The 71,476-nt window shown below is 46.4% G+C and overlaps 1 protein-coding gene across 1 annotated transcript; it reads left to right on the top strand.

The window, feature by feature from the left end:
• On the top strand, positions 29,709–70,836 carry PARP1 (poly(ADP-ribose) polymerase 1). The gene is made up of 23 exons (XM_005690533.3): positions 29,709–30,018; positions 35,408–35,573; positions 42,496–42,620; positions 44,122–44,336; positions 45,725–45,824; positions 47,673–47,789; positions 48,386–48,562; positions 51,044–51,188; positions 52,936–53,076; positions 53,722–53,964; positions 54,227–54,295; positions 54,412–54,544; positions 56,663–56,858; positions 59,845–59,973; positions 62,791–62,874; positions 64,506–64,628; positions 65,160–65,288; positions 66,723–66,821; positions 67,323–67,475; positions 68,385–68,512; positions 69,266–69,327; positions 69,893–70,007; positions 70,286–70,836. Exons 1-23 carry the CDS (start codon positions 29,899–29,901, stop codon positions 70,365–70,367), a joined length of 3,051 nt encoding a protein of 1,016 aa, XP_005690590.2. The 5' UTR covers positions 29,709–29,898; the 3' UTR covers positions 70,368–70,836.

Below are 71,476 nucleotides of genomic sequence, written 5' to 3'. Positions count from 1 at the left end.
ATAGCCCTGACCAGTTCATTCCAAATGTAGGTCTCCACTGGGGCGCTGATGTTTTCAGTAGTAAATTAACACATGGGTCCTAATTTTCATATCACTCTCTCAGTTGGTTTCCAACTGCTTTCTTCTGGGTAAATGAATAACACTGAATTATGAGACTCAGACAGCTGAGGATGAGAGACTAGAACCTGGTGAGCCCGTCAAGACTCGGCCAGCTGGGCCTGTCCTAAATATCAGCGACCTGGCCTTTCTCTGGAACCGCCATCTTGTCACATCTTCAGTCACAATCCTTGAATGTGACTATCAGAGCCTGGGCTCTTCACAGGCTGGTGAGCGCTGGCCAGAGGCCATTCATTCAGTAAATGCTTACTGAGCTCCTTCTATGGGCCAAGCTAGGGGCTTCACATGCATTATCTTATTGAATGTTTACAGCAGCCTCATAGGTCCCACTGGTATTATGTCCCTTTCACAGATGAATAGATGGAAGATTAGAAAGGTTGGGACCTCGTTCAGGGACAAGAGCTAGGGCCAAAATTCAAACCCAGGTCCTCCTGAGACTTCAAAACTTGGGCTATAAACTACTGTGCCCCGTGTGATGGGAAGAGGACACAGACCACCAACAAGGCACCCTGTCAAAAGCTCTCCTCCTCCCTTGTTTTTTGAGAAAACTATATGCTGTACTTGTCAAAGGGCCAGTTCTGTGATCTCCCAGAGGAAAAAAGCTTGCTTCTCACAAGCATGTATGAATGCTGAGTCCCAAAGAGGGTGTCTGCTAATGGACACCCAGTACCTGTTAGGCTCAGACCCTTGGTAAACTGTGATGGGTTGGCAGGAGCCTGTTGATTCATTGTTCCTCCCTCAAGGATGCTGGAAGTGGTCCTTTGGGGAGGCACCCAGTTCCCCCTGGGGCGAGGACAGTTGCCCTTCCCTGTCCTTATCTATTCTACAGACAGATCCCTGCAATCAGAGGAACAGCACTTAGCAGATAGGCACTGAAATGGATGGGGTTCCAAACCCATTACATGTAGAGCCAGACTGTTCGAGGGCCTTGGGCTCCCCAGCAGATTCTTCCCCACCTCTGTGGGCAGAAAAGATGAAAGTACTATGGAGAGCTTCCATAGAGGTTTGTTTGTTGGTGGTGTATTGTTTGAAACTTTTTATTATGAACTATGTGGGACTTTCCAGGTAGTGCAGTGGTAAAGAATCTGCCTGCCAATGCAGGAGACACGAGAGACTTGAGTTTGATCCCTGGGTCAGAAAGATCACCTTTAGTAGGAAATGGCAACGCATTCTAGTGTTCTTTGCCTGGGAAATCCTACGGACAGAGGAGCCTGGCAGGCTAGAGTCCATGAGGTCGCAAAGAGTCAGACACGGCTGCAGCAACTTAGCACTCACACACGCTGAAATGTGGGTTGTTTCCATTTGGAGTTGTTATGAGCATCCTGCTACCAACATTTTTGCAATGATCTATTCTTGATGCTCATGGGCAAGCATCTTTCTAGCAATAGAACTATGGGTCAGAGGGATGAACAAGTTCAACTTTATTAGGCAATGGGTAGTTGTGATTTTATTCTGCACTGGGGTTGGCTCTAAATGGGGAAGTTGCCATTGTTTATTTATTTTGTAAACATTTGATGAGCTCTTTTTGTGCCAGTCACTATGCCCAGTAGAATTTCAAAGATGAACCAGATACTGCCTTTGTCCTGAAGGATTCATAAATTAGATGGGAAAACCAGCTATGTGAGCAGATTATTTTAAAACAGGATTCAGCATATGGTTAAGGAGAATCCATGAGTTTACTCTAGGCTCTGGGAAGCTCTGAAAGAATGCCTCTTTGGTTGTGTCTCCCAGGCATAATCTCTGGGTCTGGAGAGGGGTCCTTGCCCTCCATGTCCTACCTGTGGTACAATCGAGGTGACCGAGCCTGTCTTGGGTTGTCCTGGCCTCCTGAGTCTGCATCATTGCTGGTTTGCTCACTGCCACTTCTATACACCTCTGCCCACACCTTCGTCTCACAATGAGAGAATGCTTCTATCCAGAACTCTAGCCCTCAACGCATATAGATTGATCATATTCCTGTTGGACAGAGTGGAGAAAGCCTGGGCTGGAATGGCTGTGTTCTCTCCCACTCTGCCCTCACTAGCTGAGTGACATTTGGGAAATCACAGTACCTCTGGTCTTGTTACCGAGAGTGTATGGGATCCGGCTGCTCGCCACTCAAAAGCCGATAAACAAGCCAAGTTGATGGAAAGGAAAGCTTGCTTTATTTCAGATGCCAGCAGCTGGGGTTTGGGGGGCAACATGCAGAAACACCACAGTACATTTCTAACAGTCATCTTCAAACTGGTCATCAGTGTTCCGACCAGCATCATCTTGGTTGTTTTAGGTACAGTTAATCTTCAGTTTCAGGGTCCATTTCTTCCCATTTCTTTGCGGCTAATTCTCAGACTTGTGGCAGCTGTTGTCCTGGTCACAGTCTGGTCATCATGCAGTTAACTTTTCACCTGGTGTTTTTGTATATATAAGACAACTCATGGGGTTCATGTTTGGGAATGCATGTAAGAATTAAAGATTTTAAAATTTAAAAAAAAAAAAAAAGACAACTCATGGGATATGCCTCATAATATTATCTATAGCCCTTGTGTGTGTGTGTTAGTTGCTCAGTTCAGTCGCTCAGTCGTGTCCGACTCTTTGCAACCCCATGAATCGCAGCACGCCAGGCCTCCCTGTCCATCCCAACTCCCAGAGTCTACCCAAACCCATGTGCATCAAGTTGGTGATGCCATCCAGCCATCTCATCCTCTGTCGTCCCCTTCTCCTCCTGCCTCCAATCCCCCCCAGCATTAGGGTTTTTCCAGTGAGTCAACTCTTCACATGAGGTGGCCAAAGTATTGGAGTTTCAGTTTCAGCATCAGTCCTTCCAATGAACACCCAGGACTGATCTCCTTTAGGATGGACTGGTTGGATCTCCTTGCAGTCCAAGGGACTCTCAAGAGTCTTCTCCAACATCGTAGTTCAAAAGCATCAGTTCTTCAGCACTCAGCTTTCTTTATAGTCCAACTCTCACATCCATACATGATCATTGTAAAAACTATAGCCTTGACTAGATGTATCTTTGTTGGCAAAGTAATGTCTCTGCTTTTGAATATGCTATCTAGGTTGGTCATAACTTTCCTTCCAAGGAGTAAGCGTCTTTTAATTTCATGGCTCAGTCACGTCCAACTCTTTGCAACCCCACGGACTATAACCCACCAGGCTCCTCTGTCCATGGAATTCTCCAGGTAAGAATAACTAGAGTGGGTTGCCATTCCCTTCTCTAGGGGATTTTCCCAACCCAGGGATGGAACTAGAGTCTCCTGCATTGCAGGCAGAATCTTTACTATCTGAGCCACCAGGGAAGCTCCTGAGAGGGAACTAAAGATCCTTGCCTCTGCTTAATAACTACATTATTATTGCTTAGTCTCCTTTGGCTGTTTCCCTTTGTTTCAGCATTTCTCACTTCTCTGATTAAACTTATTCTTTGATTAATGTTTTCGACAGACAAAAGGCAGGCAGAGGACATGGTGTGGGGGCAAGGACCGTAGGGTCCTGCTCCGTTTCAGTTTGAACTGTAAATCCAGACCAGACACAGCTCCAAGATCCCTCCCTGTTTTCAAAGTCTGGGGATGGGGACTTCTGGCCCAGTGGTTAAGACTCCATGCTTCTGGTGGGAGGTAGGAGGTTCAAGAGGGAGGGGACATACATATAGCTATGGCTGATTCATGTTGATATATGGCAGAAACCAACAGTGTTGTAAAGTAATTATCCTCCAATTAAAAATAACTAAATGTAAATTTCAAAAACTTAAAAAAAAAGAACTCCATGCTTTCACTGCAAGGGACATGGGTATGAGTTGAATCCCTGGCGGAGGAGCTAAGATCCTGCAGCACAGGAAAAAAAAAAAATTTTTTTTTTAAGTCTGGGGGTGGAGAGCGGGGGTAGAGGGTTGCTATTATTGTATTCCAGGGAATTAAATTCAACTCAAGTTATTTCTCAATTAGTCAAATCACAAATCACACTACATAGGGTTCTACTTTCATTCAAACAATCAAACCTTAAAACATTAAATTATGTGTGTATTTAGTTCTAACTAAATTTTCTGCCCTCTGAAATTGTACAGAAAGAAGAATCACTGATTTTGATGCTATTTTTTTAAAAAAGGAATAGTTATTGAACAATAAATCGTAACAGTTGAAAAAATGCCTCTGTGTGAAATGCAGTTAGGAAGTCTGCATTCTGATTAGAATTATGTAATGATTTCCAAGGCAGTTCTGTTTCATAAATACAAAGTTTCCCAACTGTATGGTAATATAACTGTGGCTTGGGGAAGCTATTACCCACTTGAATTAGTGAGCTACCTGTAGCTTTATTTTCTTCTCTTTTCTCCTTTGTATGTTTTTTTTAAAGAACAAAGAAATAAAACAAGATTGTCTCAATCACTAAGAGAACAGGGACAAAGATCTTCAAACTAGAAATATGGGAATGAAAATGTATACTATTCGTGGCTTTGCTCTCTCTCGAGAAATGAGCTTGCTGCCAGCATTTAAGTTCCTGCATCAGCCTCAGACCTACGGATGAGGCTTTGATCTCTCAGCAGTTCTCTCTAGAACATTTCAGTCCATCACAACAAAGCCCCAATTCATGACAGGAAATCAACGTCCAGGACAATTGCACGGGCTTAGCAGGGAACATAATTTTCTGAGGCAATTGTGAGTTTCTTTATGTTAAGTCTCATGTTTCAAAAAAAACTAGGCTTATTTGCTGTGTGAAAAAGGCGCTCAGGAGAAAACTGGCCTCCATGCGCAGAGAGGTGGGGCAGCGCAGCTGGGCTCAGACCAGGCTCAACCTGCCCACTGAACTGAGCCCGCCACTGAGGGGCCCTGCATCTTCACCAGGCCCTGTTGGGTTTGCTCCCACCTTTTTCTCTTTTTTTTAGATTTATTTTATTTGCTGGCTATGGTGGGTCTTCGTTGCTGCACACGGGCTTTCTCTATTTTCGGTGAGCAGGGGCTACTCTCTTGTTGTGGAGTGCAGGCTCTAGGCAAGAGGGCTACAGTCGTTGTGGCTGGAGGGCTTAGTTGCATGTGGTGTCTTCCTGGGATTGAACCTGTGTCCCTTGCATTATAAGGCAGATTCTTAATCACTGGATCACCAGGGAGATCCATACTCCCACTTCTCTCAAGGCAAGTCAAAGAAAAAAAATTTTTACGTATTTATAAATGCCAACAAAGGTCCGTCTAGTCAAAACTATGGTTTTTCCAATAGTCATGTATAGATGTGAGAGTTGGACCATAAAGAAAGCTGAGCACCAAAGAACTGATGCTTTTGAACTGTGGTGTTGGAGAAGATTGTTGAGAGAGTCCCTTGGACTGCAAGGAGATCCAACCAGTCCATCCTAAAGGAGATCAGTCCTGGATGTTCATTGGAAGGAGTGATGCTAAAGCTGAAGCTCCAAAACTTTGGCCACCTGATGCAAAGAACTGACTTATCTGAAAAGTCCCTGATGCTGGGAAGGATTGAAGGTGGGAGAAGGGAATGAGAGGATGAGATGGTTGGATGGCATCACTGACTCAATGGACATAAGTTTGAGTAAGCTCCGAGAGTTGGTGACGGAGATGGAAGCCTGGCGTGCTACAGTCCATGGGGTCGCAGAGTCGAGCACAACTGAGCGACTCAACTGAACTGAACTGAAATGTATTCCCAGGTGGCACTAGTGGTAAAGAATCCACCTCTAGTGTAGGAGACCCAAGAGACACAGGTTCAATCCCTGGGTCGGGACGATCCCCTGAAGGAGGGCATGGCAACCTACTCCAGTATTCTTGCCTGGAGAATCTCATGGACAGAGGAGCCTGGTGGGCTACAATTCATGGAGTCACAAAGAGTTGGACACAACTACGTGACTGAGCACGGATGTATTCAGTCATTCATTCATTCAACAAACGTTTATTAAATTGTTTATCATATGCAGATGCAAGGCTAAGAGTTAAGAATACAAAAGAATTCATTTTATAACTTACCTATATTGCCAAGTAGTAGAGCTGCGTTATTCACTCATTCATTCATCCACAGGGCACTGCAAGTATAATATGGCTAAGGCTCTCAAGGAGCAAGTGCCAGTCCTTAAAGAATTTACAGTTTAGTAGGAAGTGCAATTGGCATGATGAAGGCCATTGTAGGGGCTGCCTTCCACTCATTCATTCATTGATTCATTTCTACAGAAGCTGTTTTTTCTAAATTGCCTGACCCAGGTGTCCCTTTGGAATAATCTATGTTAACTATTGCCAATCACTCGAAAAGTCCAGAGCAATCCCATTACTCCTTTTCGAGATGCGGCCTCCAAGTGTGCCCTGCTCAGGACTCCTTAGCTTGTAGATCGATACTAGGGGGTAGAAGAGAACAAAACTTAAGAGGCCCAAGAAAATTCTTGAGAGAAATGGCAGAACCCAACCTCTCCATCTCTCACTAAAACTCCTCTGTCTGATTGAAATGGTTCCATCTGAGGTCTGCAGCAACAATGTCTATGAGGGCTCCGAAGATACCAGGGCTCAAGACTGATGGGGAAAGGGTACTGGTTACAGCACAATTGTAGCCTGTGTATGGAACTAAACAGTTGACTCTCATGGACATTCCTCATCCCCCACCAAAGGGCTCCATGAAGGCTCTGGTCCTAAGGTGCTCCTTCAGCTCAAATAACACATCTTTCTCATGCACGAGGCTCAGGAGGCAGTCATCAAACTGAGAGGGAGCCCTGAAGTCCTCCATGCCACCATATTTATGCCAGGAACTGCTCCAGGCCCCAGGGACCCAGCAATGAACAAGAACCGGATGCACAGAGAGCCTGCGTGCGGACACCTTCTGGGGCAGCCACCAAAATGTGAGTAGAGCCAGAGTCTCACCGCCTTCCTCACCTGAAAGTAACGTGGCTTTGCTTTGTTTCTAAGGCTGCAAGTTTTACTTTTAAAATCAGGGCAGCAGCAAGGCTGTAATATTGTGGCTTTTTAAAAAGGAAGACAGCAAAGGAGGGTGAGGCCATGCGTGGTAGAGGCGGCCATGGAAACAGGCCTTCTCCGCCTCTCACTCTGCACAGACCCCTGGCTCCAACCGCCCACCACAGTCTCCCAGCGTCATTTCTGTCTTCCCTCATCATGCAAGAGCATTTGTTCTTCTCATCTCACTCTGTTAATAAACCAGGCAACATAACGTAGGGTAGAGAGCATTTGGAAGTAGGAAAAAACAGGGAAATAAACTAAGGCATGTTTATATGTCATTTTAAAAGAACTATGACTCTTAGAGTAAACAATGTGGGAAATATTTTTTTATTGGGCAAAAGGTAGAACAAGAAATTTCTCTCACTCTTTTTTTATTATTATTATTCTTTTGGCCGCATCTCTTGGCACGTGGGAATTTAGTTCCCCAACCAGGGATCAAACCCATACCCCCGGCAGTGAAAGCACACAGTCTTAACCACTGCACCATCAGGGAAGTCCCAGAACAAGAAATTCAAGAAGAAGACATTGAAATAGCCAATGAATATATAAAAAGATATTCAATTTTGTTGAGAGTCAAAAACTATTTAAATAAAAAATATTAAAACCCAACAATACTAAATGTTGGTTAAGATATGTAACTAATGGAACTCGGACACAGTGCTCTCAGGGGTGTAAACTGGGAGGAGCATTTTGGAAAACTGGCAGAATCTAATTAAATGTATGCAAACCCTATGATTTACAATCCCACTCCTAGGTAAAACTAACCTAAATTGGAAAGGAGCTCCAAAAGTTATGCATTGTGTTGACCAAAAAGTTTGTGCGGATTTTTCTGCAAATGTGACAGAAAACCCAGGCAAACTTTTTGACCAACCCAATACATTCTGCTGCTGCTGCTGCTGCTAAGTCGCTTCAGTCGTGTCCGACTCTGTGCGACCCCAGAGACGGCAGCCCACCAGGCTCCCCCGTCCCTGGGATTCTCCAGGCAAGAACACTGGAGAGGGTTGCCATGTCCTTCTCCAATGCATGAAAGTGAAAAGTTAAAGGGAAGTCGCTCAGTCATGTCCGACTCTTCGCGACCCCATGGACTGCAGCCTAACCAGGCCCCTCCATCCATGGGATTTTCCAGGCAAGAGTACTGGAGTGGGGTGCCATCGCCTTCTCCAAATACATTCCAGTGGATAGTAATGAGACCTGGACCAACCAAAACCACGGAAACAGCCTAGATATCCATCAAAAGAAGTACACTGAAGTGTGGTCAGCTGGTGGAATAGCATGCAGCAATCAGTGACCAAAGTGCCACGCAACCCTGGGGTGAATCTCACAGACACAATGGTGAGCAAAAGTTAAGCATTAAAGAGCACAGAGTATAGGAATCCATTTGCATGAAGCTCAAAAGCAAACAAAACTATAGAGACAGAAGCCAAGCAGTGGTTGGTGGGAGGTAATAACAGGGAGCACATGTGGGGGCTGCTTTTGAGGAGCTGGGGATGTTCTGTATCCTGAACTGGGCGGTGGTCATGCAAAGGAATTCCCTCAGTAAAAATCCATCAAGCTGTTTGCTCAAGGCATGTGCACTTTACTGTATGTATGTTATTCTTCAATAACATCATTACAAAGAAAATCAAAAAATCATTACAGGCTCAAAATTCAAGGGACTGCACATTTACCCACACATTCACAACTTCCACCAGATGTTAGTCTCAAACGCTGCTGGAGGGAGTATAAATCAGTATAGCCTCCTTAAGGAGCAATTTGCCAGATTCTCTAAAAGTTTTAAATTCATCATCCCACCTCTAGGACTCTGTCTCAGAAATCAAAGCAGAGGTGTACAAAGACAAATGTGTAAGGGTGGAAATGGCAGCATTTTTTTTTTAAAGAACAACAAAAAAAGTAAGTAACAATCTAGATTTTTATAAAAGCCAAGTAAATTGAGGGGAGAGAGACTGAGCCGATGTCATGTAATATCCAACCCATCCCAAATCCCATGAAGCCAGAGAATAAAAAATATTTTTTAATTTATTTGTGTGTTTATTTATTTGGCCACACTGGGTCTTAGTTGCGGCACTCGGGATCTTCCATCTTCGTCGCAGCATGTGGGGTCTTTCTAGTTGCAGCATGTGGGATCTAGTTCCCTGCTGCTGCTGCTGCTGCTGCTGCTGTCACTTCAGTTGTGTCTGACTCTGTGCGACCCCAGAGATGGAAGCCCACCAGGCTCCCCCGTCCCTGGGATTCTCCAGGCAAGAACACTGGAGTGGGTTGCCATTTCCTTCTCCAATGCATGAAAGTGAAAAGTGAAAGTGAAATCCCTGAGTCGTGCCCGACTCTTAGCGACCCCATGGACTGCAGCCTACCAGGCTCCTCTGTCCATGGGATTTGCCAGGCAAGAGCACTGGAGTGGGGGGCCATTGCCTTCTCCGCTAGTTGCCTGACCAGGGATCAAACCTGGGCTCCCTGCACTAGGAGTGCAGAGTCTTAGCTGCTGGACCACCAGGGAAGTCCCCAGAGAGGAGATATGTTACAGTAATTAACAAGCCCGTACCAGCACAGGAAGACAAGAAAGTGTGCCATCGGTGTGTTCTGATCACCCCCTCCTCACCCCGTTAGTGAGGGAGTGATCCCTGCCCTAAATAGTATGACATGCAGCTGACACTGAGCAGATGAGGGTGACAGCAGCTTCTTAGTCACCTGCATCACAGCGTCGGGGGGAGGGCACACACACCAGGAAGGGCCACACCAGGGCTGCGCTTGGGAGCAGAGTGAAAAAGTGGTGACTGTTGGAGGCAGGCTTTGTAGTGACAAGGAGATAGGCTGACCCTTGGTTTCCATGGTGGGGGGATGTCATTGACTTGTTTGAGCAAATTTTCAGGCTGGCAGGAAGGTAGAACCCCTTTGTTTGAGGCTGTGGACCAAGAATGTCACCTGTCGTTTCAGTGAACAAGGATGCTGTGGCCTTCAAGTCCTCAGCCACTGCAGTCACCACTGATGGTGTGTCCTGAGGGAATTCGGAGTGGAGAAAAACAGGATACCAGCCCTAGATAATTAATGTACATATCAAAGCACAATTCCGTCTTCCTGTACATAGAAAAGCACTATATTCACTAATTTGATATGTCTTTTTCTTTAAATTACCAGTAATCTTTTGATGTCTAACTACCTGTTTTTTGTTTGGTTGATTTTTTTTTTTTTTTTTTTGCAAAATCTCCTGGCTCCTTCCTTGTCTCTTTCAAACAGGCCCTCAGAGTTATATGAGAGGCTGCCTCCTGGGCTTAAGTCCTCAGTAATGCAGCAAATAAAACATAATCCTCAACTTTTCTACTGTGTATTTTTTTCCAATCAATGAGATTCAGGTGGGTAGAATGCTGTAGCCCAGTTGATGGAGGAACTAACACGTGGGGAGCCTTTCCTGATAGGAGAGGGGCACGCTGGTGAGAGCCAGGGAGCTCAGGGTTGGGTCCCGTGAGGCCCAAAGATGGCAAGGCAGGACATGGCATCCCAGGTCTTACAACATACGGTGGACCAAGACCTCAGAAAACCCCAAACGACAGAGAGTAGACAGGGTGGGATGTGTGGGGAAACTCCCAGATAACACCACAGCAGAAGGTGCCGCAGGAGCAAGGCTGGGTGTTGGAGGATGGAGGGAATGAAATTTGCCCACTGAACTGAGAAGGCATCTTGAGACTAAAAAAATGAGGCAGGTCACTCCTTACAGTCAATGGATTGGTTTATTATAGAGTCACTTACTCACACGGTGGGAGCATAATCAGGTTGGTTTGGAAGGATTTGAGCTGCTCTCCACTCCTGGGACAATTTTGTAGTTAATCTAGGAAATGAGGGCAGGGGCTTGGAAACAGCACATGCATTCCTAAGTCAGGACTTACAAATGACTAACTAGTCTCATGGGCACCAGGAATATATCAGCAAAGGTTTTCATCATTGTCTGGGGAATAACGGAGCATAGAGGCTACATGGTCCTAATAATTATTAAACAGTATCTACTAATTACAATGCCCTTGACAACTGAGAAATGATTTGCTGCACAGTACAGTCCTGGGTAAGGTCAACAGAAGGATAGGAGAAACTGTAAGTGCCCAAGATGGAGTCAGTTATGCTAATAGCTATACAGTGGGTAAGGAAAGCAGTACACACAACAGCTAAAAGGGGAAGAGGAATTTAGGGGCATTAGTCAAGGCTATGAGGGCGCATCCAGGTTAGGTGTGGGAACTGAAGAGCCTCTTGTGGCTCTAGGCTTCTGCTATCTCCAGGAGGGCTGGGAACTCCTACAGGCAGAATAACCTACCAGCACCCCCATTGCAGGAGCACACACCCACTCTCACCTCCCCACCCTGCTCCCCACAGACTAAATCACCATGGGCCATGACAAGAAAACCAGAGATGAACATATATATAATCTCTAATACACACATCAGCAGATGACCAAGCACCACTAAAGGTTTGAAGACTGCCAACACTACTAAAGCCACACACAGTAAACCCCAGAGGCAGCTCTGGTTCAAAGTTCAGGTGATTGGTTACAGTGTGCTTCCTCCCCATGCTTGTCCTCGAATAGGGGCAGGATAAATTTTATCTTTGGAGGAGATGGAGGGCAGGGCATATATAAAACTCTTTGGAGAAAACATACAGGAAAGCTTCATGATGCTGGATTTTAACAGTGATTTTGTTTTTCTTTTTGGATTTGACCCAAAGCATGGGCAACAAAAGTAAAAACAGATAAGTTAGACTACAAAATTAATTAAACACTAATCAAAATTAAAAACTTCTGTGGATTAGAAGACGTATACAACAGAGTGGGAAATCTATAGAATGGAAGAAAATATTTGCAAATCATATATTTGATAAGGGGGATAATGTTAAATATATATATAGAAGTTCTACAACTCAAGAGTAAGAAAACAAACAACTCTACTACAAAATGGGCAAAAGACCTGAATAGTACTTCTCCAGATATACGAACACTGACAAGCATGTTAAAAGATGCTCAACCTTACTAACCATTTAGACAAATGCAAATCTAAACCATAGTGAGATACCATCTCACACCCATTAGAATGGCTACTATAAAAAGAAAAGAGCACAGAAAATTACAAATATTGGGGAGGATGTGGAAAAATTGAAATCTTCAAGCAGTGTAGATGAGCATGTAAATTGGTACAGCTGCTGTGAAAAGCAGTATGGTGGTTTCTCAAAAATTTTCAAACAGAATTACCATATAATCCAGTAATTCCACTTCTGGTTATATATTCAACATAATTGAACATAGGACCTCAAGTAGAGCTGCATTATTTGCAATAGCCAAAAGAAGGAAGCAACCCAAGTGTTCATGGACGGGTGAGTGGATAAAATGTGGTATACACATACAATGGAATGGAATATTATTCAGTATTAAAAACAAAGGCAATCCTGATACATACTACATTATAACATGGTTGAAACTTGAGGACATTATGCTGAGTGAAATAAGCCAGATGCAAAAGAACAAATACTATATGATTCCACCCTTATTTGAATACCTAGAACAAACCTCCAATTCATAGAGACAGAAAGCAGCAGGGTAGGTGCCAGGAGTTAGAGGAAGAAAGAAATGGGGAGTTGTTTCGTAAGTATACACTTTGAGTTTTACTGAAAAGAGTTCTGGAGAGCAGTTTGCACAACAACATGAACGTATTTAACACTACTGTTGAATACATTCTCTTAGAAATGTATTCAACACACTTGAAAATGCTTAAGATTATAAATATTATGTGTATTTTATCATAATTAAATAAAATTTAAAAAACTTTTGATTAGTTGATATTTTCTATTTTACCTTCATTCTTATTTCACTAATCACTGATTTCTGCTCTTATTTATTTTAATCTGTCTTTATACTTAGAGTTTGTTGTTTCTGTCACTTCTCCTTTTTTACCTATTTTTTTTAAGTTGGAGTATAGCTGATTTATAATATTGCGTTAGTTTTAGCTGTATGGCAAAGTGATTCATGCATATATATATTTTTTTTTTCAATTAATTTCCATTACAGATTATTAAAGCTATTGAACCTAGTACCCTGTGCTATACAGTAAACCTTTGTTGCTTATTATCACTTCTTGTTTTATTTTTTTTTTTTACTTTATTTTACTTTACAATACTGTATTGATTTTGCCATACATTGACATGACTCCACCACGGGTGTACATGCGTTCCCAAACATGAACCTCCCTCCCACCTCCCTCCTCCCATATACTTTATTTTATTTTTTATTTTTTATTATTTTTTATTTTTTTATTTTTTAAATTTTAAAATCTTTAATTCTTACATGCGTTCCCAAACATGAACCCCCCTCCCACCTCCCTCCCCATAACATCTCTCTGGGTCATCCCCATGCACCAGCCCCAAGCATGCTGTATCCTGCGTCAGACATAGACTGGCAATTCGATTCTTACATGATAGTATACATGTTACAATGCCATTCTCCCAAATCATCCCACCCTCTCCCTCTCCCTCTGAGTCCAAAAGTCCGTTATACACATCTGTGTCTTTTTTCCTGTCTTGCATACAGGGTCGTCACTGCCATCTTTCTAAATTCCGTATATATGTGTTAGTATACTGTATTGGTGTTTTTCTTTCTGGCTTACTTCACTCTGTATAATCGGCTCTAGTTTCATCCATCTCATCAGAACTGATTCAAATGAATTCTTTTTAACGGCTGAGTAATACTCCATTGTGTATATGTACCACAGCTTTCTTATCCATTCATCTGCTGATGGACATCTAGGCTGTTTCCATGTCCTGGCTATTATAAACAGTGCTGTGATGAACATTGGGGTACATGTGTCTCTTTCAATTCTGGTTTCCTCGGTGTGTATGCCCAGCAGTGGGATTGCTGGGTCATAAGGTAGTTCTATTTGCAATTTTTTAAGGAATCTCCACACTGTTCTCCATAGTGGCTGTACTAGTTTGCATTCCCACCAACAGTGTAGGAGGGTTCCCTTTTCTCCACACCCTCTCCAGCATTTATTGCTTGCAGATTTTTGGATCGCAGCCATTCTGACTGGTGTATCACTTCTTGTTTTAAAAAAATTTTATTGGAGTATAGTTGATTTGCAATCTGTGTTAGTATCTGCTGTACAGCAAAGTGAATGAATTATATGTTTACAAAATAATATATCCACTTCTTTTTAGATTCTTTTCACATATGGATCATTACAGAGTATTGACTAGAGTTCCCTGTGCTATATAGTAGGTCCTTATTAGTTATCTGTTTTATGTATCAGTTCAGTTCAGTTCAGTCGCTCAGTCATGTCCGACTCTGCAACCCCATGAACTGCAGCACGCCAGGCCTCCCTGTCCATCACCATCTCCTGGAGTTCACTCAAACTCACGTCCATCAAGTCCGTGATGCCATCCAGCCATCTCATCCTCTGCCGTCCCCTTCTCCTCCTGCCCCCAATCCCTCCCAGCATCAGAGTCTTTTCCAATGAGTCAGCTCTTCACATGAGGTGGCCAAAGTACTGGAGTTTCAGCTTTAACATCATTCCTTCCAAAGAAATCCCAGGGCTGATCTCCTTTAGGATGGACTGGTTGGATCTCCTTGCAGTCCAAGGGACCCTCAAGAGTCTTCTCCAACACCACAGTTCAAAAGCATCAATTCTTCGGCACTCAGCTTTCTTCACAGTCCAACTCTCACATCCATACATGACCACTGGAAAAACCATAGCCTTGACTATGTCTCTGCTTTTGAATATGCTATCTAGGTTGATCATAACTTTCCTTCCAAGGAGTAAGCGTCTTTTAATTTCATGGCTGCAGTCACCATCTGCAGTGATTTTGGAGCCTCCAAAATAAAGTCTAACACTGTTTCCACTCTTTCCCCATCTATTTCCCATGAAGTGATGGGACCAGATGCCATGATCTTAGTTTCCTGAATGTTGAGCTTTAAGCCAACTTTTTCAGTCTCCTCTTTCATTTTCATCATGAGGCTTTTTAGTTCCTCTTCACTTTCTGCCATAAGGGTGGTGTCATCTGCATATCTGAGGTGATTGATATTTCTCCCAGCAATCTTGATTCCAGCTTGTGCTTCTTCCAGTCCAGCATTTCTCATGATGTACTCTGCATATAAGTTAAATAAGCAGGGTGACAATATACAGCCTTGACATACTCCTTTTCCTATTTGGAACCAGTCTGTTGTTCCATGCCCAGTTCTAACTGTTGCTTCCTGACCTGCATATAGGTTTGTCAAGAGGCAAGTCAGGGGGTCTGGTATTCCCATCTCTTTCAGAATTTTCCACAGTTTCTTGTGATCCACACAGTCAAAGTCTTTGGCATAGTCAATAAAGCAAAAAAAAAAGATGTTTTTCTGGAACTCTCTTGCTTTTTCCATGATCCAGCGGATGTTGGCCATTTGGTCTCTGGTTCCTCTGCCTTTTCTAAGACCAGCTTGAACATCTGGAAGTTCACAGTTCTGGGCATATGTCAATCCTAGGGTCCCAGTTTATCACTCCACCACCCACTTTCCCCACTGGTAACCATAAATTTATTTTCTACATCCATGACTCTCTTTCTGTTTTATAAATATGTTCATTTGCATCATTTTTTATTTTCACATATTAGTGATATCATATGATATTTGTCTCTGTCTTGCTTGTTTCACTTAGTATGGTAATCTCTAGGTCCATCCATGTGCTGCAAATGGCATTATTTCATTCATCTTTTATGGTTAAGTAATATTCCATTGTGTATGTATATACCACACCTTCTTTATCCATTCACTTGAACATTTATTACCACTTCTTAAATACAGACATTAACTCATTTTGAAAAATGGGCTTTCTCCTTTTTTAAAAATAAATAGTTAAGTCTATAAATTGCCCTTAGAGGGCCAATCTTGCTGGATTCCACAACTTTGAAGCAAAATGTTTCCATTATCTTTTAGTTCTGGGCATTTTAATTTTTTTATTTTGTCTTTTTTTTTTAATAAAGAATTACTTTAAAAAAAAAACAAGGTATAATTTACACGCAATAAAATGCACAGGTCTTAAGTATTCAGTTTGGTGAGTTTCAGCAATTGTAAACCCCTACATTATTAAAACACAAAATAACATACAAAACGTTTCTATTACCCCATACCTCTTCCAGTCCATAGTCATCCACCCATACCTGCTGCAATTACCGTTCTGATTTCCATCACCAGAATCATACAGCATTAATATTCTGTAGTTGGCTTCTTTTGCTCAATATGATGTTTTAATATTTATCTTTGTTATCAGTAGTTTATTCCTTTTTATTGCTGAGGCATAGTTCTTTGAAAGAATGTAATATAATTGGTTATCTATTATCCTATTGATGAGTGTTTGGATTGTTTCTAGTGCTTGGCTATGTAAATAAAGTTGCTATGATTCTTTTCTTTTTACAGAATGTGTTTTCATTATTCTTGAGTATCTAGGAATGAAATTCTTGGATCGTGGCATAGACATATACATAATTTTATGAGAAAGTGTCAAAGAATTCTCCATAGTAGTTGTTCCATTTACAACCCCACCAGCAATGTGAAGGAACTCCACTTCTGCCACATTTTCACCAACGCTTGGAATTGTCAGCCTTTTCAATTGTAGCTGTTCCATTGGGTATGAACTAGTACCTCATTATGGTTTTAATTTGTACTCCTGCTGACTCATGCTCTTGAGTTCCTCGTTTTCTTCCCTGAGATGTCTATTCTTTTACATGTTTTTATTAGGTTGCTTGTTTGCTTAATATTAACATATATTGATTTCAAACTCTTTTTCAGGCATACTTGTGCAAACGTAGTCTCAAATTCTATAGCTTGCCTATTTAGCATCTTCATAGTATCACTTGAGAAGCTCAAGTTTTTCATTTTGATGAAGTACAATTTATCATGTTTTCTTTCACAGAAGCTGTCTTTATCGTAGAGACTTATACTCAGCTTTTTGAAAGATAATGCACGTTCTTTCTCTGCATGCTTATGGCTTTGTGTTCAGACCATACATAAACACTACCTCAGATGTTTCTCCAAGTTGAAGCGCTCTAAATTATGGGTGACTCCTTCAAATTGGTGTTTGCTTTACTAGCATGTGGGGTTTTTAATTATAATAGTATTAGCGCAAGAGGAGTTCCTTTGCCAGGCCCATCAAGATGTGCAGTTTTCACTTCCACTGATACCTCAACCTTCTCCCACTCTGTTCTTGCCTCCTTTACTGTGTGATCAAACTGTGGAAGGCATTCTGAGATCTTGCCTGTTTTCTCCCTTAAGGTCTATTTTGTGTCTTTCTCCCTTAAGACCTAGGGGGCTTCCTGGCAGCTCAGTTGGTAAAGAATCTGCCTGCAATGCAGGACACTGTCTGCAATGCAGGAAACCCAGGTTAGATCCTTGGATTGGGAAGATCCCCAGAGAAAGAAATGGCAACCCACTCCAGTATTCTTTGTGTTAATTTTCTAGCTAACCTTGATGTCTTTAGCTTTTCCCATAAAAGATCTATTTCCCTCTGGAATCTCTCTGATCAATATTACATGGTTTTGCTGTTGGAAAATCTGGTGGCAAATTGATTCTTATTCTTTTGCGTGTTCTGCTCTTTATATAGGTTTTGCCATTTTCTCTTTATTTTTGGTATCCTTACACTTCTGTATGAGTCTATAGGTGGGTTTTTCCTTTTCCGTCTGAAATTCTATGGATCTTGCAACCGAAGGTTTTTCATGTTTGTTTTTAATTTGGGGGAAATACCATCAGTATTTCTTGAAATAATTCCTTCTCTCCATTTCTATTCTTCTCTTTCTGGGAAAAAAGAGAAGAATAGGGATTTCTATTATTCAGATATTAGGATTTCTATTTCTTGTCTTCAGTTTGGTAAGTGGCAATGCCAGTATTCAAAACAATGCATCTTGGAGAAGGATCAGGGTTGTGGAGAAACCGGAAGAGTTTACTGTCTTTATTTGCAATGAAGGTATTTACATATTTATTTTAAATATTTATTTGGCTGCATCAGCTTTTAGTTGCGGCACTTGGGATCTTTAGTTGCAACATGTGAACTCTCAGTTGTGGCATGTGGGATCTAGTTCCCTGACCAGGGATCGAACCAGGGCCCCCTGCACCGGGAGCGTGGAGTCTTTGCCACCAGTTAGTCAGGGAAGTTCCCTTAAGGCATTTATTTTATTTTATTCTATTTTATTTTCTTGGCCACATGTGTGGCATGTGGTATCTTAGTTCCCCAATAAGGAACTGAAACCCTGCCCCCTGCATTGGAGACACAGAATCGTAACCACTGGATCACTGGGGAAGTCTCTGCAATTAAAATCTTTATGAAAAGTAATAGCATAAACTTTTTCAAAGACAAACAAACAAAAGCATGACATACATACAAAATCTGAAGAATATGGAAAAAACATAATTCAGGATAAAGTACATAGTCTTAAAGTACATGTTGGAAAGCAATAAAAATCAGTAGCAACTTAGGGAGGCAAGAGGTTAGATTATGAAATCGAACTTTCATCTTTTGCTCTGTACACATTTATTTTCTCTAAATCAGCTCTGCCCAAAAGAAATATAATGCAAAACCCTTATGTAATTTCAAATTTTAGCCATTTTAAAAAAAAGAAGCATAAAATTAATTTAACAATATATTTTATTTAATCCAATATTCCAAAACACTATCATTTCAACATATAATCAATATAAACAAATTACCAGGGAGATATTTTACTTTAGTTTTTTCATACTAAGTCTCCAAAATCCAATGTGCATTTACACGTACGGCACATCTGAATTCAAACTCACCACATTTCAGGTGCTCTGTGGTCACACATGGCAAGCAGCTGCTGTGTTGATCACAGCCCTGGCAGCTCAGTTGGTAAAGAATCTGCCTGCAGAGCAGGAGGTCTGGGTTTGATCCCTGGGTCGGGATGATCCCCTGGAAAAGGAAATGGCAACCCACTCCGGTATTCTTGCCTAAAGAATTCCATGGACAGAGGAGCCTGGCAGGCTACAGTCCATATCTCAAGAGTCAGATATGACTTAGCAACTAAACCACTAAACCTAAATATTTTACAAAATGGATGTGTTTGTGTGTCTTGTGTGAAATATGAAAACTCAGTACAGATAAACATAAATAACATTATCATCCCTCCAAACAAACCAACAAACCAACAAAAGTATGGTTCATCTATTTTATAAATTTGCAAGCAGCTGTTGAAAGGAATGGGATCTCTGGGATACAAAAAATGTAGGGTACAGTATGTATTCAACTCATACTGTGTGTGTAAAGCATCTTGCAGGTTATAGGCTGAACCATAAACAATGATGAATGATGACCTCTGAGCTGTGGGAACAGGTATAGGGAGATATTGGGAACAGGTATAGAAAGGCTTTCATTCTTTATTCTATTTATACCTGTGTTGTTTAATTTATTGTTTGTTTTTGTTGTTTAGTTTTATCAAAGAAAAACCAAAATATGTCCCTTAAATTCAGTCTCTCTCACACACATACACCTCTCCCTAAAACAATAACATCTGGGCTCTGGGGCTCCTCAGGCATCTCTGGAGGTCCTGAGAGACGGTGAGCACATGGGGATGCATTTCCTTGCCCCTGCTTGGTTGCCCATCCCCACATACAACAGGAATTGAGGTTCCTGTGGAGCTAGCTATACAATAAAAAGAAAATTGAGGGTACTTCAAAAATATGGATTTGATTAAATAAACACTTTCTGAGGGCCAGCTAAATGCCAGGCATCAAGCTGTCATACAGAAAAAATGTTGAGCAAAAGAGAGTTTCTGCCAAGGAAGAGCTGAAACCTAGTGAGGGGCCAGGTCTGGCCACAGCCGGCTGCAGTACAAGGAAGGGTCTAGAAGACACCAGAGCTTTCATCAGAGAGAGAAGGATGGAGGAGATAGCGGTGTAAACTGTAAACTGAGAGGGAAAGGCAGAGGCTCAGTTCTCTTCCTGGCTTTAATACCAGGTGACATTGAGCTGTCCATTCTTCTCTGCTTATCTCCATTTTCTTATCTGAAATGAAAACAGCTCCTGGAAGGACTGTAACTTAAAAAGTGAACACACAGCATAGAGACAGAGTCTTCCCTGAGAAGAGAGGGTAGCTGCCATGCTATGAGGGAGCCTAAATTGCAGCGAGGCCATGTAGAGGGGCCAAGAGCCAGCTGCAGCCACCAAAGGAAGCCTTCCAGCTGACTTCAGCCTCATCCCCCTCTGACTGCAACCACCTGAGACCCTGGGTGAGACCCATCTGGTTGAAACCAGCAAACCCCCAGGAACATGGTTGGTAATGACCATTTGAAAAGACCCTGATGCTGGGAAAGATTGAAGGCAGGAGCAGAAGGGGACAACAGAGGATGAGATGGTTGGATGGCATCACTGACTCAATGGACATGCATTTGAGTAAGCGCCAGGAGTTGGTGATGGACAGGGAGGCCTGGTGTGCTGCAGTCCATGGTGTCACAAAGAGTCGGACATGACTGAGCTACTGAACTGAATGACCATAAGTGACTTTATTGTTTTTCACCTCATAGTTTTGAGTGGTTGATTATGCAGCAATGGATAACAGGGAAGTAGCAAGAGGTGGGAGAAGAAAATGGCAGCCCACTCCAGTGTTCTTGCCTGGAGAATCCCAGGGACAGAGGAGCCTAGTGGGCTGCCGTCTATGGGGTCACACAGAGTCGGACATGACTAAAGCGACTTAGCAGCAGCAGCAGCAAGAGGTGAGAGGACAACAATGATTGAGTACCCCATTTTAAATGAGCAACAGCCATTCAGCTCCAGCCAATTTTTGCCACATGAGAATTCGAGGTCCAGGGTTCCCACATTTCAAGTTAAAACAGAAATCCAGGCTTTTATGAGAAACATTCAGGTTTTGAACTGTTTGTTAACACCATCTTAAGCCTATTTAAGACAATGCTGTGGGCCAAATGTGGCCTTCAGGCCACCAGCTGCCTGGGTCTGGTTGGACAAAGTGGAGTAACTATTGTCTGCCTAGCCCTTTCTTTCTCTGGGGACTCCCCACCCCACCCCATCTACGTAGCTGCTATAGAGAAGCTCCATGTTCTTACGTGACCAGACCTTTGAGTCTCTGTTGGATTGGTTCAGGGATAGGCATCTGATCCACACTGGTTTCATCAGAATTTTCACCTGAAATGTCTTATGCAAAACAGAGGGGGAAAGACCCTCCCCCTAATGATACAAGCCATTAAAAAAAAGAGAGGTCAAGAGACATCAGGGGCCTTAATCTCTGCTGTACATAGCAGAAGCCAGCCTTCTATGAGAAACATGTTCTGGAGAAGTGGCAACAAGAAGCGGAGATAGTCCCAGAGGCATCTCAGTCCCTGGATCCCACCGTCTCTACTGCCATCCACATTCAGTCCTTCCCAGGTTTGGTTGATTCTTCCTTCTCTTCTTGGGGCTTCCCTGGTGGCTCAGATGGTAATCTGCCTGCAAGGCAGGAAACCCAGGTTCGATCCCTGGGTCAGGAAGATCCCTTGTAGGAGGAAATGACAACACATTCCAGTATTCTTGCCTAGAGAATTCCATGGACAGAGGAGCCTAGCAGACTACAGTCCATGTGGTCACAAGAGTCGGACACGACTGAGCTACTAGCTTTGACTTTCCTTCAATTATACGGCTACTTCAGTATTCTCTCCCCAAATTGCCCTTCTGATCAATCTTCTTTCTAGCCAGATTTCTGTCATGTATAATCAAAAAGTATTTGTTTTTAATTTCACTATTTATTTTTGGCTGTGAAAGTGCTGCGCTCAATATGCCAGCAAGTTTGGAAAACTCAGCAGTGGCCACAGGACTGGAAAAGGTCAGTTTTCATTCCAATTCCAAAGAAAGGCAATGCCAAAGAATGCTCAAACTACCACACAATTGCACTCATCTCACATGCTAGTAAAGTAATGCTCAAAATTCTCCAAGCCAGGCTTCAGCAATACGTGAACTGTGAACTCCCTGATGTTCAAGCTGGTTTTAGAAAAGACAGAGGAACCAGAGATCAAATTGCCAACATCCGCTGGATCATGGAAAAAGCAAGAGAGTTCCAGAAAAACATCTATTTCTGCTTTATTGACTATACCAAAGCCTTTGACTATGTGGATCACAATAAACTGTGGAAAATTCTGAAAGAGATGGCAATACCAAACCACCTAACCTGCCTCTTGAGAAATCTGTATGCAGGTCAGGAAGCAACAGTTAGAACTGGACATGGAACAACAGATTGGTTCCAAATAGGAAAAGGAGTATGTCAAGGCTGTATATTGTCACCCTGCTTATTTAACTCAGATGCAGAGTACATCATGAGAAATGCTGGGTTGGAAGAAACACAAGCTGGAATCAAGATTGCTGGGAGAAATATCAATCACCTCAGATATGCAGATGACACCACCCATATGGCAGAAAGTGAAGAGGAACTAAAAAGCCTCTTGATGAAAGTGAAAGAGGAGAGTGAAAACGTTGGCTTAAAGCTCAACATTCAGAAAATGAAGATCATGGCATCTGGTCCCATCACTTCCATGGGAAATAGATGGGGAAACAGTAGAAACAGTGTCAGACTTTATTTTTCTGGGCTCCAAAATCACTGCAGATGGTGACTGCAGCCATGAAATTAAAAGACGCTTACTCCTTGGAAGAAAAGTTATGATCAATCTAGATAGTATATTCAAGAGCAGAGACATTACTTTGCCGACTAAGGTCTGTCTAGTCAAGGCTATGGTTTTTCCAGTGGTCATGTATGGATGTGAGAGTTGGACTATGAAGAAGGCTGAGTGCCGAAGAATTGATGCTTTTGAACTGTGGTGTTGGAGAAGACTCTTGAGAGTCCCTTGGACTGCAAGGAGATCAACCCTGGGATTTCTTTGGAAGGAATGATGCTAAAGCTGAAGCTCCAGTACTTTGGCCACCTCATGCGAAGAGTTGACTCATTGGAAAAGACTCTGATGCTGGCAGGGATTGGGGGCAGGAGGAGAAGGGGACGACCGAGGATGAGATGGCTGGATGGCATCATGGACTCGATGGACGTGAGGAGACGGTGATGGACAGGAAGGCCTAGCGTGCTGCGAATCATGGGGTCGCAAAGAGTCGGACATGACTGAGCGACTGAACTGAACTGAACTGAACTGTGCTGGGCCTTCACTGCTGCACGCAGGCTTTCTTCAGTTGCAGTGCACCAGCTTCTTATTGCAGTGGCTTCTCTTGTCGTGGATCACAGGCTTATCTCCCCTGAGGTCTGTGGGATCTTCCAGGACCAGGGATCGAAACCATGTGCCCCTCTTTGGCAGGCAGATTATTAACCACTGGACCACCAGGGAAGTCCTAGAGTCGAAAAAAAGTTTTTTTCCTTTTTTTAAAAATGTATTTTTAATTGGAAGGTAATTGCTTTACAATATTGCGTTGGTTGTCAACGTTTTGATACAGAAATTCAAGAGAGGGTTTTGAGCAGAGTAGACATCATGATCAACTTTATTTTTTTTAAAAAGTTAACTTTGGAGGTTTGACAGAAAACAGCAAAATTCTGTAAAGCAATTATCCTTCAATAAAAAAATAAATTAAAAAAAGAATCCAAAAAAAGAGGTGGGGGAGATATGTTATAGCTATGGCTGATTCATGTTGACATTTGGCAGAAACCAACACAATTCTGTAAAGCCATTATTCTTCAATTAAGAATAAATCAATTAAAAAAATAAAAACGACAAATTTGGCAATGGATGTATTGGAAGGGTGGGAAGAATAACACTGAGGGGCAAGGTGGTAAAGATGATGGCAGAGGGAGGGAGAGGAAGGGCCATGGAGGCAGCAGACAAGGCTTAAATGAGCAAGGAATGAGCTGTCACTAGGCCTTTCAGGTTCATGCTCTTATGTGAAAACGGATTCAGAAACTCCTGGAGACACTGCTGAGGCAAGTGAGAGCGAGGGGCGCTGAGCAACTCTGCCTCCCTGAGGAAAGGTTACTAAACATCTGCAGGGCAGAGGAGGCCCTGAGAAGCCAGACGTCAAATGTCGTTATAGGCTCTTTGCATAAACTTACCAGAAGGAGCCCAGGAAAATTCATCCAGATGCTTCAATCATTCTCAAGTTATTCTTTACATGCTCAGAAAGGGGACTTCCCTGGTAGTCAAGTGGTTAAGACTTTACCTTCCAAGGCAGGGGGTACAGGTTTGATCCCTGGTTGGGGAGCTAAGATCCCACATGGCTCATTGCCCAAGAAACCAAAACATAAAACAGAAGCAATATTGTAACAAATTCAATACAGACTTTAAAAATGGTCCCCACCAAGGAACAAAATCTTAAAATGCTCAGAAAGGTGAAAAGCCTTGTCTGATGAAGAGAAAGGAAAATGTCAAGAGTGGACAAGGCCCCTTATCGAACTGAAATGATAACTTTTATTCCTCCCAGGCGATGGCACCCCACTCCTACTCTTGCCTGAAAAACCCCACGGACAGAGGAGCCTGGTGGGCTTCAGCCCATGGGGTCACGAAGAGTCGGACATGACTGAGTGACTTCCCTTTCACTTTTCACTTTCATGCATTGGAGAAGGAAATGGCAACCCACTCCAGTGTTCTTGCCTGGAGAATCCCAGGGACAGGGGAGCCTGGTGGGCTGCCATCTATGGGGTCACACAGAGTCGGACATGACTGAAGTGACTTAGCAGCAGCAGCAGCAGCAGCATTCCTCCCAAAATGGACCAAAAAAAAAAAAAGTTCAGGGTTTCCAACCACCCAAAAAGCCTCCTTTGGCTGGGTTCTTGTGTTTGGTGTACCACCCCAAAACCAAGGAGGATCCTGGTCTGTCTATTGGCAACGATGCAAAGAAACTGGGAAAGATGTGAATGACAGCATTGCAGATGGCAGGCAGCCTGAAAAGAAGGCTGTACTGTGGAAGGAAAAGTACCAAAAGGATCTTGCTGCATCCTGAGCCAAAGGAAGGCTGATATGGAAAAAAAAAAAAAAAAAAGATGTCAAGGCTGATCCAAACACGAAAAAAAAAAGAGGAGAAAGACAAAGAAGGAGAGATAAATGAAGAGGAGGAAGATAAAGACAACAAAGTTGAAGATGATTAGTGATGAATGAAGCAGTTCTAGGGCAGCATTTTTTTTTTCCTTTCTTTCTTATCTGTCAAGCATTTAACCTCCCTGGACACAATTCATTCCTTTTAAATTTAAAAAAAACAATTGAAATGTAAAACTGTGTAAGATTTTCTTTTCAACTGCCCCTTTGGGGGATGGGGGATTATTGTTAACAAGAATTCCCAAATAATATTTTAGACAGCTCTGTACTGGTGCTATTTTTCACGGCCACCAACCTCACCTGGTATTGGTTTTGGTTGTAAATCAGCATGGGAATTCAAAGCAGCTTCATGTTGGCGCCCAGGACAAATTAATTATATAGGTGCATGGTTGTTTTCTCAGTTGTCTCTCATGCAGCTTATAGGAAATAATTGTTCTGTTACTGAATTGTCCCTTGTAATTGGAGGTAGGAGGAGTTATAACAGTTTCATGACAGTCTAAATGCTTCTAAGTAAATAGAATAGTGTATTAGTTAGAAAAAAAAAAGCTTTTATGGCATTCTCAGTTCAGTCCAGTTGCTCAGTTGTGTCCGACTCTTTGCGACCCCATAGACTGCAGCACACCAGGCCTCCCTGTCCCTCACCAATTCCTGGAGTTTACTCAAACTCATGTCATTAAACTCATTGAACAGGTGGGCTGTGCAGAGGAAGTACCAAATGTGGATTCATTCATTCACTCAACCAATACTTTGCCTGTTGTAACAAACAGGCAAAACCGCTGCCCTAGTGGAGCTTGCTGATGCTGCTAAGTCGCTTCAGTCATGTCCAGCTCTGTGCAACCCCATAGACGGCAGCCCACCAGGCTCCCCCGTCCCTGGGATTCTCCAGGCAAGAATACTGGAGTGGGTTGCCATTTCCTTCTCTAATGCATGAAAGTGGACAGTGAAAAGTGAAAGGGAAGTCACTCAGTCGTGTCCGACTCTTAGCGACCCCATGGACTGCAGCCCACCAGGCTCCTCTGTCCATGGGATTTTCCAGGCAAGAGTACTGGAGTGGGGTGCCATTGCCTTCTCCGCTAGTGGAGCTTACATTTTGGCAAAGGAGACAGACAATAAACATACATGTATATGAAATATGCTTGGAAATAATAAGTGCAAAGAAGAACATAAGCAGGGCAAAAGGATGAAGATAGCGTACAGATGAAGAATCTTAGCTGGGGTGGTCACAGAGACATGTGAGCAGAGGCTGAATGAAGAGAGGGAGTGAGGCTTCTGCTCACTGGTAAAGACTATTGGGTGGGTGGGGGTATAAATGCAAATCTCCAGGGTGGGAGTGGGCTTGAGGAACATGCAGGAAGCCCAAGTGGCTGGGACAGTGGGAGCCCTCAGGAGATGATGGCAAAAGCAGCCAGAGCTCAGATGCAGCCATAGGAAGAACTCCGGATTTTATTCCAAGTGTGAGGAAAAGCCTTTAGGTTTTGGACGTGGAAAAAACACAGGTTGAGACCTAAAGTGACCTCACATGCTTTCATGGGGAGAAAAAGAATGTAAAAAGGCCAGCAGGGAAAGAGACTCTCCCGGAACCGCCAAATATGCAGGCGGTCCCAAAACCAGTGCTATGTTGATGGGAAGATACTGAGCGACTGTGGAGGTCAGGAAGTCAACATTCAGCGATGGATCGGATATGGAATAGAAAAAGAATCAAGTCGGACTACAAAGCATTTAGCCTAAGCAATGCAGAGAACCATGGAACATTTGCTGAGGTAGAAAGCACTGGGGGAGGTTTTGGACATTACTGGATGTCCATGTAAGATATCCAGACAGAAATATCAAGTAGAGGGGTAGAATATACCTGACTTTCCTTAGTGTTCTTGGGCAGGAATTCCTCTCACCTTTTTAAAAATTGAACTATAGTTGATTTACAAGGTTGTGCTCATTTCTGCTGTACAGCAAAGTGATTCAGTTATAGAAATTTTTTCATATTCTTTACCATTAGGGTTTTTTACAGGGTATTGAATATTGTTCCCTGAGCTATCCAATAAAATCTTGCTATTTATTCAATCTATGTATAACAGTTTGCATTTGCAAACTTTCAATCCAACCTCCCACTTGGGAAGCATAATCCTTTCTCTATGTCTGTGAGACTGTTTCATAGATAAGTTCATTTGTGTCTTATGTTAAGATTCTTATGATATCACATGTAAGTGATATCATGTGGTATTTGTCTCTCACTTCACTTAGTATAATAATCTCGTCAGTATTCTTGCCTGGAGAATCCCATGGACAGAGGAGCCTGGCAGGCTACAGTCCATGGGGTCCCCAAGAGTCGGACACGACTTAGCGACTAAACTACTAATCTACGAGTAGGCCCATTCACGAAGCTGCAAATGGCATTATTTCATCCTTTTTTATGGCTTATACTCCATTCCATTCATCTGTCAATGGATATTTGGGTTGTTTCGACATCTTGACTATCGTATAGAGTTCTGCTATGAACATAGGAGCGTGTGTATCTTTTCAAAGTATAGTTTCGTTCAGATATATGTAAGGCAGGGATTCTTAGCCTTTGTGTGTGCACCCAGGGCCCATTTGTCAATCCATTGAAGTCTATGAACCTCTAATGCAATAGTAGCTTCCAGATACACTATCCGGCAAGTTATCTGAGAAGTCACAGAACAGAAAGCTCCACAGACTAAGATGCTTGAATTGCAGGGCTTCTTAAATCAATTTGAAACACCTAATTGACATCTTCTGCAGCAAGGAGGACAACATGGGGTGGATAACATACCCAGGACAGGCTGGAGGAGAAATGGAGCACCCCATCTAAACCTGGGGTCCTGCCATGTTCGTTTGTTCTGTCTCTCTCTGAGACTGACAGTGGGGTTATGAAGACTGGAACTGAGGATGTTCAGAGTTATTCGACAGAGAGTGAGTACCCGGAGCCAACCCACAGTCACCTATCGGAAAGACACAGGGGCAAGCACACCTGGCCGCAGCTGTAGCTCGCCAATAACCTGCTGAACAGATGTGGGTTTTATCTGCAGTTCTTGAGCAGAGCACATGGAAGCCAGAATGGGATCACAACATTATCACCAGTGAGTGGCTATTAGGGATGACACAGTTGTCAACCCAGAGGTCAAATGATGATGCCTGTTGATTTGGTTATCTTCCAAGTAAAATTCTTTTATTTGTTGCATCGTATATTCCACTTACCCTATTCATATGCAACATATCAAACAGGTCACTACTTAAGCTTCTTGCCTAGGTCTGTCTCACAACCTACTAGCCTACTCAACATCTGCATCTCAAAAACTTCTGGCTTTTTCCTACTGTATGTTTAACAAGTTTTGTTTCATTCATTCTGTTTATTTTTATTTTCCTCTACAGAATGGAATATTCTCAAACAGAGCATATTCCATTATAATCATGTTTTAGATGAATAAAACAAAATGCATAGAATTGAAAAAGAAACCAGGTATATACAGTTCTACATTAAATAACGAGACCCAAGGCGATGGCACCCCACTCCAGTACTCTTGCCTGGAGAATCCCAGGGACGGGGGAGCCTGGTGGGCTGCTGTCTGTGGGGTCGCACAGAGTCGGACACAACTGAAGTGACTTAGTAGGGTGGCAGGTCTTTCAGTGACTGAAATTTAAGTAGTAATGAGCTTAATACTGAGTTCTCCCTGTTGACTAAAAAAAGATGTACAACTTGAGAGTTGTGAGTTAAGTTTTATTTGGGGAAAAATGAGGACTGCAGCCTGGGAGGCAGGATCTCGGATATCTCTGAGAGACTGCTCCAAAGCAGCAGTGGGGGGAAAAAGTCAACATATAAGATTTTGGTGAAGGGGGAGTTCACTGCCATGAAACACTCATTTTACAAAAGGTTTTTGTTAGTCATGAGGATCTGATGTCACCATAAAGGGATTTAGTGCTTCTCTAGATAATGAGGAGACGCAAGGACTGAGATCATAAAATCTGTTCCTAAACACATCCAACTATCTAAAGACCTGTCCCATCAGATTCCCTGGAGCACAGAGTGCCTCACTCCACCCTGAACTCCCTCAGGGTTGTTGAAGGTCAACAGCTTTAGCAGCATGGGGTTCAATCTCTGTAGAGGCAGACGGCAAATGCCTTTGTTGTCATTGGCAATGCTCTTGGTAAGTGCCAATTTGTACCCAGCAACTGTAAAGTGACATGAAAGTGCTGTGATAACGATTGATGAGACTCCCGAAATTTGTATCCATGCATTAAAATTCATATGAAGGCGATGCTAGACTTCAGTTAGTATTCGGTCCCAGTGGTCCGCGGACTGTAGTCAAGCCCAGGCGAGGGCCTGCCCAGGTCCTTCGGCTGCCAAAGGACTTTCCCCAGCCAGTCCAGATCTGGCCGCCCTCAGGGGAAGAGGGGACACATGCATTAGGAAGCGACAAGGGTGGAATCAGCTGTGAGGACACTTAAGCCTTCCCAGGGACAAACAGTTAAAGGAGACACATGGTGAAAGGACTGGCACCCCGTCCTTCCCAGAGCTGCAGGCGAGGGGTCTGCCCCGCCTCTTGCCTCCAGCATCCCGGAGGATGGTCGCGCAGCCGCGGGCGCCGGGGAACTACCGCCCCCACCGGCGGCCGGTAGGGGGCGAGCGCGCGCCGGCGGCCCCGCCCCTGCGCACGGGCGCCGGGGCGTGCCAGCCGCCAGGCATCAGCAATCTATCCGGAGCGGCGGGTGGCCTGCGCGGCGTGTTCGGAGGCGGTGGCGGCGGTTCAAGGCGCCTTGCCGCCTGCGGGTAGCGGATCGGTGGGTGAGGTGGCAGTAGCAGCAGCGGGTCTCCAGATCGCGGCGTCGGGCTCCCGGAGCTGTAAGCGGCAGGAGAATGGCGGAGTCTTCAGACAAGCTCTATCGGGTCGAGTACGCCAAGAGCGGGCGCGCGTCTTGCAAGAAATGCAAAGAGAGCATCCCCAAGGACTCGATCCGGATGGCCTTCATGGTGCAGGTGCGGGCGGAGGGGGCGCTTTGTGCGCGGCCGGGCCTTCGCGCGTCCGAGGAGGGTGGGGGGAGGGCCGGCCCGGAGCCGTGGGCCTGGCCGACCGCTCCCAGCCAGCGCGGGGCCTGCGGGCACAGCTGCTATCGCGGGACAAGCCCGCCGGGTGGACCCTTCTTCCGTCAGGTTTTGCTGATCTTGCAGGAAAAGCCCGGGAAATACGGTCTGGAGCCGGTGGGGCCTTTTACTTTGTGAAAATAGGGAGCCGCTTCTAGCCTTAGTTCTGGGTTTATTTTATTACCATACGCTTCGGGAAGGAAACTGACTCGTGGTTTTTCGAAGCTAGTCTGGTTTTGACCTACCTTGTTTTTTGAAGCTAGTCTGGTTTTGACCTACCTTGTCCTGCATTGACGGTGGCGACTGGCAAGTGACGATTTGGATTTTTTTAAATCGGTTTTTGGCTATCATTTCAACACCCGCTCACTCTTTTTTTTAAATTAATTATGCAAAACTATGTAAGTCGATGTCATTTCAGTACAGTGCGTTCACTTTTGTCTTACGTTATGGTTTAACATTTTCCCCCAAACTTTCCCAGTTCAGTCGTCTTTGTAGCTATCCGGTTTGAGTAAGAGTGGTTCCTAGTGATTCTCATCTGGGCTTGTTAATAGATTCAAGATTCCCTCCAGTGGTCCCTGAGGCTTCCGAGCAGGCCAGGAGGGGTGTTGGAGTGAGGTGGTGTGTCTGAAGACCCCTCCCAGGCAGAGAGATTCCTGCCACTTTCAGCTTCCAAAAGCTCCTGTCTGTTTGTGTAATTCTAGTTCCCACCCTTCCTGTCCTCCCCACCCTAAGGTAAAGCTGTCGTCCAAGCTTAGTGCTCATGGTCAAGATAGCTTGATTTTCCCTCCACCGGTGAGGCAGTAGGTATTTTAGGAATGACTAGGTGGTATTGCTGCATTCGCAGTAGTTAGGTGGTGTAGGGGAATGGGTACCAGTGTGTACTTAGGCTATCTCATTTCATAATATTGTTACCAAATCCCAGCTCAAATCTGCTTACTGCCCGATAGGCTAATTGAAGCAAGGAATACTCACTTTATTATTTGGAAAGTCAACTGACTGAGGAAATGGCAGACTGTTGTCTTAAAATCAGCTGTCTTGTTGGGGTCTGGATGCCAGCTTCTTTTATAGGACACAAAGGGGAAGGAGGTGAGAAAGGAAAGATCATGTTCTTGCAAATCTCTCCTGAAATGGCCAACCATAGGGAGGGGAAAGAAAGAAACTGAAGTTGCTTGGTCGTGTCCAACTCTGCAACCCCACAGACTGTAGCCTGCTGGGCTCCTCCATCCATGGGATTTTCCAGGGGTTGCCATTTCCTTCTCCAGGGGGTCTTCCCGACCCAGGGATCAAACCCAGATCCCCGGCACTGCAGGCAGATTCTTTACCATCTGAGCCACCAGGAAAGCCCTTAGAGAGGGGATGTATGTGTTAATCACTTTAGGCAGAGGGGCAGGGTGCCCGGAGGCAGGTTATTATATATGATTATAATAACGAGCGATGAAAAATAAAGGTTAAAGTCCAATAAACAGATCTTGATCCATCTGGGAGTTAGAATTACCGACAGTATGTCACTTCTCAGGTGGCACTAGTGGTAAAGAACCTGTCTGCCAATGCAGGAGACCTGAGAGATGCAGGTTTGATCCCTGGGTCAGGAAGATCCCCTGAAGAAGGAAACGGGAACCCACTCCAGTATTCTTGCCTGGGAAATTACATGGACAGAGGAACCTGACAGGCTCCAACAATATGACAGGGGTTGGCATCGTCATCTTAGTATTATTCTCAGGGCCACCTAGCTCACTACCCAACACTTACCGCTTAGTAAACACTCACTGAATACCAGTTAGGTTCTAGGCGTTAAGTACCAGGGGCACAAGGACAGACTCCATTTCTGGGAGCTCCCAATTTGGTTAAAGGGGTGATGACTGGTAAACACTGCTGTGCTGGGGTGGGTGCCACCTGATGGAGCTGTGCCCATGGCATGGTGGGTGCCAAATTGGAGCTCACCACAGAAGTGGCAGAAAGTTGAGGATGGAGGAGTAGACGAGGCCTCCTGTTTGAGGAGCCTTATTTCCCCCAGAGCGTCTTTTCATTTCATCCTGACGTTTGGGTGGCTGGCTGATCTGGTGAACTACTCCCCATTAATACAGGGGCTCTTAACCTGGGGTCTGTGGGATGGTACAGAGAACTCAAGAGGTCCATGAGTTTCAATGAGAAGAGAGTCCTGTCTTCCCTGGACTTCGGTTACAGTTCATTACTTTCTACAGTTATGAATGGAAGCCCCAAAGCAAAGGCACATTAACAGTAACTGCAGTTTTTGTCATCAGTAATAGTTATTTTCATATCATTTACAGTTGTTGGGGATTTTTTAAAATAATCATTTATACTCATCTCAACAAGATCGTGGGCTTCCCTGGTGGCTCAGACGGTAAAGAATCCACCTGCAGGGCAGGAAACCTGGGTTCGATCCCTGGGTTGGGAAGATCCCCTGGAGGAGGGCATGGCAACCTATTCCAGTATTCTTGCCTGGAGAATCCTCATAGACAGAGGAGCCTGGCAGCCTACAGTCTGTTGGTCAGAGTCGGACATGACTGAACAACTAAGCGTGGTATAACATGGCAACAAGATTACAGTCGTTGTTAGCAATAAGATTACAGTAGTTATTAAAGCAGTACTGTATCTTGTTATTTAATGCTTTAAAGTTTGTGGTGAAGGACAGGGAAGCCTGGCATGCTGCAGTCCATGGGGTCGCAAAGAGTTGGACTGAGCGACTTGTAGATTACTGTATCCCAGTAAACTTTTTAAATGTTTTCATAATTATTTTAATACCATTGACTTCCTTTGTGAACTTACACATTTTATTGTGCATTTTAAAATGTTAGTCTGAGAAAGGGACATCCATAGGCTTCACTGGACAGTCAGAGAGGACCCTGTTCTATTGGGACGTGGGTGAGGAGTAAAGAGGCTGGTTGGCTCTAGTCCAGGCAGTTCCACTGAGTGAGTAATCACTTTCTAAACTAAACAAAGTGTAACATTCTGGGCTCTCCTGCTTACTTGTTAGTGAAGGAAATTTTGTTATTAAAATTAAGTATGATTTTTCTCTAATGGTAATTGAGGGTGGAGTTTACACAAATGTTTCGTAGGTCCTTTAGGCTGAGCTGGTGAAGGCCAGAAAAAAGAAGCCTTTCTTCCCCCACCCCCCTTTGGATTTAAATACCTTCTTTTACATTTGTGTGGGAGGATTGTTCTTGGAGTATCAAATACCTGATACTTTAGCTGGCAGGCCCTGGGGCAGCTTGGAGGGGAATGCACCGGACCTTGGTGTTCTTGGGAGGGCCTGCAGGAAACGCCTGCTGCCTTTCTTCCTTTCTTCGTGGTAACAGTTGTTTTGCACTCTGGGGTAGGCTGGCCTTGGTGTGGCCTCTTTTTTATAGCCCATTTCTCAGGAAGCAGCCTGAGAGTGGCTCGGTAAGGACCCTGGTGCGTGGTGGGCACTTATGTTTGCTGAGTCTACAGCCGAGAATTCTGCTCCTTACTGGAGCCCCGCGACTGCCTGGTGAGGCAATAGTCTTGTGACCTTAGTCTGGTTACTTTCTTGCCATCTCATCCTCAGTCCTGAGTTCTTAAGTATAAAGCTTTGCATAGATCAAGGGTTCTTTCCTCTGGAGGGAGACCAGTGGCCTCAGCAGTCCTGGAGTTTGTGCCATGAGTACACCCTGGTGGAGGCTTTTCATGTTTGGCACTGTGCCGGTGGCTGGGGACACAGCACTCAGGCCAGAGTTAAAGGAGCACGTATGGGGGCCTCAAAGAGCCAGGAAGAAATCGTGGCCATAGGTTCCAGTGAGGGGCGGGCAGAGCCATGAGTCAGGGGCCCCCTCTCTGCACTTAGAGGAGGCTTAAAGAGGGGCTCCAGGGCAGGCAGAGCCAGGTCAAGGCCATTGCAGATGCTCTAACTAGACGCCCAGGCGTTTAAGGATATGTTGGCTGCCTTGGTGAACGTTTGAGAGCCAGGACACAAGTCTGTTCTCTGAAATGACATTTGTTGACTGGTTGTGGATGGGGAGGGCTGTCTCGGAGTAAGCATCTTTCCCACAGCAGGAGCTCCTCCATCCTTCCTTTCTTCCTCTTCCCTCCAGACCTGGGGCACCCCACAAATGTTCTGAGTGCCTGCCGTGACTGTGCTGGCAAGACAGGCATTGCATGGCGCCTCTCTGGCAGCTCCTGACCCGACGCAGGGCACAGGCCTTGATCAAATAATAACCCAAATGAATCTTAACTCTGGGGAGCTATGGGAAGGGGCATCTGTCATGGGACATGAGGAAGTGCTGTTGGCTCTGTTAGAGCTGGGGAGCCCAGGGGACAGCCATTGCCACTGTAAACCCACGCTGTGCAACCCTGCGTCCTTGTGCCCCAGCCGTTAACCTTGTATTGTATTCAATGCTGTCTATAAAACCCAGAGAGAGGCTGCTCACCTAGTAGGAGAGGGCCAGTTGGGAGAGCTTGTCCCTGCTTTTCCTGAGCACTTTCTGTGTCCGCATGACTCCATCCTAAACGTTCTGCTGGGTGTTTATTTTTAACGCTGTTTTATGCCATCTGCTTGACATTTAGATTTCTGTCCTATCAAAGCAGATGTTTGGCGCCTGCAGTCAGAAGAACCGTTTGTGTATTTTTAAGTACCTCTTCCTGCCGAGCGACGTAGAGCAGCGTAGTGGAAAGAACCGGGGCTGAATCACCTGCTGCGTGTCTGACCGCACCCCCATGAGACTGTGAAATGAGGGTGCTGGTTCCTCAGAGACAGCTGTGGGGTGTCCCATGGTGGGTGGTGGGCAGCAGGGTCCCTCCAGCCCCTGGGGGTGGGGTGCCCCCCTGCCGGTCCCTTTCAGTCTGCCTCATGGAAATCCTTCATTCTGTGCACATCTGCCTGGCTGCTGCTGGCAGGCCACTTCTCTTGACACATCTGGTCAGCCCGGCGCTCATTGGGGACTCATTCCCCGCTGTCCTAGGTGCACAGAGCCCTGGGGGCCACGCGGGCCCTGGTGCTGGTCCACTGGGGGCCCGGGAAGCAGGACTGGCATTTCCTATGCCCTCGCCGAGCTCTGAGCTGAGTTTGTGACTGAAACCCAGTGGCAAGTTTGGTAACCGCGCTCAGGGCTGAACGCTAAGCTGAAGTGCCAGTCAGCCCCACGGGATGGCCTGGTGCCTGTTCCAGGGCAGGCAAGGCAGCTTCCTCAGCTGAGGGGTGGGTGCCGTACTCTGTTGACAGATAAGCAAGGGGGTTTGGGATGTCTGGTGCCGAGGCCTGCGCCTGAGGCTCACAGCTCTTTTTCCACCTCTGATTCCGCCCTTCTAGTCACCCATGTTCGATGGGAAAATCCCACACTGGCACCACCTCTCCTGCTTCTGGAAGGTCGGCCACTCCATCTGGCACCCTGATGTTGAGGTGGAGGGGTTCTCCGAGCTCCGCTGGGATGACCAGCAGAAGATCAAGAAGATGGCCGAGACTGGAGGAGCGACAGGTGTGTGCCCAGCGGGGAGGTGCGGGGGTCGCCCCAACCCTGGAGCTTCCTGGGCAGGGGCCTGCTCTGTGAGAGCAAAGAGTAGGTCCTTCAGCTCACTCTCCCGTTAACTCCAGCAGCATCACAATGACCCAGAGTTGTCCTGTTGGTACAGGATATGTTACTTCTAGATGCTTGAAATGTAGCCTTTAAATTTGCTGTGGTGGTTATCTTACTAGACCCTCTTCTAGAGCAGTTTCAGGTTCACAGCACAATTAAGCAAAAAGTATGGAAAGTGGAGAGTCTCCACAGAGGCGTGACCTCTTCCACCTTCAGCTTTTCCCAGCAGCTGAAGTTACGTTGACACATCAGTTCACCCAAAGTCCAGAGTTTATGTTAGCCACCAGTCGTGGTGGTGTACATCTTTCCTGTAAGGGTTTGGGCAAATGTATAATGACATATCCATCATTATAACGTCATTCAGAGTATTTCCATTGCTCTATAAAATTCCTCTGCATTCTACCTGTTCATCCCTCCGTCTCCCAACCCCTGGCAACCACTGATGTTTTTCCTATCTCCATAGTTTCATCTTTTCTAGAATATTGTGTCGTTAGAATCACACAGTATGTAACCTTTTCAAATTGGTTTATCTCACTCAGTAATATACATTTAAGTTTCCTGCATATCTTGTCACAGGTTGGTAACATTTCTTTGGGGCACTAAATATTCTACTGTCTGGAAGCACCACAGTTTATCCCTTCACCTACTAAAGGACACCTCAGGTGCTTCCAGTTCTGGGAAGTATGAATAAAACTACCATAAATGTCCCCACGCAGGGTTTTGTGTGGATATAAGTTTTTTAATCGTTTGGATAAATACTAAATACCAAGGCACATGGTTGCTGAATTGTATGGTTAAGAGTATCTTTAGACAGCAAGCTTCTTCCAAAGTGGCCAGACCATTACATTCCTACCAGCAATGAACGAGAGTTCCTGTTACTCCATGTCCTTACCAACCATGTTTGTTACCAGTGTTTTGGATTTTGGCAAACTAATAGGTTTATAGTGGTATCTTGTTTTAATTTGCAATTCCTTAGTACCATATGGGCAAAGCTAACACAATTCTGCTAAGAGAATACACTGGTCATAGCAGACACCCTTTTTCAACAACATAAGAGACACTTTACACATGGATAACACCAAATGGTCAATACTGAAATCAGATTGATTACATTCTTTGTGGCCAAAGATGGAGAAGCTGTGTACATCAGCAAAAACAAGACCTGGCGCTGACTGGCTCAGATCATCAGCTCCTTACAAAGGAGCTGAATTTTAGGCAAAATTCAGGCTTAAATTAAAGCGAGAAAAACCACTAGGCCAGTAGGATCTAAATCAAATCACCTATGATTATATAGTGGAGGTGATGAATAGATTCAAGGGATTAGATCTAGTAAACAGAGTGCTTGAAGAACTGTGGAGAGAGGTTTGTACTATTGTACAGGAGGCAGCGAACAAAACCATCCCAAAGAAAAAGAAACGCAAGAAGGCACAGTGGTTGTCTGAGGAGGCTTTACAAATAGCTGAGGCAGGAAGAGAAGCAAAAAAGCAAGGGAGAAGGGGAAAGGTTACCCAGCTGAATGTAGAGTTCAGGGGAATAGCAGGGAGAGATAAGAATGCTTTCTTCAGTGAACAATGCAAAGAAATAGAAGAGAGCCACCAGAAGGGGAGAGACTAGAGAGCCCCTCAAGAAAATTGGAAATAGCAGTGGAACATTCCATCCAAAGATGGACACAATAAGGGACAGAAACATTAAGACCTGATAGAAGCACAAAAGATCAAGAAGAGATGGCAAGAATACACAGAAGAACTGGACAAAAAAGATCTTAATGACCTGGATAGCCACAGTGGTGTGGTCACTCACCCAGAGCCGGACATTCTGGAGTGTAAAGTCAAGTGGGCCTTAGGAAGCACTGCTGCCAGTAAAGCCAGTGGAGGTGAGGGAATTCCAGCAGAGTTATTTAAAATCCTAAACGATGATGCTATTAAAGTGCTGGACACAATACGTCAGCAAATTTGGAAAACCCAGCAGTGACCGCAGAACTGAAAGAGGTCAGGCTTCACCCCAGTTCCCAAGAAGGGCAGTACTATAGAGTACTCGTCTCCTGTGCTAGTAAGGTTGTGCTCAAAATCCTTTAACCTTCCACAGGACGTGAACTGAGAACTTCGAGATGTTCAAGTTGGGTTTAGAAAAGGCGGAGGAACCAGAGATTAAATTGCCAACACTCATGGATCATAGAGAAAGCAAGGGAATTCCAGAAAAACATCCACCTCTGTTTCACTGGCTATGCTAAAGCCTTTGACTTTGTGGTTCATAACTGTGGAAAACTCTTAAAGAGATAGAAATACCAGACCATCTTAATCTGTCTCCTGAGAAACCTCTATGCAGCTCAAGAAGCAACAGTTAGAACCTTATATGGAACAACTGACTGGTTCAAAATTGAGAAAGCAATATGATAAGGCTGGTTATTGTCACCTTGTTTGTTTAACTTATATGCAGAGCACATCATGCAAAATGCCAGGGTTTATGAGTTACAAGCTGGAATCAAGATTGCTGGGAGAAATATCAACAAACTCAGATATGTAAATGATACCACTTTAATGGCAGAAAGCGAAGAGAAACTTAGCCTTTTGAGGGTGAAAGAGCAGAGTGAAAAAGCTGGCTTAAAACTCAACATTCAAAAAACTAAGATCATGGCATCCAGTCCCACAACTTCATGGCAAATAGAAGGGGACAAGGTGGAAGCAGTGACAGATTTCCTCTTCTTGGGCTCCAAAATCACCGTGGACGGTGACTACAGCCGCGAAATTAGAAGACAGTTGCTTCCTGAAGACAGGAAAGTTACAGCAAACCTAGACAGTGTATTAAAAAGCAAAGACATCACTTTGCCAACAGAAGTTTGTATAATCAAGGCTGTAGTCTTTTTCTAGTAGCCACATATGGATGTGAAAGTTGGGCCATAAAGAAAGCAGTGCTGAAGAGTTGATGCTTTCAAGCTGGTGCTAGAGAATACTCTTGAGAGCCCCCTGGACAACAGGAAGATCATTCAGTCCTAAAGGAAATCAACTGAATACTCATTGGAAGGACTGATGCTGAAGCTGAAGCTCCATTACTTTGGCTTCCTGATGCGAAGAGTAGACTCATTGGAAAAATCCCTGATGCTGGGAAAAATTGAAGGCAGCAGGAGACGAGGGCAACAGCAGATAAGATGGTTGGATGGCATCACCGATTCAATGGACATGAACTTGGGAAAACTCCGGGAGATGGTGAGGGACAGGGAGGCCTGGCATGCTGCAGCCCATGGGGTCACAGAGAATCAGAAACAACTTGGCGATTGAATAGCAAGAAGTACCATATGATTTTGAGCGTCTTTTCACTTCGTTTTATTGAGTTCATCGTATAGTTTGGACAGCAGTCCTCTATCAGATATGTCTTTCACAAGTATTTTCTCTCAGTCTGTGGCTTATATCTTTTATTCTCTTGGTGCTATCTTTCGCAGAGTAGACATTTTTTATTTTAATAAAATCTGACTTATCAAGTATTTCTTTTATGTACTGGGTCTGGTACCATCTCTAAAAAGTTATCACCAGGGGCTTCCCTGGCAGTACAGTGGTTGAGACTCTGTGTCTCCAATGCAGGGGGCACAGGTTCAGTCCCTGTTTGAGGAACTAAGATCCCACATGCTGTAAGGCACAGCCAAAAAATTTTAAGAAGAAGAATAATTGATAAGTAAATAAAAAGTTACCACCATACCCAGATGGTGCTAGTGGTAAAGAACTCACCTGCCAGTGCAGGAGACTTAAGAAACACAGGTTCAATCCCTGGGTTGGGAAGATCCCCTGGAGGAGGAAATGGCAACCCATTCCGTATTGCCTGGAGAATCCCATGGACAGAGGAGTCGGCAGGCTCCTGGCAGTCCATAAGGTCACACAGAGTCAGCCACGACTGAAGAAACTTAGCACCATACCCAAGGTCATCTAGATTTTCTCCCATGTTATTTTCTAGAAGTTTTATAGTTTTGTGTTTAATCAATACATTTAAGTCTGGTCCATTTTGAGTTAATATTTGCCACAGGTGTAATCTGTCTAGATTAAATTGTTTTGCACATATATGTCTTACTGTCCCAGCACCACTTGTTGAAAAAGCTGTTCTCCACTGTGTTGACTTTGCTCCTTTATCAAACATCAGGTGACTGTATCTGTGTGGGTATACTTCTGGACTGTGTTCTGGCTTATTTATCAATTTCGCCAGTATCACACTGATGTGATTATATAGCTTTACAGTGAGTCTTGTCAGGCAGTGTCAGTTCCCTGACTTTGTTCCTCTTCAGTATTCTGTTGGCTAGTCTGCGTCTCCTGCCTCTCCATATAAGCTGCAGTCATTTGGTCAGTATCCACAAACTTAACTTGCTGAGATGCCTTTAAATTTTAAATGGTCGTTTGTTTTTTTTAAATCATCCTTTGAAGGCTATCTCCCGAGACTCTATTCTCATTTCTCTGCCTTCCTGTGAACTGACCCAGTTTAACCTATGGTTGTGACTTCAGGCTGTTGTTGAGAATGAGAAGTTTTAAATTGTCCCAGATCCTGTAATTTGGAAAGAACTATCATTAGTATTGCAGGGTGTCTTATTAGAAAATGTTTTTCTATTCAAATATTGATGTTTGTGTGTTTTTACTCCTGCAGAAAAAGGATTCTACCTTAAGTATAATACTTTTTTTTTAATGTTCGGTCACCTTTTCTTTGTGATAAAATATACGTAACACAGTGCTTACCACTTTAAGTGTACATTTCAATGGTGTTAAGTGCAATTCACAATGCTATGCAGCCATCACCATCATCCTGCTTCAAAACTTTTTCATCTTCCTAAACTATTGCTTCATACCCATCACACATTGACTCCTCTTTTCTCTTCCCCTTACTCTCTGACAACCACTGTTTCTGTCTCTGTGAGTTTGATTACTTCTAAGTACCTCATACTAGTGGAATCACACAGTACTTATCCTTTTGTGTTTGGCCTATACTGTATTTGTCCATCTGTGTCTGACTTGTTTTACTCCACATAATGTCTCCAGGGTTCATTCATGTGGCGTCTGTCAGAATTTCCTTCCTTTTAAAGGCCGGATAAGAATTCTGTGATATGGCTGTTCCACATTTCATTTCTCTGTTCATTCATTGTTGGCATTTGGTTGTTTCTGCCTTTCGGTAATCGGTGAATATTGGTATGCATTTATCTGATGCTGACCTCGTTTTCTGTTCTCTTATGTATATACTCATAAGTGGAGTTATGAGTGGAATTATCATAAGTGGGATTATCATATCAATACTCTACGTTCAGGTTTTGTGTAAACTGCAGTACTGTTTCCCACAGCGGCTGTGGGCTTACACATCCCCAGCAAAAATAAACCGGTTTCTGATTTCTCCACATCCTTATCAACACTTCTGTTTTCCGGAAGTTTTTGCTTTTTCAGGATTTTTAAAAATATCCTTAATGTTTTGAAGTGATATCTCATAATCTTGATTTGTATTTCCCTGTGGTCTACACATTGCATTTTACAGTTTAATATTTACTCTTCTCATGTTAAAAGTTACAGATTTCCATCATTATTGTTTAAGATAACATTGTATTCATTTATCCAGATCTTGCTAAATTTTGTGCGTCATTTGAGTATTTGGCATCTATTACAGTAATTTGATTGAATCCTTGCCACATTGCTTTATCAGTTTTTCCAGTTGAGCTGAGACACCTGGAGGTTAGTTGAGTGCCCCAAGGTTAGCATGGTGGTGAACTCCCGTGGCAAGATTCAAGTCCAGACTCTCTGCTTTTGAAACTAGGCTGTAAACCATTTAGCTCTGTTACAAACAGAACAAATTTCTCATGTATCCTGGGCATCTATCCAGTTATTTCTTTAATTCTAAGAGGAGGAAATACTGCTAAAAGAGATGAACTGTTTCAAGGTGTGTGTGCCAGCCTGCCTTTTAGAAAGCTTGTATCAGTTCTGCCTGTACCAGCAATGTGTGATGTACTCATTTCTCCACTTCCACGCCATCCATCCCTAAGTACTTTCATTACTTTTCATTCTGCTGGACATGTGTTTCATCATCATGAAGCTTCATCTTTGAGTCAGTGTTCTTGTTGTAATATCTCTTTTCTCACAGAAACTATTTTTAGTATTTTGAAATTTTTCATCCAGAATTTTTAAAATAATACACAGTTATATGCACAGACTTGACGTGTACAGTTCAGTGAATTTTGGCAAGTGCACGCACACGTCTAACATTCACCCATCAACAAGAAGCCCCAGAAGGGTCGCTTGGGTCCTTTCCGAGTCATCCTTCCTCTCAGCATGTAACCACTGTTCTGATTTCTGTCCCTTTGGGTTAATTTTGTGTGATTTAGCATTTGGGAGAAAAAGCAATAGTCTCTTTTTCTCTTGTAAACTGCTTTTGCTCAGCATGTCTGTGAGACTCATCCAGGTTGTCTTACGTGTCATCAATTCTTTTTTAATTACTAAAGAACAGGCTTTTGACTATAACTCAGTTTGTTAGTTCATTCTCCTGTTGATCTACTATCATACATCGTAGTAAGCACTTACTAAGTTCTTTCAAAGTGAGGAAGGGGGTACAGAGGAGGGGCTGGGGGTGGGAGTGTTAAAGACCACCACCAGCTAACATTATGCTGTGTCCAGGAGCCTGAGAAAATTTTTAATTTCATTGCAGGAGAAGAAACTTAACCAACCACAGTAGTTAGAAACAAACGTAGATGAGATGGACCAACTGTGGTTGCCCAAAACACAAGGTGTCCTGGTAGAGGTATCCCAAGAGGTAGAGGAGGACAGGGCTCTTTGGAACTACGCTAAGGCTGTTGAAACGAGCATGGCTGTGTTAGATGTTTCAGGCAAAGGCCAGGATGGAGTTGGCAGCAAGACGGAGAAGACGCTGATTGACTTTGGGGCAGGGTACGCCAAGTCCAACAGGAGCACGTGCAAGAGCTGCATGGAGAAAATAGAAAAGGTGAGAGCCTGGGGCTTGGTCTGTCTGACTTTCTGGGTTTCTTGCACTGGATGTCATTGGATAGCTCAAAAGAAAAAAGAAAATAGGGCTTTAGGTGCTGGGTAAAAATAAAGTGAATCATCTTAGTAGCGACAGGAGATAACTGACTTTTCTTGTGGCAGATCTAGCCCTGATCATTCACAGTGCCGTCCTTGCGTGTCACTGAACCTGCTCTTAGGAAACCTGGGAGAGTTTGGAAAACATGTACACAGTGGGTCTCTTCTGGACCCCCGAAGGGCTGCAGGAAGCTGTTGGTTGTGTTTTATGGTAGACTCAGTTTAAGGAGTGCGTTTGTTCCCTAGTGTCGGCCTCCAGGCTTTCTTCCGCTTAGCCAGGCGCTTCTTCCATCCTCCTTCCTTTCCAGCTCTCACCCCTGAAGGATGATAGCTGGTCGGGTGGAGTGACGGCTGAGTAGCTCAGACGCAGATTGAGGGGTTGGCCTGTGCCCTTTAGCCTCGTTACCAGAGATCCTCTCGTCTTAGGCAGACATTCTGGTTAATTAATTCAAGGCACTGATGAGAAGTTTCCACCTCCTCAGTATTGTCCAGGAAATTGAGGCAAGTCAGTGAGCATTCAGAAAGGAAAACCATGAAACTGCTAGATCTTCTCCAGCTGCCTTCTACCACAAGAATTTGAGGCAGAAGTTGAGTTTCAAAGGGAGCGCCCAAGGCTGTGTGTCGTGGAGTGTGGCCAGGCCTCAGGTGGAATTGTGTCAGTGCCGCTTGGTCCGCGTTTCCCCACCTGGGGCTCACGGGCCTGAAACCCATCGGGATGTCAGACCTGGGCAGGATGGCAGGACTGGATGCTAGCTTACAGGTTTGCTACTGCATTTTAGGGAGCCTTCAGCTGCGTAAAGAGACTGAGGGGCTGGGTAGGAGGTTGCAGAAGATCCCTGCTAGGATTGAGGCCTGCTCTGTGTCCCTCAGGGGCTTCCCTAGTGGCTCAGATGATAAAGAATCTGCCTGAAATACAGGAGACCCAAGTTCAATCCCTGGGTCGGGAAGATCCCCTGGAGGAGGAAATAGACAACCTGCTCCAGTATTCTTGCCTGGAGAATTCCTTGGACAGAGGATCTTGATGGGCTACAGTCAGTGGGATTCAGAGTCAAGTAGGACTGAGCGACTAATACTTTCACTTCTGGCTCTCTTGAGCCTGGAGTATAGCATCCCAGGCGTTGTTCTTACCTCTGAACCGGGGTCTGCAGAGTGTCCTCAGGGTGATGTTACCACTTTATCACTTGCCCAGGCAGCTGGGTGGGTAGGTAGCTAGTTGGACTTAACCTTATTTAAAAATAGGGAGCAGAGGCTTCAGGGTAACACAATCCTTAATGGCATAAAAGAACCAAAACCTTCCAGCAGCCCTCTTATCACCTTCATTGTGGACCTGGTCGCCCCCAGGCCGCCCCGATGTTTGACCACCCTTCCTTGTCTCTCTTTGGTAACACGTGTGGATTCTCCTACAGGGCCAGGTGCGCCTGTCCAAGAAGGTGGTATACCCTGATAAGCCCCAGCTGGGCATGGTTGACTGCTGGTACCACCCAAACTGCTTTATTCAGAAACGGGAGGAGCTGGGCTTCCGTCCTGAGTTCAGCGCAAGCCAGCTCATGGGCTTCAGCCTCCTCACCGCAGAGGACCAAGAAACCCTCAAGAAGCAGCTGCCGGCCATCAAGGGTGAAAGGTGGGTAGAGGGCTGGGGATGGAGGGTGTCCATGGGGCTTCAGGGAAGGGTTTCCCGCAGGCCCAGAGCATGTATCAGACTGCTGCACCCTCCTGACTGCCCTGTCTGGGCGTCCCCCTGACTGGAGTCCGCCGCCTTTCCTCTCACCGCTCCATGACCCGCTCTCACGTCCCCGTAGCATCCTCAAGTGCAGAGGCGGCCTTCAAGCACTATCTCAGTTCTAAATGCATACGTTTAGGACTTCCCTGGTGGTCCTGTGGTTGAGAGTCTGCCTTGCAGTGCTGGGGACACAGGTTCAACCCCTGGTCTGGGAAGATCTGACATGCCTCAGGGCAGCTAAGCCTGTGTGCCATGACTACGGAAGCCCATGTGCCTTAGCCCATGCTCTGCAACAAGAGAATCCACCGCAATAAAGACGTCCTCGCACCACAACTAGAGAAGGCCCACACTCAGCCACAAAGACCCAGAGCAGCCATAAGCAAATAGTAAATTTTAAAAATGAAATAAGTGCACAAGTTGATTGTACAGCACATGTGGCTCTGGAATGTCAAAGAAAACTAGAAAGTCAGAGGCATGGATTTTAAAGTCCTCAGGGCGCTTTGACACTCAGTATAGGTATAAGAGGAATGTATAAGCTTCCATTTATGCCGTAACCACCAGAATGGGTTGAGCACTTCTGGTGCGCTGGGCATTGTGCTAAGCCTTTTACAGGATAATTCATTTAACCATCACCATGATCCTACAAGGTAGAGGGTATTCTTTTCCCCACTTTAATGAATGCGGGAAAATCCAGGGGTTCGATCTCAGGCCAGCGTGACAGCTGAAAGCATTAACCACCATGGCTGGCCTGCCCTGTTTCTGGGGGCTACTGATGACCCTCGGTGCCCTCTCTCAAGTCAGGGGCGTTGCTCCTTGGTCAGCAGTGTTTGCTGACCTGGCTGAGGCAGACCCGCTGGCAGCGCCTAGACTTGAAATGATAGCCTCCCACGTCTGAGAACAGCCTCTTGGCCTCAGGAGCAGCCCCATGTCTTAGCTTGAAAGACTCAGTGCCTGACATTGGTGCTTTGACTTCTGCGGTCCCTGCCAGAACCTTCCAGGCCATCTGGTCTATGCCAGGAGATGGGTGGCACTTTGATGTCAGATGGGGCCTAAGCCCTGGGTGCTGCGCTGCGTTGTTCCAAGGCTCTGGAGCGACCGCTGGCCTGTCCTCGCAGCTGAGTGTGTCGTGAAGTGGCAGTTGCAGACCCGAGCAGACGGCGAGCTCCTGAGTGGGCAGCGCCTGGCCAGGCCGCGTTAGAGTGCCAGGAGGATGCTGTGTCACCCGAGGCCTTGGCTTTCAGGGTCTCAGTGGTTCTGGTTCTTTCTCTCACATCCTTTGTCTCTTTCAGAAAGAGAAAAGGCGATGAGGTGGATGGAATAGATGAAGTGGCCAAGAAGAAATCTAAAAAAGAAAAAGAAAAGGAGATTAAACTTGAAAAGGCCCTCAAGGTGAGTCCGGAGCTGCGTGTCTCCTCTCCCCAGTCAGTCTAATTCTCTTCCTCATTCTGGGGAGAAAGTTAAAGGAGGTGTGGGTGTCCTGCTTTATAAGAGCTTTTAAAATTCCCAAATCGATAGCTGCTGTTCAGTAGCCTGGCTTTCCCCCAGGCTTTCTTCCCTCCTCCCAAAGCAACGTGAAAGCATCCACAATGGGCTCTCAGCGTCAGACCAGTGGCCAGGCTGGTGGGAGCCGAGCTGTCGCTTCCCACTCAGCAGCCTCGTGCTGGGATGGGCGTGTCTTGCCTCAGCCACACAGTGCATCACCGCATCCCAGACCTAGAGCACGTTGGAAACTGGGTATTGAATTCAAGGATGCTGAATGTTCTTGGCACAGAGAATGGCTAAAGAGATAAAATTCAAAAATTTTTTTTTTTTTTTTAATGAAAATCTCTTCTTGGGGGGATAGAAGGCGTATAGTAAAAGGAGAAAACTGCCCATGAGATCAGTGGTCATTGGCCAGAGACATTCATCACCATGTTGGTAAATGTGTGTCAAAGTAAAGTAAGAATTATTAACCAGAAAATGGCGAGTGTTTGTTTGGGAAACTAGGAGGGGGCCGTCAGTCTCTTCTTGGGGGTGTGATTTCCATGCTTAATATGAATCACAGACTCAGTGTGGGTAGTCCTTCAGTTTAAAACATGTCTGTTTTGTGCTAGCCCTGGCTGCAGGGCTGCTACAGTGGGTTTGGTATTATTCCTTCCGTGCTCCACACGCTCCCCAACCCGGCACATCCGTTTGTGCTGGCTTCCCATCCTTCCCACGTAGGTGACATCTTTCTGCTGCTTCCATCTCACCTTGCGCCCTTAGACTTCCTTGTCCTCCCTTGTTCCTTATGCTCTCTCGTTCCAAGGCTCACCGTGTGGTCCTGCAGGGGTGGATTTTTTTAATTGTATATTTTATTTAAAAAAAAATTATGCATACTTTTATTTATTTTCACTTTTTTTTTGGACCACACCATGCAGCATGTGGAATCTTAGCTTCCCAACCAGGCATTGAACCCGTGCCCCTTGCAGTGGAGGCACGGATTCTTAGCCACTGTACCACCAGGGAAGTTCCAGGGGTCCCTATCACTGAGGCCCTTACTGAGGTGGGGCCGGGGAAGCAGTGTGTGTGATGCATCTCTGTCTTGTTAAAGCCCTTCTCACCCGGTGCTGAGAGGGCTGGCATTTCCATCTGTCTTGCAGACGTGGGGTCTCAGGCCTAACTGGGCATGACCCGCCCAGTCCCCTAAAGCGGGAGGAAGCACTCCCCTGCCCTGGCTGTGCTGTGGGGAGGCCCCTGCCTTCCTAAGCAAAGCACATGTGAGAATAAGTGCAGTGATGAGAAGAGTGCCCACAGAGAGTAAGCACTGCATAAATATTACCACAGAGACTTACAGTTCTGTTTGCAGAAGACCTGAAGTCTGTTCACGGTAGTGAGCATAATGCACGATTGAGGCGGTCGGGGTGTTTGGGGCTTGTCCCTGCTCGCTCGCGGGTAGTTGGGGAGCCGTCCCTCCTCCCTTCGGTGCTGGGTGTTGGGACAGATAAACCCGGTGCCTTCCTGCTTGTGTGTCCTGGGATTTGTCTCTGAGGGGCTGGTTCCGGGGACTCCAGTGCCCAAGTGCCCAAACCCCAGGCCGACTCGGACACGGTGCCCCGTGCTGGGAGCAGAGTCCGGGGGATGCGGCAGCTCCGCTCAGTGCAGGGCTGTGAAGCAGGGCTATGATGGGAGCCGAAGGGTCCAGGGTGGACCCTTCCTCTGGTTGGGCTTCTTTCTCTGAAAAGAGCCAATCTGTCAGCTGCTGGCTGTCGTACGCAGGCCCAGAACGACCTGATCTGGAACGTCAAGGACGAACTAAAGAAAGCGTGCTCGACGAACGACCTGAAAGAGCTGCTCATCTTCAACAAGCAGGAAGTGCCCTCCGGGGAGTCGGCGGTGAGCTGCCCTTGTGTTACGGGAGCCGCGAGCCAGGCGGCCAGGCCGTGTGCGGTGACTGTCCCGGTGCAGTGTGGGAGGCCCTCCGGTTGAACACCTGCCGGTATTAATCGGGAGCGGCGTTCCACAGTCGTGTTGCATGGTCATCGCCATCGAGGTCGCCATTTGCAGGGCAGGAGGGGGCAGGCGCTCAAGCGCTGAGGTGGGCCGCACGTCTGCCTCGTGTGTTCATGCCACACACTTAGGCCCAAAGAGCTCTCTCTGCTGCCTTCCTCCCAGGCTCCCCGGGGGCCACGAGGGCTGTTTCCCCAGCAGGCCCTGCCATCACTCCGGTGCACTCAGAAGCAGTGGGTTCTCTGGGCTCTCCCTCTGTTTCTAAGTCACCGAGGGAAGGGAGAGCTGCAGGAACACTTCACGCGTGGACATAAGATCCAAGCTCCAACCATGATCCGCCTCCCCTGGGGAATGTTAGGGAGCCTCAGGGCACTCCTTTTTTAGCAAGTGAAGTCTGTGCAGATTCTTCATCCCACATTGGCAAATGTCCTCTCACGGCCCCCCGCCTTCCTCCCTTACGTGTTTTTCTTCACTGGCTTCAGATCTTGGACCGCGTGGCCGACGGTATGGTGTTCGGCGCCCTCCTTCCCTGCGAGGAATGCTCGGGCCAGCTGGTCTTCAAGGGCGACGCCTATTACTGTACCGGGGACGTGACTGCCTGGACCAAGTGTATGGTCAAGACACAGACGCCCAACCGGAAGGAGTGGGTGACCCCAAAGGTAAGTCAGGTGGGAGATAGGAGCAATCCTGGGATCTATTAACAGAAAAACCTGGTCCCCCCTCCCATGCTTGTCCATACTCGAGGCCACCACGACTGCAGAGTAGAGTGTCTCAGACCTCTTTACATTGGGGCCTTCCTCATAATCAGAATATAGTTATGTCACTGGTTCTGTACATTTGCAAACTACACAGATGGAGAATCAGTGCACTTCCAGCTGGAGCACAGGTTTGTCCAGCTGGTGTGAAATGCGAAGACTGTGAGTCACTTTTCATTTCTGTTTCTCTCTGCCAGGCACTGTCCTAGGCACAAGGGACACAGTGGTGAACCAGTGGCGATTCCTGCCTTTATAACAGGAGGGTGCTTCTCAAGGACATTTCCTTGCCTAGGTGCTGGAGGAGGAGGAGGACCCAGGGTTCACGTGTCCCCCGTCACCTTCTCTCTGCTGAGCTCTTAGAATGCAGAAAGCCTCAGTTGGGCCACCTTGTTAGGAGCCGTGCTGCTGGGGAGCATGCAGTGTCAGGGGGCGGGCTGCTGGAGGGACCCAGCACCACCAGGGACGGTCGTGACCCTGCCGCTCACTGGGCTTCGGGGTTGGTGTCTGTCAGGTTCCCTCACTGCCTGTGTCTTCTCCTGGGGGTGGAGCATTTGGACCAGCAGCGTATGTAGCTGTCACCTGCATCGGGGCTGATCGCCGCTTTCCCACGTTTTCCCCTTTTGTACTCATTCTTTTCCTGCCTTCTCTGTCCCCTACCGTAATTACTGAATACCTCCAGTGCAGCTGCTTTGAAACAAATCTGACTCTGTCTGCCCCACCCTTAAAACCTCACAGTGATTCCCCATTTCTTCTAGAAATATTTTCCCAGTTCTTCTGAGAATGCCAGTATTCCAAGCCCATGTGCGGTATTTGTATCCCTTTCAGTATCTTAGGTTGGGGAAAACATAAGATTGTTACATGAACTATTTTGTGTTGATATGTCAGTTGCGCTGCATCTGTGCGTAGATTTCTAAGGGTTGTTATAAAAGGATACCTGGATATGCAAGATATTTTGTCAGGTCAACAGAGCTTGCTGCCCAGGCGAACCCATGGACTTGCAGGCCCTGCATAGGGCCTGTGCAGCCGCCGGGGCATCTCCTTGGCTTGAACCCCCTTTCCCAAAGCCCCCCCGTGGTCTGACTCCAGCTGCCTTCTGCAGCCCCTCTTTGGCTGTTTTATTCCTCTTCACAGACTGCTCTTACCACGCGACGCACGTTCTCTCTGTCTCACCCCTTCCCTAGTCCATCCTCATCTGTGTCTCTTTCATTACACACTCCGCAGTGGGGAACCAACTACAGTTGTGTGTTCCCAGAACATCACAATACCGTCCGATACTTTTACGTAACTGCCTGCTTTGCAGCTTCCAGCCAGCGGAGCAGGTCACTGCCTCTGAGGAGCCCTCCCAGCATTCCCAGTGTTGCATCACTTTTAGCACGCCTCTGGTTTAGAAGCCAGCTCCTATACGGAAGTTGCCTTCTTACATCTGACTCTCAGTCAAGGCTGAGTTTGTTTCTCAAAGGCCAAAACTCTTTTAAACCCACTGAGATGTGTGGCACATGTTAGATGCCCAGCATATGTTTTATCTGCTGGATGGTCATTGACCATGGATCTAGCAGGGAAGGACTGTTTGTTTTTTTAACTTTTTATCTTGTATTGACGTATAGCCAGTTAACAGTGTTATAAACAGTGAAGGGATTCAGACATACATATGTACATATCCATTCTACCCCAAACTCCCCTCCCATCCAGGCTGCCACATAACATTGAGCAGAGGTCCGTGTGCTCTGGTGAGGAAGGACTCTGTTGGTGGGATGAAGACTTAGGAGAGTAGGGATCTGGTACCCCTGAGTCTCGTGCATGTGATGTTTACCGCGTGACCACTTAGAGCAGAGCCCATGGTGACACCTGGGGTGCAGCTGGACACTGACCACTGTCGGGCCACCTGCATCCATGGTCGCTTCTTCTAGGAAGGGAAGAGAATTGCCTTGATTTCCTTCTAGGTAATAACCTGTCTCCCGGGATGTGGAGAGTCTGGGGGGCTTTTGGTCATGGAAAGGACATATGACCCCAGGACAACGCCTCTTGACCCTTAGGACTGCAACTCAAGAGTGAGGCCCAAGGGTTGTAATCAGGTTCCATCAGGGGTCCCTTGACCAGATAATCAACAGATTTTTTTCTTTTTTCTTTTTAAAGAAAATATTTTTCTTCTTAAAGCGTCGCAGTACCAGCTCTATTATAAATGTAGAAGCAGTAGTAATAGGTACTATATCAACAGTGTTTCAACTGTTATTGAAATACTATATCAACTGTATTTCATACCAAAAGCCTCCAGTCTTCCTATTTTGTCATTCTTCATTGTAAGAAGAAAAAGATTCTCAAATTCTTTGCTCTGTCAGTTGGTTATTTTGTGGGAGAACTGGTTTAACTATAACTTACGTTTTTTAGGAATTCCGAGAAATCTCTTATCTCAAGAAACTGAAGATCAAAAAGCAGGACCGTATATTCCCCCCAGAGAGCAGCGCCCCGGTGGGGGCAGCACCCCCACCCTCCGCAGCTTCAGCACCTGCCACTGTGCCCTCTGGCCCCCCAGGTACAGCTCTGGGTCCAGCCTGGGTGGGGAGGGCTGGGGCCCTGAGCTTAGCAGGAAGAGGGGATCCGGCTGGGTTCTTCTCCTGTTGGCTGATCCCATGGGGAAACTCTGCCCTTGTTCTCCCCTCCCCACCACCAGCAGGAGGAGGAAGGCTGGGGAGGGGCTTCTGAGAAGGATCAGGGCTACGGTTGCCTGTGGGGATGCTGTCCTGCCTGCCTGAGTCTGCATTGCTGAGCAGAGTCAGTCCAGGCCTCCCCTTTCCGCCTCTGGGCAGGGCCCCCACCTCCACCCCCACCATTCATCCCCAGCCAAATGTAACATTGGGGCTCTGTCCGCTCTGTGATCGACATGAAAGGTATTCCACACCAGCAAAGACAGGGAGATCAGTCTGTGTTTTCCTGACAGAAAGGGGCCACTGTCTTTGTTTACTGAGGGATATGTGGCATAGTTGTGGCCACCGTGTGGCAGGTGGAGGGAGAGGATTCATCTGTGAATGTCAGCCCACCAGTGCCCTCCCTCCATCCCCCGGGGAGAGGTCGTGTGGTCATCCCGAGTCACCCTGCCGTTTGCAGGTGGGCTGGTGGGGTCGGCATCCGGGCCCTGCGCTGAGGGTCCCCTCTGCTTTACCCTCACTTGCAGTTCACAGCTCAGTGGTTCTGTTCGCTTTGGAGACTTCGGCCAGCTTTCAGTTAAACCCTGTGGGTGTCCCTGGTTGTTCCCCCCTCACAGTTCAGTTTAGTCGCTCAGTCATGTCTGACTCTTTGCGACCCCATGGACTGCAGCACGCCAGGTTTCCCTGTCCTTCACCAACGGCCGGAGCTTGCTTAAACTCACGTGCATCGAGTTGTTGATGCCATCCAACCATCTAATCCTCTGTTGTCCCCTTCTGTTCCTGCCTTCAGTCTTTCCCAGCATCAGGGTCTTTTCCAGTGAGTCAGTTCTTCACATCCAGTGGCCAAAGATGATTAGAGCTTCAGCTTCCAGTGAATATTCAGGACTGATTTCTTTTAGGATTGACTCTTTCGATCTTGTGATCCAAGGGACTCTCACAGGGATGGCTTAAAGGATTCCACAGCATCACTTATGGAAATGTGTCACTAGCTCTATGCATTTCCATTTGCAACAAATAGAAGGCACACTCCTGATCCAGGTCTTCCTGGCCTGGGGTTAGTGCTGAACACCTGAAATGCCAGGGTTCTTGGTGCCTGAATCCATCTCAGCTCAGTGTGGTCCTGCTACCAGGGCTTCCAGTGGTGGATGAGACTGATTTTTCAAATAGGGTTGATTAATAAATATCCTATGAAGATTATAGTTTGTTTCTAGTTGTGGAATGGGGGGAAAAAATAACAGAAGGAATTGCGAGTTAATATGATGACTCCGGCTGCCCACCACTGCCCAGACCCCTGGTCCGTCCTTGTCTGTAGTGCAGACCCAGACGCCCCCAGACATCCCTGCTCATGGCCTAATTGTAGAACGGTATCAGTGCATGGCTCATCCCCAGCTGGACCTTGCTGTGCCAAGGACTGGGTGTGGTTTGCTGTCCTCTGCTTTCCTGGTACTCTAGCTCTTTGCTGTTTACATGGCCTTTTCCCTAAGGAGACCCATTTTTCCCTGATCAGAGAGGGTGCTGAGGCCGTTCGGGGGCCTTGCAGCCTGTCTGACTTTTCCCTGGGAGCTGCTGCCTGGTTTTCTGCTCTTCCCTACCACAGGCAGCAGCCTTGTCTCATGATCCTGTTTTCCATTCCAGACAAGCCATTATCCAACATGAAGATCCTGACTCTTGGGAAACTCTCCCAGAACAAGGATGAAGTGAAGGCCACGATCGAGAAACTCGGGGGGAAATTGACAGGGACGGCCAACAAGGCCTCCCTGTGTATCAGCACCAAAAGTAAGTCTCACTGGCCTGAGAACCAGGGGGGCCCTGTCTGTCTCTCGTGATTGTGTTGAGCCCAGTGGCCAACACACACAGGGACCCTAGAAGTATGTCTCTTACTGTGGGCACGGTTCAGGTTCTCTGTGAAGGGGCGTGGGCTCTCATAACTTGGCCTTGTTCCGTGTTGTGGTCTGTGCTCACTTTTCTGAAGACCAGCCCACTCTTCTTGTCGCTTAGCACTGTTTACAAGATGTTGGTAGATTTTCCACTAGAACAAAAGTTCACAGCTTAAGCAGGCTTGAAATGCAGAGTTCAGAGGGTCCACAGATTTCTTGGCAGGCTTATTATACTGATGACCATCTTAAGTCTCCAAGAGCAGAAAGCACTACACCACTTTTCCCATACAAACCTGACTTGCCTTCTCTGTGAAATCCTTGTTGACATCTGGTTCTGTAGAAGGGTTTGGAGAAAGCAGCTCTCATTCATCACACCTTAGAAAAGGAGGGTTGTTGCTAGTGGCAGACAATTGTCAAAGCGAGCAAAGTTCCTGACTGCTAGATTTTGAAGGAAAGCAAAACTGAGTGGGGAGGAAAGTACCAAGCGAGTAACGACACTGGAGTAATCCGAGATTTCGCTTTTTGTTCCTTCCAATTTGAACAGAGGAGGTGGACAAGATGAATAAAAAGATGGAGGAAGTAAAAGAAGCCAACGTCCGCGTCGTGTCTGAGGACTTCCTCCAGGACATCTCTGCCTCCACCAAGAGCCTCCAGGAGTTGCTCTCCACCCACCTCTTGTCCCCCTGGGGAGCCGAGGTGAAGGTGGAGCCTGTTGAAGCAGTGGCCCCAAGGGGGAAGTCGGGGACCGCGCCCTCCAAGAAAAGCAAGGGACCCATCAAGGAGGAAGGTGAGGCCCTGAGCGGCCCCATCAGGTCCACCCATGCAGAGCTTCTCCCTTTGTGCCCCAGTGGTCTGATGAGTGCTGCCCCTACCAGCTTTCTCAGTTCATCTTCCCTTGACACAGAATGGCAGCAGCTTCAGGTGGTGAAAGGCAACACACACATCCCGTGTTGACTCTGACACAGGCAAAGATGACTCACTTGCACTACCTGCCACCTTCCCCTTTCTGGTTTATTTTTAATGTTTGCATTTCTCTGTTTCCTTCTAAGGTACCAACAAATCTGAAAAGAGGATGAAATTAACTCTTAAAGGAGGAGCAGCCGTCGACCCTGATTCAGGTGAGGAAATGGGAGTATCAGAGCGGGCTGCCAGGTTCCCTGGTCCTGGGGAACCAGCTGGATCCCGTCCCTCCCCCCACCATGGGGGCAGACTCTCAGGAGCTCTGTCCTGACAGGTCTGGAACACAACGCGCACGTCCTCGAGAAAGGTGGGAAGGTCTTCAGCGCCACCCTCGGGCTCGTGGACATCGTCAAAGGGACCAACTCCTATTACAAGCTGCAGCTCCTGGAGGATGACAAAGAGAGCAGGTGCACCAGGGGGCGGGGAAGTGTCCAGAGGAGCGCGCTCCTGAGAGTAAGGCCCCTCGGAGCTGGGCTGTCTGCGCACCTGGGGACCAGCCACCTCTCGACGATCGTAGGTGTGCGGTGATGTCTTCAGTGAAGGAGGGAAGAGGCCGTGGCCCCTGGACAGCCTTGCTGTCCTTGGTCGTCCATGTCACCTCAGGCTCTTGGGTTACCAGAGGCGTTTGGGTTTGCTTCTTTATTTATTTTTTATTTTCAGTGTAATGAAGCCAGGTAAGAGCCGGTCCTAGCATGCTGAGAGACTGGGCTGGCTTGACTGCCCGTACTTACCTAGTCGAAGTGGTCCTCCGACATGCGGATGGGCCCTTGTTACAGCCGCTGTGGAATGGGAGCTACGTGTAAGCGGGAGAAGTGTGTGAAAGGAACTCTTGCTAAACCCAAATAGCGGCAGAAGAGCACTTTGTATTTTGAACTTGACCTTTTCTTTTTAGCAAATGGAAACAGTTTACCCGTTGAAGTCCAAGAGATTCAAAAGAGCTTTACTAGTTGAAAGGCAGACCCCTGAGAGAATGTCAGCAACTGGCAGATCTCGGCAGCTGCAAGTCGTAAGCACTGGCAGGCTCAGGCTCCTCCCATTTCTTCAGCTTCTCACAAACCTGCCATTTAAAATGTGAACCTCGGGGGCTTCCCTGGTGGTCCAGTCATTAAGACTCCATGCTTCCAATGCAGGGGGTGTAGGTTCAGTCCCTGGTCGAAGAACTAAGATCGCACAGGCCACACAGCACAACCAAAACTCAAAAGACTGCCAAGTCTATCCATATGAATGAAAGAAGGTTTTAAAATGTGAACCTCAAAGGGCACATAACATCCGTGTGGCTATTCAAAGTTTGTAAATAAAATCCTACATCATTTAGTTTACTGCTGACTCTTGTTGGAGATTTGAAGATAGGGTTTCTTGCTTGTAAAACATAACTTCCAAAAGCTAGCTGTGTATTGGAGTGCAGGAGGAGGAATGGGGTTTTTGTAAAAACACAGAGTGCTATAGTTCGTAAACCGCAGGCAATGAGAACAGAACTGTCTACTACCAACACACAAGTTATACTGGTGATTTCAAATGGGTGGCTTATCCTGGTGGCCTTGATTTATTGGTTTTTATAGGGAATTGGCATTTGGGGCTGTTAGAAGATGACAAGTTAGGTCCATGTGGTATCTTCCAAACATTTCTAGAGGGGGGAAAAAACCAACAGAGAATGAACTTATATGCCTCTGGGCAGTAGCCCAGAAAACCAGCAGGAAGCACCAGCTTTTCTTTGAAATCTCTGATTTTACTGCTATATCTGTACTTACTATGGTGTGAGATTTAACTTCTGCATGATTTTCTCTAAGAAAAATGCACTCCCCCAAAGCTAGGCAGCCCTGCCCCTAGAGTACCTGGGACTTAGCTCTAGCTTGAGATGAAAACTGAGGATATTAGCCTAGGTCTGTAGGTGGCTGACCCTGTGGACCACTCCCCTGCCTCCTCCCATTTCATTGTATCTCAGCCTCTGATCTGAGTCAGAGGTTCTTCATTCTTTTTAGTACCTATCATTAATGAATGCATAACTTCCAGGTAATACTTGCTGTGTTTATTTGGGAAAAGGAATGGGATGTTTTTATGTAAAGGCCTCTGGAGAAGGAAATGGCAACTCACTCCAGTATTCTTGCCTGGAGAATCCCATGGGCAGAGGAGCCTGGCTAGCTACGGTCCATGGGGTCGCAAGAGTCGGACATGACTTAGTGACTAAACCACCGCCACCACCATGTAAAGGCCTCGATTTACTCCTCAAGTTCAGCTGCCAGATCCAAGGTTAAACTGTTCTTTGGTACTTTTTATAGCTCACTTGCCAGTATGATATGGAAGGGCATTTTAAAATTACTTTAAACTTAACAACTCTCAGTTTAATAGAAATTAAAATAAAAGTTGTCTAATACTGGTTCCTTTTGTTCCTCTTTGTCAGTTACCATCGTTTTGGGTTGTTTACAACTCTTTGCTCCCTCAAGGGGAATAGCAGGGAGAGGAAGCTCATCCTGAAATATGACCGGACGACCTGCAAAATTATATCTGATGCTCTTCTCTTCCCACAGGTACTGGATATTCAGGTCCTGGGGCCGTGTGGGCACGGTGATTGGTAGTAACAAACTGGAGCAGATGCCATCCAAGGAGGATGCCATTGAGCATTTTATGAAATTATATGAAGAGAAAACCGGAAATGCCTGGCACTCTAAGAACTTTACGAAGCATCCCAAGAAGTTCTACCCTCTGGAGATTGACTATGGCCAGGTAATCCTGCTCTGACACTTGCTAGTGCTAGGAAAAGGTTTTCTTTTAAAAACCTGCCATGAATCAGATGACATCATTGATGAATTCCACCAAGTATTTAAAGAATTAATACTGGTCCTTCGTAAACTCTTCCAAAAAACAGAAGAGGAAGGAACACTTTTCAACTCGTTATACAAGGCCAGTATTATCCTGATAACCAAAGACAGATAAAGACATCACAGGAAAACTACAGACCAATATAGTTATGGATACAAATGCAGCACCTTCGGTAAAATAATAACTGACTCTAGCAGCACATGAGGATTTAGGCACCGTGATTGAGTAGGATTTATCCCAGGAATGCAAGGTTGGGTCAACATGCAAAAATCAAATCAGCGTAGTGTAACATGAGCAGAATAAAGGATAGAAGCCACACGGTTATTCTAAGGAACACAGAAAAAGCATTAAATAAAATCCATGCCCTTTCATGAATAAAATCTATTCCATGAAGTGTGAGGTGAAGCTTGTAAGAACAGTGTGAGCATTTTCAAGACTGTCACAAAGGAGCAGTCTTTGAAGTTGCTCCCTAAACACAGGGAGGAGGAGTTCATAGAGGTTGCTTATCTGAAGGTCACGTGACTTGCTTTATCATCAAGATAGAATTATAGTGACTACACTGAGTCACAGTTTTTAGTCCTAAATTATTTCCTGATAATTTCCCATTATTTTTATTTGTAGCTTAATCGTCTCCCTTTATATTGCCAGGCAACCTTCCAGTGTCTCTTGACTGATACTGTTGAGGCCATTTGTTTTGACAAAATTCTTACGTTGTTTCTATATGAAAACCTGTTGCTTTTATAATGAGGGGTGATACACATTTATTATGCAGAGGGAAAGAGATTTATTACAGTGGTACAGGTTTTAACTCAAATCTTTGAGGTCTAACATGTCTCAAAGGGGGATTTGAAGAATTTATAAATTGTAAGTTCTCTAGTTTAGAGAGTGTCATGAACTTTACCATTAAAAACAGAAATTAACTCTTGTATAATGTTGGGGTAGAGAACTTGGACTTGAGTGTTAGACATACTTGGTCTAACTCAGCAGTGCTCCCTACTGAGTTTATTTTTTGCATTTCAAAAAGATGTACAGTTGAACAACACAAGTTTGAATTACATGGGTCCCCTTACATGTGGAATTTTTTCATTGTAAATCCTGCAGTTCCATACGATCCGTGGTTGGTTAAATCCACGGATGTGCTGAGGATAGAGAGAAACCATGTAAATTGTATGCACATTTTCAACTGCAAGGAAGGGTAGCTAGCACCTGAGTTGTACAAAGGTACAAAAAAGTTAAGCTTAAGATATACGTCTGTATATTCTTCTTTCAGTTGACAGGTGCTTTCCGCCATCATAGCCCTGGAGTCTTTCCTTACGCACTGTGTCACCAACCACCCACGTTTTGCCTTAATGTTCTAGGAGTATTTCCCCGTGTCCTCTAGAGCGGTGCTGTCCAACAGAGAGATGCAGCCACTTATGCAATTTTAAATATTCTAGTGGCTACATTTTATGAAGTAAGAACAGTGAAATTAATACTATTTAACCCAGTATGTCCAAAATATTATCATTTTGATATGTTGATATCAAAATATCTTTCCTTTTTTTTTTTTAACTCAGTCTTTGATAGCTGATGTTTTTCTACCTCTTAAAACACATCTCAATTCAGAATGACCACATGTCAGAACCAGGGGCTACTCTGTTAAATGGTACTGAACTAGAGCATCATTTCTTAAATCTGTATAGAATTCCATCCTCTGGTAGTAGTAATAGTGTTAGTTGCTGAGTCATGTCCTACACTTTGTGACCCCATGGACCCCACCAGGCTCCTCTGTCCGTGGGATTCTCCGGGCAAGAATACTGGAGTGGGTTGCCATGCCCTCCTCCAGGGGATCTTCCCGACACAAGGATCAAAACCCAGGTCTTTGGGTGGCTGTAGTTTGTAATTTACCAAACAACACTCTCCCATCCCCCAGTTAGATATTTAGATTATTTCTAGGTATTTGCTATAATGATGCTGATGTACATATCTATATGCCTTTTTGCTTACTATCTATCCTTAGAGTTCCTGGTTACAGTATATGCATATAAATAAGGCTTTTTAACGTAGTAGTAGTTTGCCTTCCAGTAAAGTTACAGCTAGAAGATAAGAATGCGTGTAAAGACGTGTGTTTCAGCATTGAGAGTAGATCTGCTGTGCCACTGACAGCAGTAGCCCTGAGCACTAGCACACGGGTTCTTCTCTGCAGCTTCATTAAGCCAAGCAGATTCCAGGAGCAAAGCCCAACACCAGTTCCCCTCATTCAAGCAGGGTCTTCGCTCAGCTTGGGATCCCCAGCTGGCAGGAGTTAAAAGTCCTGTGTTGTTAGTATATTAGGAAGAGCAATCCCAGGGAGCAGGGGTGAGGGGTAGGGATGGTACTCGTATGTGCTTTAACACTGTCAAGCTGCCTGGCAGGAAGTGGGACTGGTTGCTTGATCCTTTGGCACTATAGAGAAGGCTGTGTGAATTCAGTCTTGGGTGAAGCAGTGTAAGAGAAGAAAGGAGGCAGAATTTGTCCATCAGTCCAGTGTGCCTTGGGTCCAAGGTTTGCCCTTGTAGGTGCCAGCACTTCCATGTTGGGCATGAATGGGCACTGGGCACCAGCAACCCCAGCGTGGGAGGGAGTGTGGGTGCCTGCAGGTCTGCCTGTGCAGAACTGGATGCTTCGGCGGTGTCTGGAATAAGAATCGGGAGCAGCCAAGAGGATCTGGGGTGCACAGGCAGTCTCATCCTGTCCATACTCAACATGTTTCTCCTGACATCAATGCCAAACCTTTTACATGCAGCCTTTTTTTTTTTTTTAAACCTTTTTTGCCATTGGCATGCCATCCCATATCCTCTCTCTGCCAGATGACACTACCACAACTTTGCTTGGATTGTTTAATTGAGTCTCTTCCTGATTTTCCCTACAGGATGAAGAGGCAGTGAAGAAGTTGACAGTAAACCCTGGCACCAAGTCCAAGCTCCCCAAGCCAGTGCAGAACCTCATTAAGATGATCTTTGATGTAGAAAGTATGAAGAAAGCCATGGTGGAGTATGAGGTTATTGCACTTTTGTTATATTCTTGAGCATTTGCTGGGGTGGATGATTGGAGTGCTGAGTTGGCAACGAGTTCAGTGGCTGGTCTTCAGCCTGAGACATACAGGAGTGCTGAGGCCTGGGGTACCTACACTTTCACAGAGAATCATTGGCCTGTTGTGAAATAGATGGTATGTTGTCCCCTTTGCACTTTTTCCCTTGAAGTTGCCATAAAGGCGTGTGGAGCATGGTTCTTTTGTGGCTCAACCAAATAGGCTGCTCAGAGTTGTCATGGAAGTCCAAGATGGAGCCCATTTACAGTGAAAGAACTGTTATGACCAGCAGTGAGCTGACACTTGCTTCATCCCATAAAATGCATACCAGCCAATCATGGGGTGGGGTGGGGGAGGGGAGTGATGAGTGAATCAGTCATATTTCTGTACAAGGAAAAGTGGCAGGGACCACCAGCCAGGGTCAGGTGCTCTCTGTCCCCTGGGAGATGCATGTTCTTGCTGCCTCGAAGCTTGGAGCCACTTTGAAAAAGAAGCAGGGACCAGCAGAGTGCAAGAGTTGCAGATTAGCCTTGACCATTCCTCCTCTCCCATTCCTCCTCTTCACCAGCTTGCTTCCTCTCTGCTTCTTCCAGCCAGCCTTAGAGAAGGCAAGACAAATCTGGGTTGTAGAGACCACTAGCAGCTACTCTTCCTCAGCCCTGCATCTCCCTGTCTTAAGCCCAGCCTGGCAGGACGGCTCGGGCTCTGCTGTTGTTACAGTGCTGGGTCATGTCTTAGACAACCCCTAACAGGTGTGAAGATAGCTAGGGCTTGTGCAGATATCTTGTTCAAGTAGATATACAACCAGGCTTCTGGCTGGGAGGTCTGACAGGTTTGAACAGCTTATGGGCAGGCTCAGCAAGAATGCCTAGAGAAGAGGTGTGCTGGAGTGGGCAGGGGCATCTTCATTTCATGAATCTTTCAAAAGAAAGGTCCCACATACCCTTTCTGATTTTCTGTACTCTGGCTTCTCTGTGATTGATAGAATTTCTCAGCTGTCATCAGACCCAGTCTCTTTCTATGAAATTTTTTTTTTTTTAATATTGTTTTACACTCTAAAATGGGCTTTCCCTGGTGGCTCAGATGGTAAAGAATCCGCCTGCAATGCTGGAGACCTGGGTTCAATCCCTGGGTTGGGAAGATCCCCTGGAGGAAGGCATAGCAACCCCACTCCAGTATTCTTGCCTGGAGAACCCCCATGCACAATGGAGCCTGGTGGGCTATAGTCCATGAGGTTGCAAAGGGTCAGACATGACTGAGCAACTGAGCACACACACTCTAAAACAACCTAGAGACAGGGAACTAAGTGGGGTGAGCATGGGGCACCTACTCCCAGCCCAATGGACTCCACGTGGGATGGGGTGGCCAGGTAGATAAGGAAACATAGTAACCAGGGACACTGTGCTCCCCGTGAGGCAGGTGAGTCCTGAGTCCAGAGCCCACGCTCCAGCTTTGAAGCCTCCTTCCCCGACCCTGCAGCCCACAGTCGGGAGTGGAGGTGGCTTGTGCTGGTTGAGCCCTTCCCTTGTTCTTGTGGGCTGTGTCTGTGCGTTTGAGGGTGTAGGTTAGAGAAACCAGATCTTTATAAAACAAGCACCAGAATTACCCAGCTCGGGGAAATGCTTCCCTCAGAGTTGCTGCTGTCACTCTGGTCACACTGCTCTTGGAGCGTATCTTCTGGAGTCCCCTCTTTAGAATTGCTTTAGAGCCAACTCACAGTCCATGCTTGGATCACTCTGCTCTTTTACTATACTGTGTCCATGGCTCAGAATACATTATCCACCCTCTTTCCTGGACTGCACTCCAACTGTTTAACTCTTCCCAGAAATCAGCTCTCCCTGGGGATGGGTGGATGGGCAGTACTGAGAATGCAGATGCTGTCACCACTGGTCCCTGATTGGTGCCTGTTGGGCTTTGAGCACCTTCACATCCTCTTAATATTTCATCTAGTCAGATAGCAGTTCCACTTCTTGAGTGCTTGTCCAGCTCCATCTTTGTTCCAGGCCCTGCAGGTACTAGCCCCAAAGATGGGCTAAGTGCAGTCCTGGGGCCTGGAGCTCAGGAGGTCTGCTGGGAACAACCCTAGAGACAGCAGTTCAGGATTCAGAGCAGGGGGCCCCATAGGGGGCTGCCAGAGGAGGGGGCCTAGCCAGCATTTAGGCAGGTCACTCCCATAGGGAGTGGGTGCCTCGCTCGATAGCTGGTGACCAGACCCCTGGCCACGGAGTTCATGCTTCTCCACTGCAGCCAGCTCCCTGCCTTCCTGCTGGTTCCAGGGTATTGTGAGCAGCACTGTTGTAGAGACAGATGTTTAACCTTCAGGATGACTGATTTGACGGGTACAGTGTTAGCTTGATGTCAGTATGTATGTTCAGGAGTGTGTCCTTTAAAAAATAATTTTCACCACTTTATGGTTATTTTCTGGCTGGGGATGGCCTTGGCTCTGAGACCCCAGGGAGGGCCTCACTTGGGAATTAGATGAGAGTCCTGCTGTGTTTTCTTCAGAAGTGTGGGACTGATCAAACCCAGTGCAGGGGTGGGGGTTTGGCTTATCTCTGCCATAAGTGAGCAAGAGTCTTCTCTCACAGACTCCCATCCACTGCACTGGGGGTAGGGCTGCAGAGCCTGTGGAATTAGGTCACCAGGTCTCCTTAGGAGGACCCAACAGACTGTGTCTGCTTCTTTCGGAGCCCGGGAGGCCTGGGGTGATGTTTGGTCGGGCTCTCCCATCATCGCACCGGACAGTGCCCAGCTTTCAAAGGGAAAAAAATCCCCCTGTCTCCTCAGATTGACCTTCAGAAGATGCCCTTGGGGAAGCTGAGCAAAAGGCAGATCCAGGCTGCATACTCCATCCTCAGTGAGGTCCAGCAGGTAAGACACCAACCTCTCCTCCAGCTGCCCCATGTTGGGGGCCGGGGCGTCTCCTGGGCTGCCTCTTGTCCTCAGGTGGGGAATGCAGCAGTACATTTACTCAAGGTTAAGAAAATAGACATACTGATTCCTGCTGATACAGGTGGTTTTCAGTTCACCAAGTATGACAAAGAAAGTAAGATGATCACAGTCCTAATGAACTAGCAGTGTTTTCAGTTGTCAGATATAAAGTAAACACTATATACCTGATGAGGAATTTCATTCTCCTGCCTCGTAAAAACGTTCTGATTTTATTTTGTGTGTCCTTAAGAGAGGCTGAGTTTATTTGGCAGTTACTAGGAAATCATCAAGTAGCAAGTTAAATATTGCATTGCTCTTGCTCATGTTCATTCCATGTCAACTTGCTGAGCATCTCCCAAGGTCCCCCAGTCCCCAGTGTCTTCCAGCCTCTGCCCTGGAGGGTTCCACCTGTGTTTGGGGGTCGCACATGAAAGAAGAAAACCACACACAACGCTGAAGTCAGACCGGGGCAATGGACTCTGGCTGATGCTGGAGAGGAGGCCCTGAAACGTAGCGGTTAAATCTAGTTACAGCCAGTCCTGATCAGTTGATCAGACTCTTGTTACCCACTGCCGGAGACCTGAAAGACTTTCCTCAGCCTGAGCTCTTTCCCATCCCAGAATGTCCTGGCGGAGGGGCTGGGGTGGTGTCCTTCGCCTGTTGCACAGAGCAGCCTGCAGCATAGGCAGAGGTTTATGAGGACCAGCCCGTGTCACCGTGAGAAGCCCACCTAGGGCTTCAGGTGCTGACTTGTTGCCCCTTTACCCTCCTGTCGGCAGCAAGGGTGTCTGCCGAGCGTGCACTGACTGGAGGTCCAGCTCCTCCGTTTCTTTGTGCATTTACGGAGCACCTTCTGCGTGGAGCACTAACTAGCGGTGTGGCGTGGGGAGGGGCTCACCTTTCTGTGCTCGCCCTGGCCCACCCCACCCCACCCCCGCCTTAAAGGTGAAGGTCGGTGGCCAAGGGGGCCAGATTGAATTTTATAGCAAAGGGTCTTTTTTCCTCCCTCTCAAGCTTTGTTTTTTTGTTTTTGTTTCTTTATTGTATCAAGTCTTAGTGGTGACATGTGGGTTCTTTGTGGCAGTGCACAGGCTTCGCTGTAGCTGGTAACGCTTGGGCTTAGTTGCCCCGTGGCATGTGGGATCTTACTCACATTCCCTCCATCAGAAAGCAGATTCTTAACCACTGGACCACCACGAAAGTCCCCAACAGTTTGTTGTGAAATCTTTTCAAAGAAAGTTGAAAGACTTCTGTAGCGACAGCCAGTGCGCCCACCACCAAGATGCCCCAGTGAACGTTTTGCATAGCGGTGCGGGGTTTGTGGGTGTATTAATGCACAACTGTCTGTACAAGTGAAATCATGTCCGGGAAGCCCGTGTGTCCGGAGCCACCCAGTTTGAGGATGGGATGCTGCCGCTGCCCAGCTGAGTGACAGACGCTGCAGAAGGTGGTTTCCCAGCCTGGCCACACAGACTTGGCGGCAGCACCTGGCCTCCAGAGGAGAAAGTCTGGAAAGGTGCTGGGAGCGCAGCGGTGCCTCAGGCTGTTCCCTCTGTTCCCTCCCCACAAAGGCGCTGTCCCAGGGCAACAGTGACTCTCACATCCTGGATCTCTCCAATCGCTTCTACACCCTGATCCCCCACGACTTCGGGATGAAGAAGCCCCCGCTCCTGAACAACGCAAACAGCGTGCAGGTAGCACCGTGGCCCAGGGGGGGCCGCTGGTCTGGGCTATGCGGGGTTGGGGGGTCACTCCCTCATCACTGCCCCTCTGTGTTGTGATCCTCCAGGGCAACAGCCTCTCATTTCAAAGTAGGGTTCTCCCCATATTAGGAGCCTGCCCATGGGTAGAACAGTTGGGTTTTCCTGCCCTTGCTGAACCACGTCAGTCTGGGGAAAAAGAACCATAGGAGAAGGGGGAGCATCTTTGTCTCTGCTTTCCCTCTCTCCTTCATTAGGGAGCCAGTGAGAGGTCTCCACCTGTTACCAGTGTGTGGGAGAGAAACCCCCACCACACAGCCATGTGGTTGCTGCCTCTTCTGCCCTGGAGAGCGAGCCTCCTTAGCATTCCAGAAATCCTTAGGCGTGTTCCCTGTGAACAGAGAACAGGCTGTCCCTGGACACCTGGGCGGGACCTTGTCACTGTCTGTGTTAGACGTTGTCTGGGTTCTGGGTGAGTCTTTCTCCCTCACCTTGTACTTAGCTCTAGGTTTTCGTTTCCTCCAGGCCAAGGTGGAAATGCTAGACAACCTGCTGGACATTGAGGTGGCCTACAGTCTACTCAGGGGTGGTTCTGATGACAGTAGCAAGGACCCCATTGATGTCAACTATGAGAAGCTCAAAACTGACATTAAGGTAACAGGGCCCGCCCTTTCTGAAGCATCCAACCCTCTGTCCCAAGAACAGTGGTCCCCAAACTTAAACATGCGTCAGGATCTCCTAGAGAGCTTGTTAAAACAGATTACTGGGGTCCAAGGATTGACCATCCTGGTAAGGTTCCTAGGTGTTTCTGCTTGTGGTCCTCTGAGAACCTCAGAGCCTTCACCTGTAAAGAAGCACCTTGTTTGCGAGGCAGGCTTCCAAGTCAAGGCAAGCGCCTGATGGCAGCCGTAATAAAGCTGCAGTGCCTAGATTCGTGTTCTCTGGAGTCAGAGTGGCCCTGTTGGTGTGCACAGTTCTTGAACTTGGGTCTGTTGGAGGCTTGGGCAGAAAGCACCCTGCCTTGGCCAACCGGAGACATTTTTGCCTTCGCTGCAAGCTTGCCTTGGCTTTGAGCCTGGTCTCACATCTCACATGTGCCTCATTTCACAGCCCATGTCCTGCCCTGCAGTGTGAGGAAGTTCAGGTACACTGGGATCTGTTCAGCCTGGTGTCCTGTGTTTATATAACTAAAAAGAGCCTTTGCCCCATGCTTAGGACAAAGTATAGCTTTTGTGTGATGTGTGGGTGTATGCAGGGTAGGATACAGCCTGGTTCTTCGTGAAGGGGTTTGTTAATGTTTCCATTAATGATTGTAAAGCCATTTAATTAAGAAGCAATGAGAACTAGAATTTCTACATTCTCTGAACTTTGGATTAGACTGAAAATATAAGTCCCATCACACACTCATTGATTTAGGCAGAGATTCCATTATTTGACGGTTATTTAGTGCACATTTGCTCTAAATGTGCTCTGATCCATGATGTCCCTGTCCCTGAGGATTCAAATGGAGCACCCATCACCAGGAGTCTGTTGTATCCTTGCTGCTTTTGGTTGCAAGTCTTGGCTGCAGGCTGTCTCCTGGCCCCCGGGCTTTAAGTCATGGTTCAGTTCAGTACACACAAGCAAAGTCGTTTCCGACTCTTGGTGACCCCATGAACTATAGCCCACCAGGCTCCTCTGTCCATGGAATTCTCCAGACAAGAATACTGGAGTATTCATTTCCTTCTCCAGGGATCTTCCCGACCCAAGGACTGAACCCAGGATCTCCTGGTTAAGTTATGGTTAGGGGGACTATTACCTAGAGCCAGCTAGCTCCTCATTGTAGAGGTTCCCCGCTCCCAGACGGTGAGCCCCACGTTCCAAGCTTTTGTGATGGCCCAAAGCATAGGGTTCTAAGGCAGGAAGGAGGCTGGGATCATGCAAACAGGAGATGCCCGAGGAGGTGGGGCCCCTGGAACACAGGCTGGCTCTCTTCCACCCGGGCTCTACGTGAGCCACGTGTTACTTGTGCGTCAACTGAGCCTATTGTTGTTCTCCCTGCCTCTGTGTGGCTCTCCTTGCTCTGATTCAAAGACGCTTTATTTCTAGGTTGTGGACAAAGATTCTGAAGAAGCCGAGATCATTAGGAAGTATGTGAAGAACACTCATGCGACCACACACAACGCATACGACTTAGAAGTCATCGACGTAAGGCTCTCTCCTCCCTCTGCCCCCTTTGTGTCCGGCCAGCTCTTCCCTGCCCATTTCTCTGACCTGGGCCTGGGTAGAAAAGAGTGGTTGGCTTTCTTTAAATAACCAGAGGAAGTGACGCAGTTGTTTGTGGGACACAAAAGTCCATAGTCTTGTGGTTTGGGGTTGGCTTTTTATTCTGTTTTAAAGGACATTTCCTACCTACCATTCCAAAAACCTAGTTCTAACCTAGTTTTGGAATCAGAACTATTAGGAGACATCCAAATAAAGTGCCTCAGGTGGGCCTCTGCTGCACGCAGTATGAATTTAGCTGCTGGTCCCTGCTGGACAAGACCTTGAGTGGCCTGTTGCCACACCCCAGCCTGACTGGAACACCTTACATACTGCAGAAGGCCTCATGTGTCCCAGCTCTGTCTGTGTCTTGTCAGATCTTCCAGTTCCCCCATAGTAACTGGTGGCTCCTTCCACTTCTCTCTTTTATGTAATAACTCCGACCAGATCTTCAAGATAGAGCGCGAAGGGGAGGGCCAGCGTTACAAGCCGTTTAAGCAGCTGCATAACCGGAGGCTGCTGTGGCACGGGTCCAGGACCACCAACTTCGCAGGCATCCTGTCCCAGGGTCTCCGGATAGCCCCACCTGAAGCGCCTGTGGTACGTGTCTGGCCTGGGAGCCATAGCAGGAGAGGGGTGGGTTCTGCCCATCTCTGCAGCCATCTCCACTTGAGCCCTGTGGGTACCTGTGTGGGAAGCCTCTGGGTGCCTCTGTGACCATGCAGCCTTGTTTAAAGATGAAGGCGCAGCCGTGGTGGTTAAGGTGAGCGTTGCCGCATGGCCCTTTCCTGACCTCACTACCGAGCTGCACACAGTTTCTGGAAGAGAGGAAGTGAAGTGTTTTCCAGACCCTGCTGTGAATGATAATTGGGTGTTGACTGGCAGAGAGTGCAGACTTTGGCCACGGGCCAGGCTGAGTCCCAATCTACCTCTTGCACCTCCCACCTGGGCACCTCCAGTCTGCCTTGGTAGAGCCCGACCCAGACCCAAGTCAGACCGCTGTGTCAGCTGCTCAATTATAGACATGACCCACAGGCAGAAACTTAAGGGTCTGCCAGGCCCCTTGTTCTGTAGTTGTAGAAAGCGAGGAGCTTAACGACTGGACTCATTAGTGTGGCAGAGTCCACTGTGCTGTGAAGCGGCAAACACACTAATGTCTCGACCCCATTTTCCTTTAAAGGAATAAAAAGTATAGCTGTGTTTACTGGGTGTTCACATGCGCCACACCTTGGTCTAAGAAGCGGCTAGTAGCTCATTTAATTTTCACAGCAGCCGCATAGGGTTCTTTTCCCCAGTTCAGCGAAGAAAGCGGGGTCCAGAGAGATCCAGTGACTTCTCACAGCCCCTGGGCAGCAAGTGGAGCTGGGATCTGAACAACCTGCTCCCGAGCGCGGGCCTCTGCCTGCTGTGGGGGCCATTAGGAACCTGTCACGGCTGTTCTCTTGGCACCTGGCTCACAGTCAGCACTCCGTGAGAAGGTTTTCAGCTGTCCCTTTTCCATCCCTCCAGACGGGCTACATGTTTGGTAAGGGGATCTATTTCGCCGACATGGTCTCCAAGAGTGCCAACTACTGCCACACGTCCCAGGGAGACCCAATAGGCTTGATCCTGTTGGGAGAAGTTGCCCTTGGAAACATGTGAGTAACCCCAGCTCTGGGGCTGGTGACACTTGATGGGGGTGGATGGGGTGAGCTTTAGGAAGGAGCTTCCCCTGGCTAGGGGTGATCCTGGAAATTCCCCACCACAGTTAAGAGGATCTACCAGTTTGGCAGTGGGTGTCAGACACCAAGGCAAGTTAAGTGAATGAGGGAGGCACAGAAATGTTTCACGAAACCAAGACAGGAAGACAGCTAGGCCTCAGGAACTGGCAGTTCTGCTCTTCCTGTGGACTAGGAAGCACAGAGCGTGGTTACTTCGTAGCCCCTGTTCCCCTACTGATATTTAGATTTCCTGTCTGAGACCAATTCAGGTTGAATTGGAATCTTAATCCCAGTTGCAGATTCCTTGCAGAGAAAATCTGATTGACTTAGCTTGGATTGGTTGTCCACGTTAGACCATAACCCAAAGAGAGCAGGGTTATGTAATAGACCAGGAGGGGTCTCAGGGTCCTGGACTGGACAAAGTTCCAGAATGGCAGCTACCCCGTAGCTCTAATCAGGCCCTTTCCTGGAAGTGGCCTTCTGGCAGTGATCGTTGGCACCAGCTGTTCAAAGGGGACTACACCTTCCATGTCTAGGACCAGAGCAGAGGGGAGCTCCTAGCAGGGAACGTGGACTGGGCTCTCTGAGTGTTAGTCTCAGCAGCTTCCGTGGCCTTGCTCTGCTGTTCGTATTGTTGGTCTGAGAGCCCAGTGACCTTAGAGGCTCCTCTGAAACTACCTTCTCTTATAGGTATGAACTGAAACACGCTTCGCATATCAGCAAGTTACCCAAGGGCAAGCACAGTGTCAAAGGTAATGTGTTTCGGAAGCTGCTGCTGCAGATACCCTGGACTGCACAGGGAGGGGGCTTTCTTTCCCCCATAGTCATGGTTTCTGTGGCTAGCTGTTACAAGTCCTTTTTTTTTAAAATATTTGACTCTGGCCACAAATGACCCTGGTTTTACAAATGCCATAGAAGAGTTCTGGTTCCAGCTTCTAATAACCAAGTGCACTGGCTCTGGGTTCTAACCTGACTCTTAGCTTCAGTATTGAGGGCCTTCTGGTGGCATAGTGGTACCTGGAGCTTCTTGAATTGCTATAGCTCATAGCCCATAATGACTTAGGACTTCCTTCTGCCTGGGTGAAGTGAGGGTGGGGATTCTACTTACCAGAAAGCAGAGTCGGGGCACTACTATGCTGACTACTATGCTGATGAAAATCAGGCTGAAACTTGGTGTATACCTACAGCTTTATGTCTGGAAGGAGGACACAGTATTGGGTTTTGTATGTCTTTTAAATGTATATGCAGATCTCATCTGTCTGGAGCGTTTTCGGCCTGTTTCCACAAATCATATCCCGTCTGTCTTCTGTCCTGCAGGTTTAGGCAAAACTACCCCTGACCCATCGGCTAGTATTACTATGGATGGTGTGGAGGTGCCTCTCGGGACAGGGATTTCATCTGGTGTTAATGACACCTGTCTGCTGTATAACGAGTATCCTTTTATGAGTGTGCTGTGCACGCCTCAAGCAATGGTCTGGGGCTGTGAAGTCACTTAAATGCAGCCAGTTCACCCAGGGGCGGGCTGGCTCAAGACTGTCCTGTGGTGTGTCTCACGGGGAACAGTTCCCCTTAGTGGTCTCCCCGGTCAGGATGAGAGACCCAGCCCCCGACCTGGGAGGGTTTGTGGGGTGTGGCCGTAGGCCGGCTTATGGGCAGCAAGCTCGCCCTCCTTTGTGGAAGCGTTTGTACCTTGACACACTTCCCCTCCAGGTACATTGTCTACGACATTGCTCAGGTGCACCTGAAGTACCTGCTGAAGCTGAAGTTCAACTTTAAGACATCCCTGTGGTGAGCTGTGAGGTGTGCAGGCTGGTGACTGACGTGCTTTGCACTGACTGACCAGGCAGAAACCTCAGCTGAGTTGTTGAGGCATAGTAGCTTCACTCAATCTCCTTAGAAAGGATTTTATATGAACACTTGGTCACATGTTTCAATGATTTTCCCAACTTTTCAAATCCCTTGATTGTTGTGTTGGGCGGGGGAGTGGGCGGGGGGTTGTTTTGGGGGTTTTCTCCTGCCAGCCATAACCCTGGTAGGTATAACTGACATTAGAGAAAAGTTGGGGAGGGTCTTAACTGTGTCTAGATTAGTCCAATGAAAGAGCCTTGCAAGCCACATTAGAACCTCTGCCTTACTGGTTTCCCCAGGGAAGGAAAAAAATAATCTTCTACCCTTGTTTCTAAGTATTCATCTTTAGTTTTGGAAAAATGTTAAGTGTTTATTTTGAGGTCAAAATAAAAACTAATTTCATACTATTTAAATTTCCTTTTTTTTTTTTTAAATTTTGTATTTGTTGTCACCCTTTCAGCCTCTTGTTTTTCTGTGAGAAGTGTTGGGAGACCACAGGGAGGAACTTTAACAATTTCTTATACTGAGAAACAAAAGGCACTTTCCTTTTCTAGAAACTCTCGAACGTGGAAGCTCTTGGAATACATAGTAGTTTTAGATTGCATTTGAAATTCGTTTTCCTCTGAGCAATTTTGTCTTCTAAATTAAGACTAGCATCACCAAAATACCAAAGGGCTAATAGTAATTCTGGATTAAAATGGAAATGGCTTCGGTCCTTATGTGTGTTTGGTCTCATTCTAACTGCAGATCTATTAATCTTCACAGTGCAAGGTCCACAGAGACTGTAGGGGAATTGTTTGCACCCGTATCCATGAAACCCCAGAATGTGCCAGGCAACATACAGCAGTGGCCAGTAGGAAAGCCCCATCTGAGTAACAGCCAAGCATAGGAGACCATGCTTTTTTCTCTTCAGTTTATCAGATAGTTAGCAGTGATAAAACCCGTGTCAGCGTGCTCTTCCTTTCTGTGGAGTGTTATCTTACATATACTGTATTGCCTCCTACCACTACTGTGTATTTGAGCATGATGCTTATTAAATATTTACATTTAAGT

Source organism: Capra hircus, chromosome 16 (genome assembly GCF_001704415.2).
Source record: "Capra hircus breed San Clemente chromosome 16, ASM170441v1, whole genome shotgun sequence".
Taxonomy (NCBI): Eukaryota; Metazoa; Chordata; class Mammalia; order Artiodactyla; family Bovidae; genus Capra; species Capra hircus.
Note: the sequence above shows the minus strand (reverse complement) of the source record. Positions and strands in the feature narration are given on the sequence as shown.

Coding starts and splice junctions, on each gene's coding strand:
- PARP1 (XM_005690533.3), top strand. CDS start 29,899: ATGGCGGAGTCTTCAGACAAGCTCTATCGGGTCGAGTACGCCAAGAGC. Junction 44,337..45,724: donor CCGGCCATCAAGGGTGAAAG/GTGGGTAGAGGG, acceptor TGTCTCTTTCAG/AAAGAGAAAAGGCGATGAGG. Junction 45,825..47,672: donor AACTTGAAAAGGCCCTCAAG/GTGAGTCCGGAG, acceptor TGTCGTACGCAG/GCCCAGAACGACCTGATCTG.